General features: G+C 46.5%; 2 protein-coding genes and 1 pseudogene across 2 annotated transcripts; 1 reads left to right on the top strand and 2 right to left on the bottom strand.

Annotated features, from left to right (window-relative positions):
- Positions 1 to 3,809: 3,809 nt before the first annotated feature.
- LOC134341820 (zinc finger protein 235-like) lies at positions 3,810 to 12,275 on the bottom strand. The gene is made up of 2 exons (XM_063039757.1): positions 12,213 to 12,275; positions 3,810 to 6,191 (listed from the first exon to the last, which is right to left on the bottom strand). Exon 2 carries the CDS (start codon positions 5,866 to 5,868, stop codon positions 4,732 to 4,734), a length of 1,137 nt encoding a protein of 378 aa, XP_062895827.1. The 5' UTR covers positions 5,869 to 6,191; positions 12,213 to 12,275; the 3' UTR covers positions 3,810 to 4,731.
- Positions 12,276 to 13,992: 1,717 nt separating this feature from the next.
- Positions 13,993 to 44,646, top strand: LOC134341823 (zinc finger protein 850-like; annotated as a pseudogene).
- Positions 44,647 to 49,552: 4,906 nt separating this feature from the next.
- Positions 49,553 to 53,014, bottom strand: LOC134341822 (zinc finger protein 239-like). The gene has a single exon (XM_063039759.1). It carries the CDS (start codon positions 52,842 to 52,844, stop codon positions 52,479 to 52,481), a length of 366 nt encoding a protein of 121 aa, XP_062895829.1. The 5' UTR covers positions 52,845 to 53,014; the 3' UTR covers positions 49,553 to 52,478.
- Positions 53,015 to 72,089: the final 19,075 nt, after the last annotated feature.

The raw sequence follows: 72,089 nt of genomic DNA on the forward strand, positions 1-72,089 counted from the left end.
TCTCAGGGTCTCGGTTCTGTTCTGCTATAAACTCCTTCCTCGACAGGGATAAATCTTTCTCATCAGACTTACTACTTGAATCCTGTTGAAACAATGAAGGCAGAAAAGTCCCTGACAAGTCATCAAAACCTGAATCCCGATTTTGGCTATCTTGGGTATCAGAATCATGCTGCACAGTACCATCTGCATTGACAGAAATTTTAGCCATACTTCGAGTTACTGTGCAGGAAGGATAAATGTTAAAATCCATCTGTGGGTCGTCAGTGGTTGGCTTAGCTGTCAACTGCACTGCAGGAACAACTTTACCATCTGCCAGCTCATTCCCAAACAGCAAAGTAACATCTTCCATCTGTAAACTGGAGCATAATCCAATCTTAACAGGTCCCGAAACCAACCCTGACTGTAAAGTTAACTTGTGCAACGGCACAGAAACCATGCCACCCACAATGCCTTTAATAAGATTTACCTCACCAGTGTCAGTCGCATCAACAAACTTTAGAAGGCTGTCTAATATAAGTGATTGAGAAGCCCCAGTATCTCGAAGAATTTTCACTGGTACCGGGGTTGACCCTTCCATTACTAGTACAAACCCATCTGACATAAAATGATCAAACCCCTTCTTAAACAACAGGAATTCTGCAGATGCTGGAAATTCAAGCAACACACATCAAAGTTGCTGGTGAACGCAGCAGGCCAGGCAGCATCTGTAGGAAGAGGTGCAGTCGACGTTTTAGGCCGAGACCCTTCGTCAGGACTAACTGAAGGAAGAGTTAGTAAGAGATTTGAAAGTGGGAGGGGGAGATCCAAAATGATAGGAGAAGACAGGAAGGGGAGGGATGGAGCCAAGAGCTGGACAGGTGATTGGCAAAGGGGATATGAGAGGATCATGGGACACGAGGTCCGGGAAGAAAGACAAGCGGGGGGGGGGGGAACCCAGAGGATGGGCAAGAGGTATATTCAGAGGGACAGAGGGAGAAAAAGGAGAGTGAGAGAAAGAATGTGTGTATATAAATAAATAATGGATGGGGTACAAGGGGGAGGTGGGGCATTAGCGGAAGTTAGAGAAGTCGATGTTCATGCCATCAGGTTGGAGGCTACCCAGACGGAATATAAGGTGTTGTTCCTCCAACCTGAGTGTGGCTTCATCTTTACAGTAGAGGAGGCCGTGGATAGACACGTCAGAATGGGAATGGGATGTGGAATTAAAATGTGTGGCCACTGGGAGATCCTGCTTTCTCTGGCGGACAGAGCGTAGGTGTTCAGCAAAGCGGTCTCCCAGTCTGCGTCGGGTCTCGCCAATATATAGAAGGCCACATCGGGAGCACCGGACGCAGTATATCACCCCAGTCGACTCACAGGTGAAGTGTCGCCTCACCTGGAAGGACTGTCTGAAGCCCTGAATGGTGGTAAGGAAGGAAGTGTAAGGGCATGTGTATCACTTGTTCCGCTTACAAGGATAAGTGCCAGGAGGGAGGTCAGTGGGGAGGGATGGGGGGGGAATGAATGGACAAGGGAGTCGCGTAGGGAGCGATCCCTGCGGAGAGCAGGGATGTGGAGGGAAAGATGTGCTTAGTGGATATTCTCCGTAACTTCCGCCACCTCCAACGGGATCCCACCACTAAGCACATCTTTCCCTCCCCCCCCCCCGCTTTCCGCAGGGATCGCTCCCTACGTGACTCCCTTGTCCATTCGTCCTCCCCATCCCTCCCCACTGACCTCCCTCCTGGCACTTATCCTTGTAAGCAGAACAAGTGCTACACATGCCCTTACACTTCCTCCCTTACCACCATTCAGGGCCCCAGACAGTCCTTCCAGGTGAAGCGTCACTTCACCAGTGAGTTGGCTGGGGTGATATACTGCGTCCGGTGCTCCCGATGTGGCCTTCTATATATTGGCGAGACCCGACGCAGACTGGGAGACCGCTTTGCTGAACACCTACACTCTGTCCGCCAGAGAAAGCAGGATCTCCCAGTGGCCACACATTTTAATTCCACAACCCATTCCCATTCTGGCATGTGTATCCACGGCCTCCTCTACTGTAAAGATGAAGCCACACTCAGGTTGGAGGAACAACAGCTTATATTCTGTCTGGGTAGCCTCCAACCTGATGGCATGAACATCGACTTCTCTAACTTCCGCTAATGTCCCACCTCCCCCTGGTACCCCATCAGTTATTTATTTATATACACACATTCTTTCTCTCTCTTACCTTTTTCTCCCTCTGTCCCTCTGACTATACCCCTTGCCCATCCTCTGGTTCCCACCCACCCAGTTGTCTTTCTCCCCGGACCTCCTGTCCCATGATCCTCTCATATCCGCTTTGCCAATCACCTGTCCAGCTCTTGGCTCCATCCCTCCCCCTCCTGTCTTCTCCTATCATTTTGGATCTCCCCATCCCCCTCCCACTTTCAAATCTCTTACTAACTCTTCCTTCAGTTAGTCCTGACGAAGGGTCTCGGCCTGAAACGTCGACAGTAGCTCTTCCTAGAGATGCTGCCCGGCCTGCTGCATTCACCAGCAACTTTGATGTGTGTTGCTTGAGTCCCTTCTTAACTTGGTCAGACCTCTCAGTCCTTAACTGAGCCGCAACAGAATGTTCAGAACCCTGTTGGTTTATAGGTGCTTCAACATACTGATCAGAGGTATTTGGGACTGCCTCCATTTCCTTGTTCTTCTTCAGGACGGAACACTTAGCCATCATATGACCAGCTTTCTTACAATAGTAACAAGAGAGACCAGAATATTTCTCCTTCAACTGCTTCCCTTCATCCTTACTCTTGTCACTAGTCCCAGCTTTAATTTCTGGTTTACCCTGGTTATCCCTGCTATTCTTTTGGAAACTGTTACTCAGGGTAAACATAACCTTGTGGGTTAAAGCAAACTCATCTGCTAATCTTGCAGACTCCTGCAAAGTGGCAGTGTCCTTTCCATCTAATTACATCTCTATGTCACCAGGGATGCACATTTTGAATTCTTCAATTAAAACCAACTCTTTCCAGCTGTTAAAATCATCATTTACATTTTTATATGTGCACCAGCGGTCAAAACACACAAACTTCTCTTAAGCAAATTCCATATAGGTCTGGTTCACAGGTTTCCTCAAATTTCTAAACTTTTGCCTGTATGCTTCTGGGACCAACTCGTAAGCCTTGAGCACAGCCTGTTTCACTATGTCATAATCAGCTGCTTCATCAACTGTGAAAGCAGAATAGGCTTGCTGAGCCTTCCCCTTAATTACACTTTGTAAGAGAATGAGCTAATCCTCTTTTTACCATTTTAAACTCTGAGCAACCTTCTCAAAATGCTGAAAGTATTTATCAACCTCTGCCTCGTCAAATGGGGGTACCAATTTATCTTCACGACTGGCCTTAAACTTATCACCAGAGTCTAACGCGAGACCCTTTTGCTGCAATCTCTCTATCTTTTCCAGCTCGAACAGCCACTGTCTTTCTGCTTCCTCCCTGTTTTTCTGCCTCTTCTCTGTTTTTCCACCTCTTCTCTCTGTTTTCCTGCCTGTCTAGCCTCAACCTGCCTCTGCCTTTCCACAGCCTCCATCTTTATTTTTTCTAACTTGTACTGGAGCTCAAGCTCACTAGGTTTACTTTCAGGAAACAACTCCAACTCCTCCACATTAAACACACCCTCAGATACATAATGCTCAGTTATGATCTTCTGCATCTGTGCCCTTCTGATTGTCAATTTCACCTTAGCAAGTTTTAACCTTTTAGCAATACTCAACAACTCAATCCTTCTGGTGTCCTTTAGTGCCTCAGAGGTTGGCGCTTCCAGACATCTATCAACATCCATTGCTGCTGAATTTCCATACACAAATAAATCAAAAGGGATTTCCCCAATGAAATCGATAATTAATCAATACGCCTCCAAATCTGTTCCTCTCCCGGATGCAGGCCTCAATTTTGTTATGAACCGTAACACTTCAGAAATGAGTCAGCAGCAATAGACTACACCTGGAGTCTGTTTTTGATGTTAAATCCACTATCTTTATTAGTATCTACTAACAATATAGTATTTTAAGCAAGATAAACAAAAGTTAACAGAGCTATGTGTACATGTGTGTAAATATAAACCCCAAACTATTGAGCTCAGGGGAAACAAGGCTTGGAGTCTTGAGATGGTAAAGTATGAAAGTTCAGTACAACCACAGAATAGTTGAGGAGAGAGAGATATTTGTAATCCAGAGTAAATGTCGAGAGAAGGCAATAACGTTGAGTTCCACAGCTTCCACAGTGGTAAAACGAGAGAACAGTCGCTGTAGGTTTTATCCGTCGTCGTTCCAAGTCCACATACAAACTATCACCGAAAGTGACTTGTCACAAGGGGTATCGTCTTCATGTGAATTACCACACCACACCACACCCAGGCAAGGGTTAACACATAAGTGGTCTTCACAGGATACCCCAAATCCAATCCACTCCTATAGATCAAACGAGGTGACAACCACACATTCGATGTACACTGAATTGATAATTAACCCACACTTGTGGGCATAGGAAAGTTCTAAACAGTGACCCTTGGCCACTAGTTCCCTGGTTTCAATCCTTCCATTTTTCCTCCTTCATCTCCGTCTGACTCTGAGTGTCTGTGTCCTTGGTTAAAACTAAACAAGCTGTGAGCGATGTAAACAAGCTGCAAGTCAGACTGATTCGCCGTCTTAATCTCTCTCTCTCTCTCTCTCAGAATGACAGTCCACAGCAAACAAAACCTAGGGATTCATAACAATGGCCACTCCCCATTGTGAACTGACTGGTGTGCCAGTAGTTTGGATGACTGAGAGAATCCCTTCCCACATTCTGAGCAGATGAAAGGCTTCTCCCCAGTGTGAACTCGCTGATGACTCTGGAGGTTGGATGACTGAGTGAATCCTTTCCCACATTCTGAGCAGGTGAACGGCTTCTCCCCAGTGTGAACTCGCTGGTGTCTCTGTAGGGTAGATGATCGAGCAAATCTCTTCCCACATTCTGAGCAGGTGAATGGCTTCTCCCCAGTGTGAACTCGCTGATGACTCTGTAGGTCGGAAGACCAAGTGAATCTCTTCTCACAGACCGAGCAGGTGAATGGCTTCTCCCCAGTATGAACTCGCTGATGACTCTGTAGATGAGATGACTCAGTGAATCTCTTCCCACATTCTGAGCAGGTGAACGGCTTCTCTCCAGTGTGGACTCGCTGGTGTCTCTGTAGGGTGGAAGAGTGAGTGAATCTCTTCTCACAGACTGAGCAGGTGAATGGCCATTCCCCAGTGTGAACTGACTGGTGTGCCAGTAGTTGGGATGACTGAGTGAATCTCTTCCCACAGACTGAGCAGGTGAACGGCTTCTCCCCCGTGTGAACTTGCTGATGACTCTGTAGGTGGGATGACCGAGTGAATCCCTTCCCGCAGTCTGAGCAGGTGAATGGCTTCTCCCCAGTGTGAACTCGCTGATGACTCTGCAGGGTGGATGACAGTGTGAATCCCTTCCCACAGACTGAGCAGGTGAATGGCTTCTCCCCAGTGTGAACTCGCTGATGACTCTGTAGGTTGGATGACTGAGTGAATCCCTTCCCGCAGACTGAGCAGGTAAATGGCTTCTCTCCAGTGTGAACTCGCTGATGTACCAGTAGGTTGGATGACTCAGTGAATCTCTTCCCACAGTCTGAGCAAGCGAACGGCTTCTCCCCAGTGTGAACTCTATGGTGCCTCTGTAGGTCAGATGACCGAGTGAATCTCTTCCCACATTCTGAGCAGGTGAATGGCTTCTTCCCAGTGTGAACTCGCTGGTGTGTCAGTAGGTGAGATGACCAAGTGAATCCTTTCCCACAGACTGAACAGGTGAACGGCCGCTGCCCAAAGTGAACTCGCTGGTGAGCCATTTGTTCAGATGACCGAGTAAATCCTTCCCCACAAATTCAGCAGATGACCAGCCTCTGCCCGATGTGAACTGACTGGTGTGTCCACAGGTGGGAAGATCGACAGAATCCTTTCTCACACACTGAATAGATGAATGACCTTGCCCAGTGTGAACTTGCTGATGTACCTTCAATTGAGATGACCGGGTGAATCCATTCCCACTGTCTGAGCAGGAAGGATGTTCGATTGAATTCCTTTCTCCACTTCTTAAATATCTGGACAGAGACAGCAAAACTGGCGTGCCGTGTTTGATATTCCAGTAGACAAATTCCTTCTTATTTTTAACCTGTAAAAAGATCATCAAAATCCATCAGTGGGTGTAGGACAACATTTCAGATGAGATTACTTGAGTTGTCAAGGTTTGGTCTGGTATCACACTGTTACAGTGAGGTTCAACCCAAGTTCGACAGAGAAATCATCTTCTGACTGGTCACAGTGCTGGTATCTGGAATGACCATCAATTCCCTGATGCTCTTCCTGTCTCTATCAGAATGGGGCATTTCTGCTGTCTCCAATCTGTGACCTGGCTCAGTTTGACTCTCTCCATTGTTATTATTCCCTGTTCCTGCTGAGCCACATGGGTGCCTGGCTCCACAGTAACTGAAACAGTCTCACGCAAATTGTCTTTCTTGACGTGCAGCGAGGATTTTCTTTTATGTATTATTAACTTAAAGTGCCACCGTTTTAACGCCATATAAAAAATTCCTGCTGAGATGAATGGTTGGTCTGCACAGCTGTTTAAAGGATGCATTTGTGCTGGCTGCTCATTCCACACCTGGATGACCGTCTGTGTGAAGAAGTTTCCCCTCATGTTCCCCTTAACGTTTCACCTTTCACCCCTAACCCATGGCCTCTGGTTGTAGTCCCACCCAATCCCAGTGGAGAAAGTCAGCTTGCTTTTACCCTGTCTATGCCCCTCCATCACAAACAAATCGCCCCTCAGTCTTCCACATTCCAAGGAATAAATTCCTGACCTGTTCAATCTTTCCTTATAACCCAAGTCCTCCAGACCTGGCAACATCCTTGTGAATTTTCTCACAACTCTTTCAACATCTTTTACATCTTTCCTGTAAGTCAGTGACCAACACTGCACACAATATTTCAAATTAGGCCTCACCAATGTCTTATACAACTCAACATAACATCCATCTATTGTTGTCAGTACTTTGGTTCACGAAGGCCAATGGACTGAAATCCTGCTTTCCGTCTCTATCTTACTGTGACACCACTTTCAGTGAGGTAAGGACTTGTACTCCCAGGTCCCTTTCTTCTACAACAGTCCTCCGTGCCCGACCAGTCACTGTGAAAAACCTGCCTTGGTAGGTCATACCAAAGTGCAACAACTCGCACTTGTCTGCATTAAATTCAATTTTCCGCTTCTCAAACCATTTTCCCAGCTGGTCCAGATCGCACTGCAAGTCATGATAGTCTTCCTCACTGTCCACTACACAACCAATCTTGGTGTCATTCACAAATTTGCTGATCCAGTTAACCACACTGTCATCCAGATTACTGATATAAATAACAAACAACAACAGATCCAGCACTGATCCCTATGACACACCACTAGTCACAGGCCTCCAGTCAGAGAGGCAACCATGTACTACCACTCTCTGGCTTCTCCCAAAGCCAGTGTCTCATCCAATTTACTATCTCATCTTGAATGCTGAGTGACTTAACCTTCCTGATCAACCTCCCATATGAGACTTTGTCAAGTGCCTTGCTAAAGTCCATGTAGACAACATCCACTGCCTTGCCTTCATCCACTTTCCTGATAACTTCCTCCAGAGACTCTATAAGATTGGTTAGACATGACCTACCGTGCACAAAGCCATGCTGTCTATCCTTTATCAGTCCACACCTAACCAAATACTTACAGTATATATCCGGTTCCTGCACATACGTTCCAATAACTTACCCAAAAACTATTGGGAAACTTTCAGAAACCAACAGCAGACAACTAAAATAAAGTCAAATGAGCTCAGGGTGTGGAATCATGATATTGTAGTCATTAATGAGTCTTGGTAGCACCCAACAGTCTGAGGCATTTAGAGGAACAAAATATCCCGGGCCTCAATATCTCTTGAAAACCAAGATTCCCTGCACCTGTAACTTTTCAACTTTTATTTTGCAGGCACATACAAACTCTACATCCTCAAAATTTCACTTCTGAAGGCCTCCCACTTACCAAGTACTCTTTTGCCAGAAAGCAGCCTGTCCCAAACCACACTTGTCAGATCCTTTCTCAGACCATCAAAATTGACCTTTCTCCAATTTAGAATCTCAACCCGTGGTGCACACCTCTCGTTTTCCATATTTACTTTGAATCTCATGGCATTATGATCACTAATTTCTGTCACCAGCCCTGGATCATTTCCTAACAGCTTATTGCCCTTTTACTGTATGGGAGTCCCTGTCAATATATGGAAAGTTAAAATCACTTACTGGAACAACCTTTGTATCGTGGCATGGTGCAATCTCTCTGCAAATTTATTCCTCTAAATCCCTCAGACTGTTGGATGCAACCAAGTCCCAACAATGGATACAACTTCATAATTCCCTGTCCTGAGCCCATCTGGCTTCCCTACGATGCTTCTTGCATTGTGATATACACAGCTCAGCACATTCATCGCACCATGCTCAACCATTTGATTGCTGACTCTGTCTGAGGTCTGAACAACATCTGACTGGTGTCAAGAAAACAAACTCTCCCTCATTGTCACAAAAACAAAGGAGCTGATTGTGGACTACAGGAGGAATGGAGACAGGCAACCCCTTATTGACATCAATGGATCTGGGGTTACGAAGGTGAACAATTTTAAGTTCCTCAGTATAAACATCACCAAGGATCTCACATACAACCATATAACAATTACAGCACAGAAACAGGCCATATCAGCCCTTCTAGTCCATGCTGAATGCTTACTCTCACCTAGTCCCACTGACCTACACTCAGCCCATAACCCTCCATTCCTTTCCTGTCCATATAGCTATCCAATTTTTCTTTAAATGACAATATCGAGCCTGCTTCTACCACTTCTACCAGAAGCTCATTCCACACAGCTACCACTCTCTGAGTAAAGAACTTCCCCTCATGTTACCCCTAAACTTCTGCCCCCTAACTCTCAACTCATGTCCTCTTATTTGAATTTCACCTACTCTCAATGGAAAAAGCCTATGCACGTCAACTCTATCTCCCTCATAATTTTAAATACCACTGTCAAGTCCCCCCTCAACCTTCTACGCTCCAAAGAATAAAGACCCAACTTGTTCAACCTTTCTCTGTAACTGAGGTGCTGAAACCCAGGTAGCATTCCAGTAAATCTCTGTATTCTCTCTATTTTGTTGACATCTTTCCTATTATTCGGTGACCAGAACTGTACACAATACTCCAAATTTGGCCTTACCAATGCCTTGTACAATTTTAACATTACATCCCAACTCCTATACTCAATCCTCTGATTTGTAAAGGCCAGCATACCAAAAGCTTTCTTCACCACCCCATCCACCTGAGATACCACCTTCAGGGAATGATGCACCATTATTCCTAGATCCCTCTGTTCTACTGCATTCTTCAATGCCCTACCATTTACCATGTATGTCCTATTTTGATTAGTCCTACCAAAATGTAGCACCTCACACTTACCAGCATTAAACTCCATTTGCCATCTTTCATGTACATGGTCTGTACATACCGGCTGTGTTGTAAAAAGAGACACAGCAGCACCTCTTTCACCTCAGATGGTTGAAGAAGTTGGGGATGGGGCCCAAAATACGAAGGTCTTTCTACAGGGACACACAATTGAGAGCATCCTGACTGGCTGCATCACTGCCTGGTATGGGAACTGTACTTCCCTTAATCGCAGGAACCTGCAGAGAGTGGTGCGGACAGCCCAGCGCATCTGTAGATGTGAACTTCCCACTATTCAGGACATTTACAGAGACAGGTGTGTGAAAAGGGGCGAAAGGATATCGGGGACTCAATTCACTACAACCACAAACTGTTCCTGCTGCTACCATCCAGGAAATGGTACCACAGCAAAAGGACCAACAGGCTCCGGGACATCATCTTCCACCAGGCCGTCAGACTGATTAATTCATGCTGATACAATTGCATTTCTATGTTATATTGACTGTCCTATGTATAAACTATCTGCTATAAATTACTATGAATCACACTTTTGCACATTTAGATGGAGATTAGAATGTAAAGATTTCTACTCCTCATGTATATGAAGGATGTATGTAATAAAGTCAATTCAATTCAATTCACCCTCCCCACTATCTGTTCTGTCATTCTGGCTCCCATTCCCCCCACAACTTATTTTAACCACATCACCCCTCCCCCCAACACTGGCACTAGCGAGCCTTACCACTGGGATATTAGTCCCCTCTTATTCTATTCCTCTAACTAACGAATCCCCTATCACCCCTTTGATTTTTCTCTGCCAGGTAATCTCAACAGTTGCTAAAGTGTCCCACCTGATGTTGTGCGGGATGGACACAAGATTACTCTGCGATGGCTATTTAACTTCATTCCCCTTCCTGACTCTCACCCAGTTTCCTGTGTCCTACACCTTGGGTGTAACTCACATCTCTTCATGTCATATCTATCCATGAGCCCCCTCCAACTCCTGGATGATCCAGAATTCATCCATTTCAAGTTCCAACTCCTAAAAGTGCAGGGTTACAAGCTGCAGCTGGATGCACATCTTGTACATGAGGACATCAGGGACACTGGAGGTGTCCATACCTTCCCACCAATCTCTCCTCAAATTTGTATTGACCAGTGTGCACATAAAGCTTGTATTATGCATTTTTTACCCACATGTGCACAGTGAATTTTATATAGAGCGGTATTCATTTTAACAGCTATCAAATCACTGTCAATAAGAACTTTGATCTCCTCTGGGTTTGATTAAGTTCACCTGCACTCTCACACAACCTATGTTGCAGGCCTGTAACAGGTAATGAAGGATTTTCTCGCCAGTGCTTTTGCACACAGTCCATATGTGGTTTGCTTGCTAAATGACGCTTAAAAAAGTCAGATTTACAAATATCACTCCACTTCTTCCCACTTGCAAATTCTCCAGCAACCTTTACATCGCCACAATACACACAGTTAACACCAGTTTCTGTATTGTACATAAATATTTCCCCTGAACCCTCCTCCAGGTGACTGACGGTGGTGAACTCAGTGATGGCAATGCCAATGAATATGAAGGGAAGGGCAGTAGTCTGTCTCATTGGAGTCTGGCACATTTGTGATGTGAAAGCTACTTGTTGCCCAGGGCAAAGGTGTTTGATATCATTATGTACCCAGAGAGAATGGGTCAAAACATGTCCTCACGGAGAGAAAGTCCAGAAAAGAAGGAGGTGGAACCAGCAACACACACAAAATGTTGGAGGAACTCAGCAGGCCAGGCAGCATCTATGGAAAAGAGTACTGCCTTGCAGAGGGTGGTTAGGGGAGCAGAGAAGGCTATTGGGGTCTCCCTCCCTTCTGTCCAAGACCTCTTTCAGAGGCGATGCCTCCAGAAGACACGGTACATCATTAAAGACCCCTCACACCCTCTCCATGAACTGTTTGTTCTTCTGCCATCAGGCAAACGTTACAGGAGCATCAAAACTAAAACCACAAGGCGACTACACAGCTTCTTCCCACAGGCAGTCAGACTGCTAAATAGCTGCTCTACCTGACTCTGCTTTGGACACTTTTAACTTGCACTGGACATTTATAACTGATTTTAACTGACATGTAGCTGTTGTGTTTTACTATTTATTGTTAGGTTTATTATTCAGTGTTGCGTTTGTTATGTTATGATCGCACTGCCCCTGAGAAACGCTGTCTCATTCTGCCCTGCAGAGCTGATGTACGGTTAGAATGACAATAGAGTTTCTTGAATCTTGAATCTTGAATCTAATGCTGAGTTCCTCCAGCAATTTGTGTGTGTTGCTTGGATTTCCAGCATCTGCAGATTTTCTCTTGTTTGTGACTGGAGGCAGAACAAAGGTGATTTTCTCAACAGCTGATGTAAAAGATTTTGTTCCCTTTCTCCGAGTTCCCGATCCTTGCATTTAGACAGCTGGAGCTCAGCTCTGTCTGAGAGATCCATCGGTTCCCATTCCCTCATCAGCCGGAAGCTCCCCGGGGCCCGTGTACGGATGGTGGGGCTGAGAGAGAGGGAAGAGAGCTGGACTGTCCCGGGATTGCGGGTCACGGAGTCCGGAGCTCACAGCAACTACCCGAAGTCGGTGTTGAAAACGCCCGCCCGGTGAGACCCCCAACCCGGAGATCCCTTCTTACCTCAACCGATCATCCGGGGCCTTTTGTGCACCGCGCGCTGGTGAGCTCGAGCTTGGTCGGTTTAACGGCTGGGCTACTAATCACGTGACCAGTCCCTCCCCCACCGCTGTCAACAGAGGAGTCACGCGCTGCACTATTCCCATTGGTACGAACCGATGTCAATCATTGCTTCCAGCCAATAGCGGAGGCGGACCAGCCGAGAGGGCGTTACCCCCGCTGACACCGTCTCCCGAACTTTCCGTCACGGCGGGACAACCGTCAAAGTAAATGTCCGCTTTCTGATTTATTTCCATTTCCCTCCGAGGGAAGTTGGGGCGTTTGTGAAGCGTCTCCTGCGGCCGGAGTCTGATGTGTCGCTGAGAGGTAGGAGGAGACCGCTCGGCCCGTCGGTTTGATGCCGGTTCCCCGGGGAGGGAGAGGGGGATTTTATTGAAAGGATGAAGACGGTGAGAGAGGGGGCGGACAGGATGTTTGTCCCGGTGGGGACAGGAGGGGCTCATCTGTGGAAATGTCTGAGCCCACGGTGGTGGCGAGCAGAGGGATTCACCACATTGGGGGGCAAACACCGGCAGACTGTTGCCCTGCAAGCGGGGCCAATGGTCCGGGCAAAGTGACAATTATTTGTGTTTTGTTGAGACTGTACCTGGAATATGGTGTAAAATCCCGCTCCCCACACTAACACGGGTCATACAGACCAAAGAACAAACTGCCGGAGGAACTCAGTGGGTCGGGCAGCATCTGTGGAGGGAAATGGACCGTCAACATTTCGGGCCGAGACCCTCCCTCTGGACTGAGAGTGGACGGGAAATAGTCAGAGAAAAGAGGTGAGGGGTGGGGATGGGGCAAGAGCTGGGGAGTGAGAGGTGGATCCAGGTGAGGGGGAGGTGGGAAGGTGGAAATAGTGATGGGGTGGGAGGTGAGTGGTTGGGGCAACACGGGGCTGCAGAAGATGGAAATTAATTCCATAGAGGATTAACAAAGAGGTTAGAGAGTATTTGTTATTGAGAGTGCAATGAAGATTCACCAGACTGATCCCTGGAGTGGTGGGGTCATCATATGAAGAAAGATCAAATGCGATAACCCTTTCGTTTAGAGAATCGAGGACTGAGAGGTGAACACATTGAAATACACAACATCATTACCGGTTGAACCAGGGATCCCAGTCTCTGAAAAAGGGGGTGGACTGTCCGGGAAATGTCTCCATTCTGAGGGTGGTGAATATCTGTAAATCCCCACCACAGAGGGGGTTAAAATCTATTGCTATGAATTAGGTTCTATTGCTGCCACAGAGACAACGAATTACATGATATCTGCCGGTGCTATTAAACCTGATTCTGATCATTGGTATGGGAGACCCACCACCGGTCACCTGATCCCAGTTACCACAGATCGTAATGCGAGATTGAAGCCTTTTCTATTTATTTGTGTTCTTCAGTTGAGTCAAGTTTCCCTCTGTGGTTCCAAAGCAGAAGCTCAGTCTGTCTAATATTTCCACACAATTAAAATGGGGAATTTGTTTATTCTTATCACGTACTGAGCTACAGTGAAAATCTTGCCTGACGTACCATCCACACAGATCGATACATTACAACAGTACATTGAGCTGATATACGACAAAACAATAACTGTAACAAAGCATTATGGCTGCAGAGAAAGTGCAGTGCAGATAGACATATGGGGCAGGTCATGTCGGTTACATTGTGAGGTCGAGTCCATTTTATTGGACTGGAGACCATTAATTTGCTTACAACCGCAGACGGGAAGCTGTCCATGAGCCTGGTGGTACGCGCTTTAAGGATTTTGTATCTCTTCCCCAATGGGGGATTGGGTGTTTCTCTGTCCCTGTACCTTCCCGTACTTGTGCACTTGGGAATAAATTCAACAGGACCTGAGACAACTCAGTGAGATTTGATTAGTGATGATCATCTTGGCAGCTCGGTAGGTCGAATGTACAGGGACAGTACACTGTGAAATGTAAAGAGACAGTACACTGTTGAATGAAAGTCCCTGAACAGTGTCGATGAGCAGAGGGATATTGGATCCAAGTTCACAGCTCCCTGAAAGAGACTGCACAGATTGATCGGGTGGTTCAGAGCTGCAACGAGAGGCTGGACAAACTTGTGTTTTCTCCAGAGCGGCGCAGGTTGGGGTAAGACTGGATGGACATTTATAAGATTAAAAGAGGAATAGATAGAGCGGACAGACGATATATTTTTTCCTGGGGGTTGAAATGTCTAATACATTTAGGGTGAGAGGAGATGTGAAGGACAAGTGTTACGAGATCAGAGGTTTCATTTTGCTGTGGGTGTCACTGTGAGAGAGGCTGCAGGAGGCGGGAGTATGACGTCAGTACACTGACTGCTGGAGCTCTCAGTCTCAGAGAAGCAGAGAGAGACAGAGAGAGACAGAGACAGGGAGAGAGAGAGAGAAGAGAGGGAGAGGAGAGAAAAGAGAGAGAAAGAGAGGGCGAGGGAGACACACAAACACACACTTTGGAATACGGCTCGACGACTGAAAATCTTCTGTGATTTGTATTTCGTTTTCCCAGCGTAGAATCTGTGAAATTCTTTGTGATTACTTTCTCGTTGCATTTCAATGTGGATTTACAAACTTCCCCATTGCGTGGATAACTGAAACTTGCCATCTTGAAACTTTCAGAACTGTTCCTAAACTTGAGAGTTTGGCAGCCACAAACGCATAACACTGTTAACTTCTGTTTAGAAGAGTAGTTTGTTTAATTGTCTCTATACTAATACAGATAGTAGTTTATACTAATACAGACTGAGTTTGTGGTCTATCGCTGCTGTACATAACACAGAGTGACGGGCGGGTCGCTGGAGTCTCTCCCTGGGTTGTGGGACCCACCGGTCACGTGATCCTGTTCGCCCCGCCCATTTAACCGCAGACGGGCAGCAGCAGCGTGTCTGCTCCCGAGGCCCCGCCCTCCGGATGACGCAAAGTCTCTTTGCGCATGCTCACTGTCGCCAGGTGGCCGGTGTTTGCCTTTCCGCTCAGTGCTGAAGCGAGTTGTCTGCGGGATCGGGAAGGGCCGATCGCCTCCTTGATCGGGGAGCCGGGGGTCGGGATCACTATTTACGGGCCGAAGATATCACTTTCCCATCGGTGAGTACTGAGACCGATCCCGAGCGGGGAGATCTGATGTTGGCCGTCAGCCCCGAACTGCGGGCCAATTACTCATTTAGTACCCAGTTATCTGGGCTCGTCAGAAACGTGTCGACTCCACTTAATCTGCATTGAACGACCCAAACCAGGAGCCCAGGCTGTCTCTTTCCGCAGAATTGAAATGGAAGTCCCGCCAACAGGTCACGTGAGGCTATTTAGCCCCGCCCTCCGCTTTGTGACGCAAGATCACGTGGTGTGTGCTCACGGTCCCCCATGGGTGGTGACTCTCCGGGCCCCCTAGTAGCAGCAGAGATACAGAGGAGCAGATTGAGAGGCAGATTCTGGAAAGGTGCAAAAATAACAGGGTTGTTATCATGGGTGCCTTTAACTTCCCTAATATTGATTGGCATCTGATTCGTTCCAAGGGTTTAGATGGGGCAGAGTTTAAGTGTGTCCAGGACCAATTCCTGTCACAGTATGTGGACAGGCCGACCAGTGTGAATGCCATACTAGATCTAGTATTAGGTAATGAACCGGGTCAGGTCACAGATCTCTCAGTGGGTGAGCATCTGGGGGACAGTGACCACCGCTCCCTTGCATTTCTCATTATCATGGAAAAGGATACAGTCAGAGAGGACAGGAAAATTTTTAATTGGGGAAGGGCAAGTTATGAGGCTATAAATCTAGAACTTGCGGGTGTGAATTGGGATGATGTTTTTGCAGAGAAATGTACTATGGACATGTGGTCGATGTTTAGAGATCTCTTGCAGGATGTTAGGAATAAATCTGTCCCGGTGAGGAAGATAAAGAATGGTAGGGTGAAGGAACCATGGGTGACAAGTGAGGTGGAAAATCTAGTCAGGTGGAAGAAGGCAGCATACATGAGGTTTGGGAAGCAAGGATCAGATGGGTCTATTGAGGAATATAGGGAAGCAAGAAAGGAGCTTAAGAAGGGGCTGAGAAGAGCAAGAAGGGGGCACAAGAAGGCCTTGGCGAGTAGGGTAAAGGAAAACCCCAAGGCATTCTTCAATTATGTGAAGAACAAAAGGATGACAGGAGTGAAGGTAGGACCGATTAGAGATAAAGGTGGGAAGATGTGCCTGGAGGCTGTGGGAGTGAGCAAGGTCCTCAATGAATACTTCTCTTCGGTATTCACCAATGAGAGGGAACTTGATGATGGTGAGGACAATATGAGTGAGGTTGATGTTCTGGAGCATGTTGATATTAAGGGAGAGGAAGGGTTGGAGTTGTTAAAATACATTAGGACAGGTAAGTCCCCGGTGCCTGACAGAATATTCCCCAGGCTGCTCCACGAGGCGAGAGAAGAGATTGCTGAGACTCTGGCTAGGATCTTTATGTTGTCCACGGGAATGGTACCAGAGGATTGGAGGGAGGCGAATGTTGTTCCCTTGTTCAAAAAAGGTAGTAGGGATAGTCCTGGTAATTATAGACCAGTGAGCCTTATGTCTGTGGTGGGAAAGCTGTTGGAAAAGATTCTTAGAGATAGGATCTCTGGGCATTAAGAATCATGATCTGATCAGGGACAGTCAGCATGGCTTTGTGAAGTGCAGATCGTGTCTAACTAGCCTGATAGAGTTCTTTGAGGAGGTGACAAGGCATATAGATGAGGGTAGTGCAGTGGATGTGATCTACATGGATTTTAGTAAGGCATTTGACAAGGTTCCACACAGTAGGCTTATTCAGAAAGTTAGAAGGCATGGGATGCAGGGAAGTTTGGCCAGATGGATTCAGAATTGGCTTGCCTGCAGAAGGCAGAGGGTGGTGGTGGAGGGAGTACATTCAGATTGGAGGATTGTGACTAGTGGTGTCCCACAAGGATCTGTTCAGGGACGTCTAATTTTCATGATTTTTATTAATGACCTGGATGTGGGGGTAGAAGGGTGGGTTGGCAAGTTTGCAGATGACACAAAGGTTGGTGGAATTGTAGATAGTGTAGAGGATTGTCAAAGATTGCAGAGAGACATTGATAGGATGCAGAAGTGGGCTGAGAAGTGGCAGATGGAGTTCAACCCGGAGAAGTGTGAGGTGGTACACTTTGGAAGGACTAACTCTAAGGCAGGGTACAAAGTAAATGGCAAGATACTTGGTAGTGTGGAGGAGCAAAGGGATCTGGGGGTACATGTCCACAGATCCCTGAAAGTTGCCTCACAGGTAGATAGGTAAATAATTTAGCTGAACTTCTTCTTCACTGCTCTTTTCAACGTTTTTGGTCATTTTCACTAATTTCAAAGGACTGTGCCTCAGATAGCTGGGTTGTTGCAATGCGCTTCTAAAGTCTGACAGCAGACTAGCGAATGAATCTTCAATGGAGCAGATTCAGAAACCAATGAGATGCAGTTTCTAGAGTAAATTTCATGGTTGGCACAACATTGTGGGCTGAATGGCCTGGAATATACTGTAGATTTCCATGTCCGATGTTGAACAGCGAAATAACTTTGCCTATCCTACAATCCTCTGATAACTCTCCCTTCACTAAGAATGATTTAATTATCTCTGCTGGGGCCCGACGACTTCTGCACTTGCCTCCCATGGGGTCCGAGGGAGCACCTTGTCATGTCCTGGAGATTTATCCACCCTCTTCTCTAATCTGTGCAGGGTCCATGATTTTAATGCCGCTTTTCCACACTCTCATTGACACTGTGTCCATCTGAGTAAATAGGGATGAAAAGAATATTTAAGATCTCCCCCATCTGCTTTGATTCCACACATGGATTGCCATTCCGGTCTTCTGGAGGACCAACTTTGTGCCTTGCAATCCTTTTGCTTTTAATCTATCTCCAGAATCCCTGAGGATTATCCTTCATCTTTTCTGTGAGGGCAATCTCATGCCTTCTTTTAGCCATCCTGATTTATTTCTTATGTGTTCTCTTGCATTTCTTCTACTCCACAAGAACCTACCTGCCTATCCCTGTTCTGCAACTCTATTTTGTGCTTCACCAGGGTCTCAATATCTCTTGAAAACCAAGGTTCCATACAGTTTCTATCCTTACCTTTTATTCTGACAAGCACATGCCCGCTTTGTACTTTCAAAATTTCCCTTTGAAGGCCTCCCATTTACCAAGCACACCTTTGCCAGAAAGCAGCCTGTCCCAGTCCACAGTGGCCAGATCCTAGTGTCTTAATTCCAGGTGTTGATCCATGCCCTGAACACATCCGCCTTTCCTACGCTGCTCCTTGTATTGAAATATACAGGGCTCAGCATATTCACTGCACCATGCTCAACTTTTTCATTCCTGACTTTGTCTGAGGTCTGAACAACAAATGTCACCGCAAACCCTGCACTATCTGTTCTGTTATTCAGGTTCCCATTCCCCCTGCCACTTTAGTTTAATCCCCCCCTACCCCCACCTCCGACTGTGCAGCTCTATCACCCCTTTGGCTTTCATCTCCCAGATCAATAAAAAGGAGGCGCATACCAGGTGCAGGCAGATTGGAACAAATGGAGTACTTATGAAGTACAGGAAATTCAAGTGAACACTTACGAAAGAAATAAAAGCAGACATGAGGTTGCCTCAGCAGACAAGGTGAAGGAGAATGCTCATGGATTCTGCAGATATGTTAAGAGTGAAAAGATTGCAAGGGAAAAAATTAATCCTCTGCAAGATCAGAATGGTAATCCATATGAGGAGACAAAATAGATGTGGGAGATATTTTTTGCTCAGGAGATGGACACAGAGTCTATAGAGGTGAGGCAAAGCAGCATCAAATTCCTAGACCCTGTACAGATCACAGAGTTGGAATATGGGAGGTGGATCAAGAAGGTTCAGTCACTCAGCATTCAAGATGAGATAGTAAATTGGATGAGACACTGTCTTTGGGAGAAGCCAGTGTGTGGTAGCAGATGGTTGCCTCTCTGACCGTATCCCTGTGGTGTGCCACAGGGATCAGTGTTGGATCTGTCGTTGTTTGTCATCTGTATCAGTAATCTGGATGATCAGCAAATTTGTGGATGACACCAAGACTGGTGATGTAGTGAACAGTGAGGAAGACTGTCATGGCTGCAGTACGATCCAGACCAACTGGGAAAATGGTTTGAGAAATGGAAAATGGAATTTAATGCAGACAAGTGTGAGGTGTTGCACTTTGGTATGACGTACCAATGGAGGTCTTTCACAGTGACTGGTAGGGCACTGAGGAGTGTTGTAGAAGAAAGGGATCTGGGAATACAAGTCTTTAATTGACTGATGTTGGGGGAGTCCAGAACCAGAGGCCACAATTTGAGAATAAGGGGTAGGTCATTTCGAATGGAGTTGAGGAAAAACTTTTTCACCCAGAGAGTTGTGGATCTGTGGAATGCTGTGCCTCAGAAGGCAGTGGAGGCCAATTCTCTGAATGCTTTCAAGAAAGAGAGAGATCTCTTAATGATAGCAGAGTCAAGGGATATGGGGAGAAGGCAGGAACGGGGTACTGATTGTGGATGATCAGCCATGATCACAGTGAATGGTGGTAAGGGCTCGAAGGGCCAAATGGCCTACTCCTGCACCTATTGTCTATTGAAAATGGTGTCATAGATGTGACGGAAAGAAAGATTTTGGCCCATTGGCCTTCATGAACCAAAGTACTGACAGCAATAGATAGACGTTATGTTGACTTGCAGAAGACATTGGTAAGGCCTAATTTGGAGTATTGTGTACAGCTTTGGTCACCTACCTACATGAACATTGTAAAAGAGGTTGAAAGAGTTTAGAGAAAATTCACAACAATGTTGCCAGGTCTGGAGGACTTGGGTTATTAGGAAAGATTGAACAGGTCAGGACTTTATTCCTTGGAACATAAAAGATTGAGGGGAGATTTGATGGAGGTATACCACTATTATGAGGGGTATAGATAGGGTAAATGCAAGCTGGCTTTTACCACTGAGATGGGGTGGGACGACAATCAGAGACCATGGGTTACGGGTAAAAGGTGAAACGTTAAGGGGAACATGAGAGGAAACTTCTTCACACAGATGGTCATCCGCATCTGGAATGAGCAGCCAGCACAAGTGGTGCATGCGAGCTCAATTTCAACATTTAAGAGGTTTGCATAGGTACCTGGATGGTAGGGGTATGGGAGTGGGCAGTTTAAATAGTTCAGCACAAACCAGATGGCCCAAAGGGCCTGTTTCTGTGTTGTAATTTTCGATGACTGTGACAAGAACCTGAAATAATACAAAAATTCACTCTAAGTTCTTTTAACAGCTGTGCAGATCTGCAGGATTTTTTTAAATGGCATTAAAACTGTTGCACTTTTAAGTTAATAATACATGAAAGAAAATCCCAGATGCATGACAAGAAAGACAATTTGCCTGATACTGTTTCAGTTACTGTGGAGCCAGGCTCCCATACTGCTCAGCAGGAACAGGGAGTAATACCAATGGAGAGAGTCAAACTGAGCCAAGGAACAAATTGGAGACGGCAGAAATGCCCCATTCTTATAGAGACAGGAACAGCATCAAGGAATTGATGGCCATTCCAGATAGCAGCACTGTGCCCAGTTAGAAGATGATTTCTCTCTCCAACTTGGGTTGAACCTCGCTGTAACAGTGTGATACCAGATCAAACCTTGACAACTCAAGTAATCTCATCTGAAATTTGGTCCTAACCCATTGATGGATTTTGTAAATCTTTTTACAGGTTAAAAACGAGAAGGAATTTAGCTCCTAGGATCTCAAACACGGCACGCCAGTTTTGCTGTCTCTGTCCAGATGTTTGAGAAGTGGAGCAAGGGATTCAATCGACCATCCTTCCTGCTCAGACTGTGGGGAGGGATTCACTTGGTCATCTGACCGACTGGCATGCCCGTCATTTTACACAGGGGAAAGGCCGTTCACCTGCTCAGACAGTGGGAGTGGATTCACTCGGTTATATCAATTGAAGGTACATCAGCAAGTTCACACTGGACAAGGCCATTCACCTGATCTGTGTGTGAGAAGGGATTCAGTCGGTCATCCTACCTGTGGACACACCAGTCTGTTCACACTGGGCAGAGGCTGGTCATCTGCTGAATTTGTGGGGAAGGATTCACTCGGTCATCTGACCTAATGGCTCATCAGCGGGTTCACACCAGGGAGAAGCCGTTCACCTGCTCAGACTGTGGGAAGAGGTTCGCTAATTCATCCACCCTACAGAGACATCAGCGAGTCCACACTGGGGAGAAGCCATTCACCTGCTCAGTCTGTGGGAAGAGATTCACTAATTCATCCACCCTACAGAGTCATCAGCGAGTTCACACTGGCGAGAAGCCATTCACCTGCTCAGTCTGTGGGAAGAGGTTCACTGATCAATCCACCCTACAGAAACATCAGCGAGTTCACACTGGGGAAAAGCCGTTCGCCTGCTCAGTCTGTGGGAAGAGATTCACTAATTCATCCAGCCTACAGAATCATCAGCGAGTTCACACTGGGGAGAAGCCGTTCACCTGTTCAGAATGTGGGAAGGGATTTACTCAGTTATCCAACCTACAGAGTCATCAGCGAGTTCACACTGGGGAGAAGCCGTTCACCTGCTCAGTCTGTGGGAAGAGATTCACTAATTCATCCAACCGACAGAATCATCAGCGAGTTCACACTGGGGAGAAGCCGTTCACGTGCTCAGAATGTGGGAAGAGATTCACTCAGTCATCCAGCCTACAGAGTCATCAGCGAGTTCACACTGGGGAGAAGCCATTCACCTGCTCAGTCTGTGGGAAGAGATTCACTCGGTCATCCAACCGACTGGCACATCAGCGACTTCACACTGGGGAGAAGCCATTCACCTGCTCAGTTTGTGGGAAGAGATTCACTAATTCATCCAGCCTACAGGGACATCAGCGAGTTCACACTGGGGAGAAGCCATTCACCTGCTCAGTCTGTGGGAAGAGATTCACTGATCAATCCACCCTACAGAAACATCAGCGAGTTCACACTGGGGAAAAGCCGTTCACCTGCTCAGAATGTGGGAAGAGATTCACTGAGTCATCCAGCCTACAGAGACATCAGCGAGTCCACACTGGGGAGAAGCCATTCACCTGCTCAGTCTGTGGGAAGAGATTCACTAATTCATCCAGCCTACAGAATCATCAGCGAGTTCACACTGGGGAGAAGCCGTTCATCTGTTCAGAATGTGGGAAGGGATTTACTCAGTTATCCAACCTACAGAGTCATCAGCGAGTTCACACTGGGGAGAAGCCGTTCACCTGCTCAGTCTGTGGGAAGAGATTCACTAATTCATCCAGCCTACAGAATCATCAGCGAGTTCACACTGGGGAGAAGCCGTTCACGTGCTCAGAATGTGGGAAGAGATTCACTCAGTCATCCAGCCTACAGAGTCATCAGCGAGTTCACACTGGGGAGAAGCCATTCACCTGCTTAGAATGTGGGAAAGGATTCACTCAGTCATCCAAACTGCTGGTACACCAGTCAGTTCACAGTGGGGAGTGGCCATTCACCTGTTCAGACTGTGGGAAGGGATTCACTTGCTCGTCTAAGCTAATGGCTCACCAGCGAGTTCACACTGGAGAGATGCTGTTCACCTGCTCAGTCTCTGAGAAGAGATTTACTGAGTCATCCAACCTAGTGGCACATCAGCAAGGTCACACTGGGGAGAAGCCATTCACCTGCTCAGTCTGTGGGAAGGGATTCACTCGGTTATCCAACCTACTGGCACATCAGCGACTTCACACTGGGGAGAAGCCATTCACCTGCTCAGTCTGTGGGAAGAGATTCACTAATTCATCCACCCTACAGAAACATCAGCGAGTTCACACTGGGGAAAAGCCGTTCACGTGCTCAGAATGTGGGAAGAGATTCACTGAGTCATCCAGCCTACAGAGACATCAGCGAGTTCACACTGGGGAGAAGCCATTCACCTGCTCAGTCTGTGGGAAGAGATTCACTCGGTCATCCAACCTACTGGCACATCAGCGACTTCACACTGGGGAGAAGCCATTCACCTGCTCAGTTTGTGGGAAGAGATTCACTAATTCATCCAGCCTACAGGGACATCAGCGAGTTCACACTGGGGAGAAGCCATTCACCTGCTCAGTCTGTGGGAAGAGATTCACTGATCAATCCACCCTACAGAAACATCAGCGAGTTCACACTGGGGAAAAGCCGTTCACCTGCTCAGAATGTGGGAAGAGATTCACTGAGTCATCCAGCCTACAGAGACATCAGCGAGTCCACACTGGGGAGAAGCCATTCACCTGCTCAGTCTGTGGGAAGAGATTCACTAATTCATCCAGCCTACAGAATCATCAGCGAGTTCACACTGGGGAGAAGCCGTTCACCTGTTCAGAATGTGGGAAGGGATTTACTCAGTTATCCAACCTACAGAGTCATCAGCGAGTTCACACTGGGGAGAAGCCGTTCACCTGCTCAGTCTGTGGGAAGGGATTCACTCGGTCATCCAACCTACTGGCACATCGGCGAGTTCACACTGGCGAGAAGCCATTCACCTGCTCAGTCTGTGGGAAGAGGTTCACTGATCAATCCACCCTACAGAAACATCAGCGAGTTCACACTGGGGAAAAGCCGTTCACGTGCTCAGAATGTGGGAAGAGATTCACTGAGTCATCCAGCCTACAGAGACATCAGCGAGTTCACACTGGGGAGTAGCCATTCACCTGCTCAGTCTGTGGGAAGAGATTCACTCGGTCATCCAACCTACTGGCACATCAGCGACTTCACACTGGGGAGAAGCCATTCACCTGCTCAGTCTGTGGGAAGAGATTCACTGATCAATCCACCCTACAGAAACATCAGCGAGTGCACACTGGGGAAAAGCCGTTCACCTGCTCAGAATGTGGGAAGAGATTCACTGAGTCATCCAGCCTACAGAGACATCAGCGAGTCCACACTGGGGAGAAGCCATTCACCTGCTCAGTCTGTGGGAAGAGATTCACTAATTCATCCAGCCTACAGAATCATCAGCGAGTTCACACTGGGGAGAAGCCGTTCACCTGTTCAGAATGTGGGAAGGGATTTACTCAGTTATCCAACCTACAGAGTCATCAGCGAGTTCACACTGGGGAGAAGCCGTTCACCTGCTCAATCTGTGGGAAGAGATTCACTAATTCATGCAGCCTACAGAATCATCAGCGAGTTCACACTGGGGAGAAGCCGTTCACGTGCTCAGAATGTGGGAAGAGATTCACTCAGTCATCCAGCCTACAGAGTCATCAGTGAGTTCACACTGGGGAGAAGCCATTCACCTGCTCAGACTGTGGGAAGAGATTCGCTAATTCATCCACCCTACAGAGACATCAGCGAGTCCACACTGGGGAAAAGCCATTCACCTGCTCAGTCTGTGGGAAGAGATTCACTAATTCATCCACCCTACAGAGTCATCAGCGCGTTCACACTGGCGAGAAGCCATTCACCTGCTCAGTCTGTGGGAAGAGGTTCACTGATCAATCCACCCTACAGAAACATCAGCGAGTTCACACTGGGGAAAAGCCGTTCACGTGCTCAGAATGTGGGAAGAGATTCACTGAGTCATCCAGCCTACAGAGACATCAGCGAGTTCACACTGGGGAGAAGCCATTCACCTGCTCAGTCTGTGGGAAGAGATTCACTCGGTCATCCAACCTACTGGCACATCAGCGACTTCACACTGGGGAGAAGCCATTCACCTGCTCAGTTTGTGGGAAGAGATTCACTAATTCATCCAGCCTACAGGGACATCAGCGAGTTCACACTGGGGAGAAGCCATTCACCTGCTCAGTCTGTGGGAAGAGGTTCACTGATCAATCCACCCTACAGAAACATCAGCGAGTTCACACTGGGGAAAAGCCGTTCACGTGCTCAGAATGTGGGAAGAGATTCACTGAGTCATCCAGCCTACAGAGACATCAGCGAGTTCACACTGGGGAGAAGCCATTCACCTGCTCAGTCTGTGGGAAGAGATTCACTCGGTCATCCAACCTACTGGCACATCAGCGACTTCACACTGGGGAGTAGCCATTCACCTGCTCAGTTTGTGGGAAGAGATTCACTAATTCATCCAGCCTACAGGGACATCAGCGAGTTCACACTGGGGAGAAGCCATTCACCTGCTCAGTCTGTGGGAAGACATTCACTGATCAATCCACCCTACAGAAACATCAGCGAGTGCACACTGGGGAAAAGCCGTTCACCTGTTCAGAATGTGGGAAGGGATTTACTCAGTTATCCAACCTACAGAGTCATCAGCGAGTTCACACTGGGGAGAAGCCGTTCACCTGCTCAGTCTGTGGGAAGAGATTCACTAATTCATCCAGCCTACAGAATCATCAGCGAGTTCACACTGGGGAGAAGCCGTTCACGTGCTCAGAATGTGGGAAGAGATTCACTCAGTCATCCAGCCTACAGAGTCATCAGCAAGTTCACACTGGGGAGAAGCCATTCACCTGCTTAGAATGTGGGAAAGGATTCACTCAGTCATCCAAACTGCTGGTACACCAGTCAGTTCACAGTGGGGAGTGGCCATTCACCTGTTCAGACTGTGGGAAGGGATTCACTTGCTCGTCTAAGCTAATGGCTCACCAGCGAGTTCACACTGGAGAGATGCTGTTCACCTGCTCAGTCTCTGAGAAGAGATTTACTGAGTCATCCAACCGAGAGGCACATCAGCAAGGTCACACTGGGGAGAAGCCATTCACCTGCTCAGTCTGTGGGAAGAGATTTACTCAGTCGTCCCTCCTGCAGAGTCATCAGCGAGTTCACACTGGGGAGAGGCCGTTCACCTGCTCATTCTGTGGGAAGAGATTCACTCACTCATCCACCCTACAGAATCATCAGCGAGTTCACACTGGGGAGAAGCCATTCACCTGCTTAGCCTGTGGGAAAAGATTCACTCAGTCATCTACCCTACAGAATCATCAGCGAGTTCACACTGGGGAGAGGCCATTCACCTGCTCAGTCTGTGGGAAGAGATTCACTCAGTCATCCAACCTGCAGAGTCATCAGCGAGTTCATACTGGGGAGAAGCCATTCACCAGCTCAGAATGTGGGAAAGGATTCACTCAATCATCCCACCTACTGGCACACCAGTCAGTTCACAATGAGGAGTGGCTGTTGTTATGATTCCCTAGATTTCGTTTGCTGTGGATTATCATTTTGAGAGAGAGAGAGAGAGATTAAGAAGGGAAATCAGTCTGACTTGCAGCTTGTTTACATCGCTCACAGCTTGTTTAGTTTTAACCAAGGACACAGATACTCAGTCAGATGGAGATGAAGGAGGAAAAATGGAAGGTTTGGAACAAGGGAACTACTGGCCAAGGGTCACTGTTTCGAACTTTCCTCTGCCCACAAGGGTGGGTTAATTATCGATTCAGCATACATTGAATGTGTGATTGTCATCTCGTTTGATCCATAGGAGTGGATCAGATTTGGGGTATCCTGTGAAGACCACTTATGTGTTAACCCTTGCCTGGGTGTGGTGTGGAAATTCACTTGAAGACGATACCTCTTGTGACAAGTCACTTCTGGTGATAATTTGTATGTGAATTTGGAACGACGACAGATAAAATCTACAGCGACTGTTCCCTCGTTTTACCACCATGGATGCTGTGGAATTCAACGTTATTGCCTTTTCTCGATATTTACCCTGGATTACAAATATCTCTCTCTCCTCAACTATTCTGTGGTTTAACTGAACTTTCATAGTTCACCATCTCAAGACTCCAAGCCTTGTTTCCCCTGAGCTCAATAGTTTGGGAGTTATATTTATCCACATATATACATATAACACTGTTAACTTTTGTTTATCTTGCTTAAGTTACTGTATTGTTAGTAGGTACTAATAAAGATAGTGGATTTAACATCAAAAACAGACTCTTGGTGTAGTCTATTGCTGCTGACTCATTTCTATAGTGTTACGGGGTCAAAATTGGGGCCTGCATCCAATACAGGAAAAGATTTGGAGGCGTATTGATTAATTATCGATTTCATTGGAGAAATCCCTTTTGATTTATTTGTGTATGGAAAATCCGCAGCAATGGATGTTGATAGATGTCTGGAAGCGCCAACCTCTGAGGCGTTAGAGGACACCAGAAGGATTGAGTTGCTGAGTATTGCTAAAAGGTTAAAACTTGCTAAGGTGAAATCGACAATGAGGAGGTCACAGATGCAGAGGAAAATAGCTGAGTATTATGTATCTGAGGGTGTGTTTAAAGTGCAGGAGTTGGAGGTGTTTCCTGAAAGTAAACCTAGTGAGCTTGAGCTCCCGTACAAGTTAGAAAAAATAAAGATAGAGGCTGTGGAAAGGCAGAGGCAGGTTGAGGCTAAAGACGCAGAAAAACAGAGAGGAAGCAGAAAGACAGAGGCTGTTCGAGCTGGCAATGATAGAGAGATTGCAGCAAAGGGGTCTAGCGTTAGACTCTGGTGATAAGTTTGAGGCCAGTCGGGAAGTTAAATTGGTGCCTCCATTTGACAAGGCATCTTGAGAAGTTTGCTCAGGGTTTTAAAGTGGCGAAAAGAGGGTTGGCCTATTCTCTTACAAAGTGTCATTAAGGGGAAGGCTCAGCAAGCCTATTCTGCTTTGACAGTTGTTGAAGCAGCTGATTATGACATAGTGAAACAGGCTGTGCTCAAAGCTTACGAGTTGGTCCCAGAAGCATACAGGCAAAAGTTTAGAAATTTGAGGAAATCTGTGAACCGGACTTATATGGAATTTGCTTATGAGAAGTTTGTGTGTTTTGACCGGTGGTGCAGATATAACAATGTAAATGATGATTTTAACAGCTTGAAAGAGTTGGTTTTAATTGAAGAATTCAAAATGTGCGTCCCTGATGACATAAAGATGTATTTAAATGAAAAGGATGCTGCCAGTTTGCAGGAGGCTGCTAGATTAGCAGTTAAGTTTGCTTTAACTCATAACGTTAAGTTCACCCAGAATAAGAGCTTCCAAAAGAGTAGCAGGGATAACCAGAGTAAACCAGAAATTAAAGCTGGGACTAGTGACGAGACTAAGGATGAAGGGAAGCAGTTGAAGGAGAAATATTCTGGTCTTCCTTGTTACTATTGTAAAAAAGCTGGTCATATGGTGGCTAATTGTTCTGTCCTGAAGAAGAAAAAGGAAAAGGAGGCAGTCCCACATGCCTGTGATCAGTATGTTGAAGCACCTATAAACCCACAGGGTTCTGAACATTCTGTTGAGGCTCAGTTAAGGACTGAGAGGTCTGACTGAGTTAAGTAGGGATTGCATCATTTTATGTCAGATGGGTTTGTATTAGTAATGGAAGGGTCAACCCTGGTACCAGTGAAAAATCTTTGAGATACTGGGGCTTCTCAGTCACTCATATTGGACAGCCTTCTAAAGTTTAGTGGTGAGACTAACATTGGTGAGGTAAATCTTATTAAAGGTATTGGGGGCAGCATTGTTTCTGTTCCATTGCACAAGGTAACTTTACAGTCAGGGTTGGTTTCGGGACCTGTAAAGATCGGATTATGCTCCAGTTTACAGGTGGAAGATGTTACTTTGCTGTTAGGGAATGACTTGGCAGATGGTAAAGTTGTTCCTGCAGTGCAGTTGACAACTAAGCCAACCACTGACGACTCAGAGATGGATTTTAACATTTATCGCAGTAACTCGAAGTATGGCTAAAAAGTCTGCCAATGCAGACGGTTCTGTGCAGCATGATTCTGATACCCAAGGTAGCCAAAATCAGGTTGACCAGGATTCAGGTTATGATGACTTGTCAGGGACCTTTCAGCCTTCATTGTTTCAACAGGATTCAAGTAGTAAGTCTGATGAGAAAGATTTATCCCTGTCAAGGAAGGAGTTTATAGCAGAACAGAACCGAGACCCTGAGATTGAAGCTTTATAAGAAACATCTCTCTCAGATGATGAGATTAAGAAAATGCCAGTAGGGTATTATCTCAAGGATGGAGTGTTAATGAGGAAGTGGAGGCCACCTGCTATACCTGCGAGTGAGGAATGGGCAATTGTTCGCCAAGTTGTAGTTCCTAAAGTTCATAGGACTGAAATTTTAACTTTGGCCCACAGTCTGCCCGTAGGTGGCCATTTCGGAGAGAATAAAACTGTAAACAGGATTATGAAAGAATTTTACTTGCCGAATTTGAGGAAAGATGTTTTGACCTTTAGCAGAACCTGTCACACTTGTCAAGTTGTGGGTAAACCTAATCAGGTCACCCCAGTGGCCCCACTCCAGCCTATACCTGCATTTGGTGAACCCTTTTCCAAATTTATAGTGGATTGTGTTGACCTATTGCCAAAGACTAAAACTGTCCATCAGTATTTGCTAACTATTATGTGTACTGCATCCAGATTCCCAGAGGCAATACCTCTCAGAAATATTAAAGCTAAAACTGTGGCAAAGGCTCTTAACAAGTTTCTTACTTTATTTGGTTTGCCTAAAGAAATCCAGTCTGATCAAGGAAGTAATTTTACATCTGGATTATTCCAGCAGGTAGTTTATGAACTGGGAGCTGAACAAATTACATCGTCTGCATACCATCCGGAATCACAAGGGGTTTTAGAAAGATTTCATTCTACTGTCAAAACAATGATTAAGACATGCTGTGTTGAAAATGGAAAAAATTGGGATGAAGGAATACATTTGCTTTTGTTCACTGTAAAGGCTGATGTATACTTGTGCGTTCGAGATACGCCATATCCCACACCATAGGCCTGATTTAATTTTTGCTTAGCCCTATGCCATAGCGAGCATGCGTAGTTGTGTCTGCATCACTCTGCACTTCACCACCAAAACGCAAGTTGGCCGTGGGGTTTCTCTGACACTGTTGAGCTTCTCCGCGAGAGACATGGACGAGGAAATGCATTTCAAATATTTTCCCATGTTGGCAGGTAGATTTGACGATTTGGTTCATTGTCTCCAACCATTTATTTCGCATCAGTGTACAGACATGGCAGAGAAAAGCAACCAGAAATGCGATGCTACCAAGTGGACCAATCACAGTTGTTGCAGTCTGCGTCGCCGCGACGTGTGAGTTACTTTTTAGAGGAGGTGCACGTCACCCTACGGCGTAGGGTACGGCGTGGGTACGGCGTAGGGTACGTAGTGCCTACGGTGTACACTTGCCGCACAAGTATAAATCAGGCTTAAGAGAGTCGGTACAGGAGTCACTGGGCTTCAGTCCATTTGAACTTGTATTTGGTCAGAGAGTGAGGGGACCTTTGACCTTGTTAAAGGAACAGTGGATTGAGGGGGATGTACATGTTAACTTGTTAGACTATGTTTTGAAGTTCAAAAATAAAATACACCAAGCCTGTCGTCTAGCGAGACAAAACTTAAAGATTTCTCAAAACAAAATGAGGTGTTTGTTTGATAAGCGGACCAAAACAAAAGAAAATACTAGGTGGGGGATAATGTGCTTGCCTTATCTCCAATGTTGACGGATCCACTTCAAGCGAAATTCAATGGACTGTATGAAATAGTCTCTCAAATTAATGATGTGAATTATGGTATTAAAACACACGACCGACGTAAACTAACACAGGTGGTACACATCAATATGATAAAGCCTCATTCTGACAAGCAGGCACCATCGGTGAGCGTTGTCAAACATATCAATCTGGCAACCCTGAGAATGAAACAATTGACTCATCTGAAACTTTACAGAAGCCAAACATGGTCCCGGTTAGGCTAATGAACTCGGTTGTTTTCGAAAACATTGACAACAAGTTGGCTCATCTGCAGTCAAAGCAACAACATCAGCTGAAGGAATTAATTCTGAAGTTTAAAGATTTATTTCCCGATGTTCCCAAGCAAACCACGGTCGCAGTACATGACGTAGATATTGGTCAAGCCAACCCGATTAAACAACACCCATATCACATGAACGTAGAAAAGTGTAGATTGGCTGAGCAGGAAATTGAATATATGCTGAAAAATGATATTATTAGGCCTTCAACATCAGATTGGAGCTCATCCTGTGTTATTGTGCCCAAACCTGATGGTAGTGTTAGATTTTGCACTAATTATAGGAAGGTGAATGCAGTAACAAAAACAGATGCCTATCCTATCCCTAGGGTGGATGATTGCATCGATAGGGTTGGAAAAGGTAATTTCTTACAAAGATCGATCTGTGAAAGTGTATTGGTGTGTTCCATTGACGGACTGAGGTAGAGAAATTTCTGCATTTGTTACACCTTCTGGGTTGTATGAATACAATGTTTCACCATTAGGAATGAAATATGCTCCAGGAACATTCCAGAGAATGATTGATTCTGTAATTCAAGGGTTAGGACACACAGATGCCTATATTGATGACTTAGTCACAGGGAGTGACACTTGGGAAGAGCATATCTCTGTAGTAGAAAAGCTGTTTGACAGGCTTTCCAGGGCCAACCTTACAGTTGACTTAGCTAAGAGTGAATTTGGCCATGCCTCTGTGATCTATCTTGGCTGTGTTGTAGGTCAAGGCAAGTTGGCTCCTGTGCAGGCAAAATCCAGGCAATTTCTGAAGTTCCTATTCCGACTGTGTGACGAAGGCCCGTCACTGATTACAGGCGTCTCATGGCACACTCGGTAAAACACTCAAAGGGTCATCCACACACATTATTCCCCTCTGTTATTGTGGTGAGTGCACGCATCTCAATAAATCAACAGTCACAATTTTACACTCATCCCCAGCAGTAATAGGTATGAAAAAAAGAAACACACTATGTCACAGTTTTATTATCTCAGGTCAATTTATTCATATTCATCTTTCCAGTTAGTATTTTGCCGAAGTGTCATGATAATCTGACGTCTCTCTCCTCCACAGTCACTGGGTCTGAAACAGAGCTGCTGCATAGAGCTGTCTTATATAGAGGCAGCAGCAATCTGCACAGGTGTGCCGATGGTGGAGGATACCATCTTTACCTGGGACAAGGGTTATGTTACCTAATTACTCATCTTGTGGTAAAGTTTTGGGGTTTATTTGGACCGAGCCTTGTCAGGAAGCATTTGATCGATTGAAAGTTATTATTTGGGATGAGGCCAATCAATGTAGTGTCGTCAGCAAATTTAATTAACAGATTGGAGCTGTGGGTGGCGACACAGTCATGGGTGCACAGAGAGTAAAGGAGGGGGCCAAGGAGACAACCCTGTGGGGCATGTGTGCTGAGGGTCAGAGAGACAGAGGTGATGGAGCCCATTCTTACCACCTGCTGGCCATCTGACTGGAAGTCCAGGATCCAGCTGCACAAGGCAGGGTGAAGGCCGAGGTCTCTGAGCTTCTTGTCAATACTTCACGCCTTCGTATGGCTAAAGCTCTGCCCATGACTGCAAGGAACTGCAGAGAACTTTGGTCTCATCTGGAAACATCATAGAAACAAGCCTCCTCTCTATGGACTCTGCCTACACTTCCCCTGCCTTGGGAAAGCAGGCCGTGTACTCAAAGATGCCCACAACTTTGGACATTATTGCTGCAAACCCAATCCCCCATCAGGGAAGAGATACAAAAGCCTTAAAGAGCGTACCACCAGGCTCATGGACAGCTTCCTGTCTGCGGTTGTCAGCCAAATGAATGGTCTCCAGTCCAATAAAATGGACTCGACCTCACAATGTAACTCGACGTGACCCTGCCCCATATGTCTATCTGCTCTGCACTTTCTCTGCAGCCATAATGCTTTGTTACAGTTATTGTTTTGTCGTATATCAGCTCAATGTATCGATCTGTGTGGATGGTACGTCAGGCAAGATTTTCACTGTAGCTCAGTACATGATAAGAATAAACAAATTCCCCATTTTAATTGTGTGGAAATATTAGACAGACTGAGCTTCTGCTTTGGAACCACAGAAGGAAACTTAACTGTTGTCATTTCTGAGGAATGCAAATAAATAGAAAAGGCTTCAGTCTCGCATTATGATCTGTGGTAACTGGGATCAGGTGACCCGTGGTGGGTCTCCCAGACCAATTATCAGAATAGGTTTAATAGCACTGGCAGATATCATGTAATTTGTTGTCTCTGCGGCAGCAATAGAACCTAATTCATAACAATAGATTTTAACCATTGTGGTTTAAAATAAGAATATATATATTAAATAGTTAAATTATATAAGTAGTACAACATAAACATTTTAAAAATGTAATACTGTAAACTATTTTAATTGTGTGGAACTATTTGACTGACTGGGTTGTTGCTTTGGAAATTCTGGAGTGAAGCTGAACTAAACCGTACACATTTACGAGAAGCTCAGATAAGTAGAAAAGACAAATTCTCACATAAATGGGTCAGACATTCAGAAATATTGGCTGCACTTCAGCTGGTAAAAACATTGGAATGAGGCCTAGTCCCGGGCCTCAGCCCAGTGGTTATGGTCTGAGGCCTGGGACGAGGTGAGAGTAAACATTCAACATGGACTAGAAGGGCCGAGATGGCCTGTTTCCATGCTGTAATTGTTATGTGGTTATATGGAAACATGCTGAAAATATTGCAGAAAAAACATTGTCCACCCACAATGAGAGGACGTGACAGATCCAGATCTCACTGCCTTGTCTGAATGGGCGAACGATGAAGCTACACGTACACGTAGAGCAGTGACCCGCAGATGCTGCAGATCTGCGGGAAAATGTGAACAGGACATGGGATCGCGTGATGGGTGGAGGGTCTCCCACCTGAACCGGTGACTCTGCTCCTCGCCCCTCACACGCTGCCAGACCCATCTGCCACATGTCCCACATTATTCCATATTTACACCAGATACATTTTTACTTCTTCCTCCAGATCTTCCCTGTCCCTTTCCCTCCACCCCCAGGTCACAGAGTCATGGGCTCGATTCCCATCCTGATCCAACACACAATTCAGACCCAAACCGCAAATGTGCAGGTTTCATTTAAATCTGTCCATGTTTATAAACACTAATTTCTATTCACATTCCTCCAGCCACACTGGACAGGAACACTGAAACATCAAGTGAGAAACAGCAGGAGGTGGCCATTCAGCCCCTCTAACCATCAACAAGATGAAGGCTGCTCTCCCATCTCAGCCACATGTTTCTGCCCGATCCTCATTTCAACAATCCCTCTGGTCTCCACACATCTGCCGTCCTCTGTTTTATGTGAGGACGATCACTGAGTCTTCACCGGCCTCTGTGGTGGGGATTTACAGACATTCACCACCCTCGGATTGGAGACATTTCCCCTCATCTCAGTCCCGGACAGTCCACCCCCTTTTTCAGAGACTGGGATCCCTGGTTCAACCGGTAATGATGTTGTGCATTTCAATGTGTTCACCTCTCAGTCCTCGATTCTCTAAATGAAAGGGTTATCACATTTGATCTTTCTTCATATGATGACCCCACCACTCCAGGGATCAGTCTGGTGAATCTTCATTGCACTCTCTATGACAAATACTCTCTAACCTCTTTGTTAATCCTCTATGGAATTAATTTCCATCTTCTGCAGCCCCGTGTTGCCCCAACCACTCACCTCCCACCCCCGTCACTATTTCCACCTTCCCACCTCCCCCTCACCTGGATCCACCTCTCACTCCCCAGCTCTTGCCCCATCCCCAACCCTCACCTCTTTTCTCTGACTATTTCCCGTCCACTCTCAGTCCAGAGGGAGGGTCTCGGCCCGAAATGTTGACGGTCCATTTCCCTCCACAGATGCTGCCCGACCCACTGAGTTCCTCCGGCAGTTTGTTCTTTGGTCTGTATGACCCGTGTTAGTGTGGGGAGCGGGATTTTACACCATATTCCAGGTACAGTCTCAACAAAACACAAATAATTGTCACTTTACCCGGACCATCGGCCCCGCTTGCAGGGCAACAGTCCGCCGGTGTTTGCCCCCCAATGTGGTGAATCGCCACCACCGTGGGCTCAGACATTTCCACAGATGAGCCCCTCCTGTCCCCACCGGGACAAACATCCTGTCCGCCCCCTCTCTCACCGTCTTCATCCTTTCAATAAAATCCCCCTCTCCCTCCCCGGGGAACCGGCATCAAACCGACGGGCCGAGCGGTCTCCTCCTACCTCTCAGCGACACATCAGACTCCGGCCGCAGGAGACGCTTCACAAACGCCCCAACTTCCCTCGGAGGGAAATGGAAATAAATCAGAAAGCGGACATTTACTTTGACGGTTGTCCCGCCGTGACGGAAAGTTCGGGAGACGGTGTCAGCGGGGGGAACGCCCTCTCGGTAGGTCCGCCTCCGCTATTGGCTGGAAGCAATGATTGACATCGCTTCGTACCAATGGGAATAGCGCAGCGCGTGACTCCGCTGCTGACAGCGGTGGGGGAGGGGCTGCTCACGTGATTAGTAGCCCAGCCGTTAAACCGACCAAGCTCGAGCTCACCAGCGCGCGGTGCACAAAAGGCCCCGGATGATCGGTTGAGGTAAGAAGGGATCTCCGGGTTGGGGGTCTCACCGGGCGGGCGTTTTCAACACCGACTTCGGGTAGTTGCTGTGAGCTCCGGACTCCGTGACCCGCAATCCCGGGACAGTCCTGCTCTCTTCCCTCTCTCTCAGCCCCACCATCCGTACACGGGCCCCGGGGAGCTTCCGGCTGATGAGGGAATGGGAACCGATGGATCTCTCAGACAGAGCTGAGCTCCAGCTGTCTAAATGCAAGGATCGGGAACTCGGAGAAAGGGAACAAAATCTTTTACATCAGCTGTTGAGAAAATCACCTTTGTTCTGCCTCCAGTCACAAACAAGAGAAAATCTGCAGATGCTGGAAATCCAAGCAACACACACAAATTGCTGGAGGAACTCAGCATTAGTACTCTTTTCCATAGATGCTGCCTGGCCTGCTGAGTTCCTCCAGCATTTTGTGTCTGTTGCTTGTTCTACCTCCTCCTGTTCTGGACTTTTCTACCCGTGAGAACATGTTTTGTCCCACTCTCTCTGGGTACATAATGATATCAAACACCTTTGCCCTGGGCAACAAGTAGCTTTCACATCACAAATGTGCCAGACTCCAATGAGACAGACTACTGCCCTTCCCTTCATATTCACTGGCATTGCCATCACTGAGTTCACCACCGTCAGTCACCTGGGGGAGGGTTCAGGGGAAATATTTGTGTACAATACAGAAACTTGTATTACCTGTGTGTATTGTAGTGATGCAAAAGTTGCTGGAGAATTTGCAAGTGGGAAGAAGTGGAGTGATATTTGAAAATCTGACTTTTTATAGCATCATTTAGCAAGCAAATCAGATATGGACAGTGTGCAAATGCTCCAGTGAGAAAATCCTTCATTATCTGCTACAGACCTGTTACATACATTGTGTGAGACTGCAGATCAAAATTATTACTGACAGTGATTTGCTAGCTGTTAAAATGAGTACCTATTTATATAAAATTCAGTGTGCACATGTTGTGTCACCACTTTAAGGAGTTGGGGCTTTAAATGGATGAATTCTGTATCACCCGGGAGTCGGAGAGTGTGAGATAAAGAGAGGTGAGTTGCACCCAAGGTGCAGGATGCAGGAAACTGGGTGAGAGTCTGGAAGGGGAATGAGGTTAAATAGCCATCGCAGAGTACTCTTGTGGCCATCCCCCACAACAACAGGTGGGCCATAGATAGGGTGCAGAGGAGATTTACAAGGATTTTGCCTCGACAGGGGAGCATGCCTTATGAGAATAGGTTGAGTGAACTCGGCCTTTTTTCCTTGTAGTGACGGAGGATGAGAGGTGACCTGATAGAGGTGTAGGAGATAATGAGAGGCATTGATCACGTGAATAGTCTGAGGCTTTTTCCCAGGGCTGAAATGGCTAGCAAGAGAGGGCATAGGTTTAAGGTGCTTGGAAGTAAATACAGAGGAGATGTCAGGGATAAGTTATTCATGCAGAGAGTGGTGAGTGCGTGGAATGGGCTGCCGGCGGCAGTGGAGGAGGTGGAAACAATAACATATTTTAAGAGACTCCTGGATGGGTACATGGAGCTTAGAAAAGTAGAGGGCTATGGGTAAGCCTAGGTAGTTCTAAGGTAGGGACATGTTTGGCACAGCTTTGTGGGCCGAAGAGCCTGTTTTGTGCTGTAGGTTTTTAATGTTCTATGCATTCTACCACTTTAGAAACTGTTGCGGGGGGGGGGGAGATTATGTGACAGAGGAAAGTCAAAGGGGTGATAGGGGATTTGCTAGTTAGGGGAACAGAACTAGAAGGGGACTGATATCCCAGTGTTAAGGCTTGCTTGTGCTAGTGTGGTGGGTTGGTGGGGGGGGGGCGCTGTTAAACTAAAGTTGTAGAGGGGATGGGAGCCAGAATGCCAGATAATAGAGAGGGTGAATTGAATTGAATTTCTTACTTACATCCTTCACATGCATGAGGAGTAAAAATCTTTACATCTCCGTCTACATGTGCAGTTTATAGTCATTTATAATAGAACAGGACAGTCAGTAGAACATAGAAACACAGTTGTATCAGCATGAATTAAGCAGTGTGATGGCCTAATGGAAGAAGCTTGTTGGTCCTGGCTTTTACGCTGAGGTACCGTTTCCCGGATGGTAGCAGCTTGGAACAGTTTGTGGTTCCGGTGAGTAGGGTCCCCAATGGTCCTCCGGGCCCCTTTTACACACCTGTCCCTGTAAACTTCCTGAATCATGGGCAGTTCACAACTACAGATGTGCTGGACTGTCCGCACCACCCTCTGCAAAGTCTGCGATTAAGGGAAGTACAGTTCCCATACCAGGCACTGATGCAGCCAGTCAGGATGCTCTCAATTGTGACCATGTAGAAAGTTCTTAGGATTTGGGACCAATACCAAACTTCTTCAACCGTCTGACGTGAAGGAGGCACTGTTGTGCGTTTTTCACCACACAGCTGGTATGTGCAGACCACATGAGATTCTCGGTGATGTGTATGCCGAGGAACTTAAAGCTGTTCACCCTCTCAACCCCAGATCCATTGATGTAAGTAGGGGTTAGCCTGTCTCCATTCCTTCTGTAGTCCATAATCAGCTCCTTTGTTTTTGTGGCAATGAGGGAGAGGTTGTTTTCTTGACACCAGGCAAATGCTGTTCAGACCTCAGGGCATGGAATTGTGATCTTGTTGCCATGACTGGGACTTGTTTGCACCCAACAATCTGAGGAATTTGGAGGAACAAATTAGCAAGAGAGATCGCAGACTACACTAATGCTTGATATAGCAAGCGATTTCAAATTTCCATAGATTGACGTGACTCCCGTATGTAAAAGGACTAGATGGGGTAGAGTTTGTCAAATGTGCCATTAATCAGCACATAGAATTCCCAGCATAGAAATGTGAAATAAGCTATTAGAAAATAATCCAGGGCTAGTGACAGAATATTAGTGTATGGGAACACTTTGCATCTCGTGATCATAATGCCATGAGATTCCAAGTTAACATGGAAAAAGACAGGACTGAACCATGGGTCGAGATTCTAAATTGGAGAAAGGTCAATTCTGATGGTATCAGAATGGATCTGACAAGTGTGGACAGGCTGTTTTCTGGCAAAGGAGTACTTGGTAAGTGGGAGTTCTTCAGAAGTGAAGTTTTGAGGGTGTAGAGTTTGTATGTGCCTGTCAAAATAAAAGTTGAAAGGTAACTGGTGCAGGGAACCTTGGTTTTCAAGAGATATTGAGGCCCCGGATATTTTGTTCCTCCAAATGCCTCAGACTGTTGGGTGCTACAAAGACTCATTAGTGACTACAATATCATAATTCCACGCCCTGAGCTCATCTGACATCTTTTTTAGTCATCTTCTGTTGCTTTCTAAAAGCTTCCCAATAGATTTTGCTCTTTTGTTTGCCCTCTCTTTGCTTTTTATGTTGGCTTTGTCTTCTCATTTCATCCACGGTTGTGTCCTCCTGCCTTTCTAATGCTTCCACTTCTTTGGGATGTATCGATCACTCAGCTCCCGAATTGCTCCCAGAAACTCCAGCCACTGCTGCTCCATCATCATTCCTACCAGTTTCCCCTCCCAATCAAGTTTGGCCAGTTCAGTACAGAAACATGCCCACTCTGGACGATCAGAATGGTAATCTACATGAGGAGACAAAATATATGGGGGAGATTTTAAATATTATTTTTGCATCCACATTTACTCAGGAGATGGACACAGAGTTTATAGAAGTGAGGCAAAATGGCATCAACTTCATGGACCCTGTACAGATTACAGAGGTGGAGGTGTTTGCTGTCTTAAGGCAAATTAGCGTGGATAAATCCCCAGGGCCTGACAAGTTGTTCCCTGGGACTCTGCGGAGAACAAGTGCAGAAATTGTCGGGACCGAAGCACAGATATTTAAATAATCCTTAGTGACTGGTGCCGTACTGGAGGATTGGAGGACAGCCAATGTTGTTCCGCTGTTCAAGAAAGGCTCTAAAAATAAAGTAGGAAATTATACGTCAGTGAGGTTGACATCAGTAGTGGGAAAGTCATTGGAACGTATGTGCAGGAACCAGATATATAAGTATTTGGATAGATAGATTAAGGATAGGCAGCATGGCTCCGTGCATGAGAGGTCATGTCCAACCAATCTAATAGAGTCTCTCGAGGAAGTTATTAGGAAAGTGGATGAAGGCAAGGCAGTGGATGTTGTCCACATGGACTTTAGCAAGGCACTTGACAAAGTCTCATATGGGAGGTTGGTCAAGAAGGTTCAGTCACTCAGCATTCAAGATGAGATAGTAAATTGGATGAGACACTGTCTTTGGGAGAAGTTAGAGTGTGGTAGCAGATGGTTGCCTCTCTGACTGGAGGCCTGTGACTAGTGGTTTGCCACGGGGATCGGTGCTGGATCTGTTGTTGTTTGTCATCTAGATCAGTAATCTGGATGACAGTGTGGTTAACTGGATCAGCAGATTTCTGGATGACACTAAGATTGGGGGTGTAGTGGACAGTGAGGAAGAATATAATGTCTCGCAGTCTGATCTGGACCAGCTGGAGAAATGCAAAATGGAATTTAATGGAGACAAGTGCGAGGTGTTGCATTTTGGTGGGACCAAGGTCTTACACAGTGAATGGTTGGGCACTGAGGATTGCTGTAGAAGAAAGGGATCTGGGATACATGTCCATAATTCAGTGAAAGTGGTGTCACAGTTAAATAGGGACGGAAAGCAAGATATTGGCACATTGGCCTTCATGAACCAAAGTACTGAGTACAGGAGATGACTTTGTTGACTTTTTACAAGACATTGGTGAGGCCTAATTTGGAGTATTGTGTGCAGTTTTATCACCTACCTACAAGAAAGATGCAAAAGAGGTTGAAAGAGTTCAGAGAAAATTCGCAAGGATGTAGCCAGGTCTGGAGGACTTGGGTTATAGGGAAAGTTTGAACAGGACAGGGCTTTATTCCTTGGAATGCAGAAGATCAAGGGGAGATTTGATGGAGGTGTGCCAAAATTATGAGGGTTATAGATGGGGTAAATGCAAGCTGGCTTTTTCCACTGAGATTTGGTGGGATTACAACCAGAGGCCATGGATTAAGGGTGAATGGTGAAACATTAAGGGGAACATGAGGGGAAAATTTTTCAGACAGACAGTCATCCGTGTGTGGAATGAGCAGACAGCCCAACTGGTGCATGCGAGCTCAATTTCAACATTGAAGAGGTTTGTATAGGTACCTGGATGGTCGGGGTACAGGGGTAGACAGTTTAAATAGTTCAACACCAACTAGATGGGCCAAAGAGCCTGTTTCTGTGTTGTACTTTTCTATGACTCTGTGACAAGAACATTAAATAATACTAATATTCATCTAATTCATTTTAACAGCTGTGCGGACCAACCATTCATCTGGGCAGAAGATGTTTTCATGGCTTTAAGACTGTGGCACTTTAAATTGACAGTAGATAAAAGAAAATCCCAACTGTACGTCAACAAAGGGGGGAACCCATTCATCTGCTCAGACAGTGGGAATGGATTCAGTCAGTCATCTCAACTGAAGGTACATCAGCAAGTTCACACTGGGACAAGGCCATTCCCCTGTTCTGTGTGTGAGAAGGGATTCAGTCGGTCTTCCCACCTGTGGGCACACCAGTCAGTTCACATCGAGCAGAGACTGGTCATCTGCTGAATTTGTGGGGAAGGTTTCACTCGATTATCTGACCTAATGGCTCACCAGCGAGTTCACACCAGGGAGCGGCCGTTCACCTGCTCAGACTGTGGGAAGGGATTCACTCAGTCATCTAACCTGAAGGTACATCAGCGAGTTCACGCTGGGGAGAAGCCGTTCACCTGCTCAGACTGTGGGAAGGGATTCACTCTGTCGGATAAACTGAAGGTACATCAGCGAATTCACACTGGGGAGAGGCCGTTCACCTGCTCAGACTGTGGGAAGGGATTCACTGAATCACGTAGACTGAAGGTACATCAGCGAGTTCACACTGGGGAGAGGCCGTTCACCTGCTCAGTGTGTGGGAATGGATTCACGGAGTCGTCTCAACTGAAGGCACACCAGCGAATTCACACTGGGGAGAGGCCGTTCACCTGCTCAGACTGTGGGAAGGGATTCACTGAATCACGTAGACTGAAGGTACATCAGCGAGTTCACACTGGGGAGAGGCCGTTCACCTGCTCAGTGTGTGGGAATGGATTCACGGAGTCGTCTCAACTGAAGGCACACCAGCGAATTCACACTGGAGAGAGGCCGTTCACCTGCTCAGTCTGTGGGAAGAGATTCACTCTGTCATCTCAACTGAAGGTACATCAGCGAATTCACACTGGGGTGAGGCCGTTCACCTGCTCAGACTGTGGGGAGGGTTTCACAAGGTCATCTGCTGTACTGAGACACCAGTCAGTTCACACTGGGGAGAGGCCATTCACCTGCTCAGTGTGTGGGAAGGGATTCACTAAATCATGTAAACTGAAGGTACATCAGCGAGTTCACACCAGGGAGTGACCATTCACTTGCTCAGTCTGTGGGAAGGGATTCAATTGGTCATTTCACCTGCTGACACACAGGGAAATAGCCGTTCACCTGCTCTGTCTGTGGGAAGGGATTCATTACGTCATCTGAACTGAAGGAACATCAGCGAGTCCACACTGATCACCTGCTCAGACTGTGGGAAGAAATTCTCTCAGCCAAATCAACCAATTGGGCATCACTGAGTTCACACCGGGGAGAGGCCGTTCACCTACTGTGAATGTGGTGAAGGATTTGTGGTGGACATGGACTGTGCCTTTAAATGAGAGAGAGAGAGAAACTGTCTACAGTACTGCTGCCTGCTTCTTGGTTGCCATGGTGAGAGAGAGGCGGAGTTATGTGATGGACAGTTCGATGTTTGCAGTTGCTTCTTGGTTGCCATGGTGAGAGAGAGGCGGAGTTATGTGATGGACAGTTCGATGTTTACAGTTGCTTCTTGGTTGCCATGGTGAGAGAGGCGGAGTTATGTGATGGACAGTTGGATGTTCACAGTTGCTTGGTTGCCATGGTGAGAGAGAGGCGGCGTTATGTGATGGACAGTTCATGTTCACAGTTGCTTCTTGGTTGCCATGGTGAGAGAGAGGGGGAGTTATGTGATGGACAGTTCATGTTCACAGTTGCTTCTTGGTTGCCATGGTGAGAGAGAGGCGGAGTTATGTGATGGACAGTTCGATGTTCACAGTTGCTTCTTGGTTGCCATGGTGAGAGAGAGGCGGAGTTATGTGATGGACAGTTCGATGTTCACAGTTGCTTCTTGGTTGCCATGGTGAGAGAGAGGCGGAGTTATGTGATGGACAGTTCGATGTTTACAGTTGCTTCTTGGTTGCCATGGTGAGAGAGGCGGAGTTATGTGATGGACAGTTGGATGTTCACAGTTGCTTGGTTGCCATGGTGAGAGAGAGGCGGCGTTATGTGATGGACAGTTCATGTTCACAGTTGCTTCTTGGTTGCCATGGTGAGAGAGAGGGGGAGTTATGTGATGGACAGTTCATGTTCACAGTTGCTTCTTGGTTGCCATGGTGAGAGAGAGGCGGAGTTATGTGATGGACAGTTCGATGTTCACAGTTGCTTCGTAGCGTGTTTATTTAAGCAAGGTCAGATGACTCTCCCAGAGACACACAGTGGAACACCGGTTACGGCGACCAGTCAGTGAAAGGAGGCCAGTGACAGAGGAGTCATTGGGTGGAACTTTCGAGTGCCCACAAGCGAGGGTTGAGGATCGATCAGAGGAATTGATCAGTGGCTATAACGGTGTGTGGAAGGGCTGACCCTTTGGAGGCTACCGGTGTGTCTACTCTTGCCTGGGTGGTAGTTTATCCTCGAAGATGGTCCCCTTTGTGATAAGCTGCGTTTGGCTAACTCGAGAGTGGATTTGGAGCCTGAGGACGGAAGATCAACGGTACCTGTTTACTCGTTCTTCTCCCAGTGTGGTTTTCACCTTGGATTACAAATACCTTCCTCACACACACCAATTCCGTGGATTGAACTGAACTTCCTTACATTCCATCGTAAGACTATAACTCTTGCCACCCAAGCTTTAATGAGTTTGGGAATTATATTTACACACATATAGATGTGTAACACTGCTGACATTTGATTTACCTGGTTTAAATTACTATATTAAGTAGTTACTAATAAACAGTGGTTTATAATATCAAAACCAGACTCAAGGTGTGCTCTATTGCGGCTGGTTCATTTAAACTGTTGCATTTATGTAACATAATTGGGGCCTGCGTCCGGGATATGAAGAAATTGGTTTGGGGCTGAATTGATTGATTAATGATCGATCTGATTGGGGAAATCCCCTTTGATTTGTTTGAGTGGAAGATCAGCAGCAATGGAGGTTGATAGGTTTCTGACAAAGCCAACCCCTGAAGCATTAGATGGCGCAAAGAGGGTTGTGCTGTTGGAAATTGCTCAAAAATTAAAACTTCAGGTGAGCACTAAAATGAGGAAGGCTCAGGTACAGACATTAATAGCGGAGTATTATGTATCTGAGGAAGTGTTTGACGGAGGTGTGTTGGAAAAGTTTGCTGAAAGTAAACCTATTGGGGCTGAGCTGCAGCTCCAGTTCGAAAAATTAAAGAGGGAGGCTGAGGATAAACAAAGACAGCATGAGTTACGACTAAAACAGTTCGAAGCTGAGGAAGCGGACAAACAGAGGGAAGAGGCGGTTTGAGGTGGAGAGATGGCTGCAAGGAGGTTCAGTGCCAGATCTTGGTGACAAGTTTACTGCCAGTCGAGAAGTTAAGTTGGTACCTCCATTTGATGAAGCAGAAGTTGATAAGTCCTTCTTGCAGTATGAAAAAGTGGCTCAGAATCGAAGGTGGCCGAAAGACAGCTGGGCTGTTGTGTTACAAAGTGTAATTCAGGGGAGAGCCCAGCAAGCGTATTCTGCCCTAACACTTGAAGAGGCAGCTGATTATGACTCAGTGAAAGAGGCTGTGCTCAAGCCTTATGAGTTGGTTCTGGAGGCTTACAGACAAAAGTTTAGAGATTTGATGAAATCTGGGAACCAAACGTATGTGGAATTTGCCAATGAGAAGTTTGTGTACTTCAGTCGTTGGTCTACCTCCGATGGGGTAAATGGGGATATTAACAACTTGAAAGAGTTGGTTTTGATCGAAGAATTTAAAAGGTGCGTCCCTGATGAAATGAAGACATACCTGGATGAAAAGGATGTTGCCACTTCACAGGAGTCTGCCAGATTAGCAGATGAGCTTGTTTTGACCCGCAAGGTGAAGTTTACCTCGGGTGAGAGCTTCCAAGAGAGTAGCTGGGATGACCAGGGTAAACTAGAAGTGGAAGCTGGGACTAGTGATGAAAGCCTGGAAGAGGAGGCAGTCCCAGTTGCCTGGGTTCAGGTTGTTGAAGCATCTGTAAATCCGCAGGATGCTGAGCATTGTGTTGAAGCTCAGTTAAAACCTGAAATGTCTGATTTGGTTGGAAAGGAATTCAGTCCTTTTGTGAAGTCTGGATTGGTTTCAGGACCTTTGACCTTACTGAGGCAACAGTAGTTTGATGAGAAAGTGCATGTTAGTCTGCTAAATCATGTTTTTGGAATTTGAAAATAAACAAGTTGTTTCCCATGATGGGGGAGTCTAGTACGAGAGGGCATGGCTTAAGGATTGAAGGGCGCCCTTTCAGAACAGAAATGTAAAGAAATTATTTTTAGTCAGAGGGTGGTGAATCTATGGAATTTGTTGCCACGGGCAGCAGTGGAGGCCAAGTCATTGGGTGTATTTAAGGCAAAGATTGATAGGTATCTGAGTAGCCAGGGCATCAAAGGTTATGGTGAGAAGGCAGGGGAGTGGGACTAAATAGGAGAAAATGGATCAACTCATGATAAAATGGTGGAGCAGACTCGATGGGCCGAATGGCCTACTTCTGCTCCTTTGTTTTATGGTCTAAGTTTGTGGTTTTGAGAGACAGGGCTTGGAGACTTCTCAAAACAAAGTGGAGTATTATTTTGACCAGGAGAGACCATCTGCGGATGTTGTCATGGGAACATATGGAACGAAAGGTCTTGGGGAATGGAACAAATGATTTGTTTGAAATTTGGGTTGAGTATCAATCCAGGGTATTGATAAGTGACTCTCACAAGCAGACACACAGTGGCAGCAGGTGGAAGCCGTTGCAGAGAAGGGGAGAGGAAGGTTTGAAACAAAGAACAGAGTGACAAGGGGTCACTGTTTGGACTCTCCCAACAGCCGACAAGGGTGGGTTTAATTATTGATTCCAGCGAATACGAATGTGTGATTGTCACATAGTTTGATCCACTGGAGTGGGTCTTTCTGGTTGGGGAACACATTTGTGAATACCACTTCTGTTTTACCCTTGCCTGGGCGTGGTAGCCCACTGGAAGGTACCCCTGTGGCATAGAAACATAGAAATATAGAAAAATAAGTGCAGGAGTAGGCCATTTGGCCCTTCGAGCCTGCACCGCCATTCAGTATGATCATGGCTGATCATCCAACTCAGAACCCTGTACCTGCCTTCTCTCCATACCCCCGATCCCTTTAGCCACAAGGGCCATATCTAACTCCCTCTCCAAAGGGCTTGACAAATCACTGTTGGAGTTACTTCGTATGTCGTGGAACTGGATAAGAGGCATTGTGTGACTGGGGAAACCCTGTGGAATCTACCTGTGTGTGTTACCCTTGCCTGGGTGGTAGTTCCCCCTGAACACGCTACCCCTGTGATAAGCTATCTTTTGGTGATAATCCATACGTGGATTCTGGTTGAGTATCCTGTGGCCACCACTTTGGGATGACCTGTAGCTGAATTCGGGCGTGGTATTGTGGTAACCACTTGTGTCGAAAGGATATTCCGTGAAGATCACGTGGAGATACTTCGTGTGTGGATCTGGGAACGACAGAGATAAAACCTGCGGCTATTTTTATCCTGTTTATCATTGTGGGAAACAACGTAATTGCCTTCTCTCGACATTCAGCTTTGGAATACAAAGGTAGGGTTCTCAGTACCATTGACCTCTGTTTCGGGACTGCCGCGGGTGAAGTTTCGCCAAAGCCTTACTTGACGTATGTGTCTGATGTGAAGAAGGAGCTGCAAAGGGCTTATGAGTTGGCTGGGGAGGCGACCGCCAGGCAGAACCGGGGAAATAAGAAGAGGTGTGACCAGAAAGTGAAGTTCTCCCAACTCCTGCCGGCAGACCGAGTCCTCATAAGGAATTTGGGATTTCCTGGGAAGCACAGATTGGCTGATCGCTGGTCGGGCACGCCCTATCTGATGGAGAGTCAGTTGCCCAACTTACCGTTTTCCGAGTGCGGCTCAAGGATGGGAAGGGGACAGTCGAGATCATCGGAATCATCTGTTGCCCCTGGGGTGAGATGTACAGGTGGAGCGGGAGCCCGAGGTGCTGGCTGCACCCAGTACCGGGACTCTGCGTCCACGTGGGATGGAGGAAGAGCCCACACCCGGAGAGACAGGCCCGCTCAGAGGAGGATGATGACTCGGACAACTGGTGCATGTGGCTGTTCGCTGAGGCCCCCATGATGGAGGGGGAGGTTCCTGGCCCTTCCCCCACTGGGTTAGACGGGGTAAGGGTGGCTACTGATGGGCCGGCCGGGGTACCACAGGGCGTTGGAGAGGATGATGTGGGGTCCAAGTAGAGATAGAGGGTTTTGAGGTGCAGAGGGATTTGGGTGACCGCTCGCAGGAGGGTTCACCTCATCGTTTCCATGAGTCTCCTGTAATGTCCAAGGTGGAGGAGTTCGAGGAGGGAGTGCACAGGTCACTGAGAAGTAAGGACCCCCCACATAGGTTGGCCTTGATAGCGCCCAGGGAACAGGGTGTGATCTCTACTGTTTCGGTGAGTTATGTCACTGCTTTCTGCACTTGGGTTGGGCTCTGTGTTTTGCATGAAGGGTTGGCAAATTATCTGAGCGTCATGAGGACATGACTGAATTCGGTGGGGGGAGAATGTAGGCTCTCAGTACCATTAACTGTGGTGTTAGCTGTTGAGGCTAACAGAATGGCTTCCTGTAATGTTACTTAATGCTGTCATGGGTTTCTGTAGCCGAAATGTTTGAGTTAGATTATTTAGATTATGAGGACACTCAGTCCTCGTTTATTGCCATTTAGAAATACATGCATTAAGAAATGATACTATGTTCCTCCAGAGTGATATCACAAAAAAAAGGACAAACCAAAGACTAACACTGACAAGACCACATAGTTATAACATATAGTTAGAGCAGTGCAAAGCAATACCATAATTTGATAAACAGCAGACCATGGGCACGGTAAAAAAAAGTCTGAGTTCCGATCGACTCCCAATAGCAGGCGGCAAAAGGGAGAAATTCTCCCTGCCGTAAACCTCCAGGTGCTGACAATAGCCGATGCATTGGAAGCATCCGACCACAGCCGATTCTGAGCCTGTCCGAAAACTTTGAGCCTCCGACCAGACCCTCCGATACAGCCTCCTGACCATTATCCTCTGCCGAGCGCTTCGACCTCACCCACCGAGCAACAAGCAAAGCCGAGGACTCGGGGCCTTCTCCTCCGGAGATTCCAGATCACACGGTAGCAGCGGCAGTGAAGAAGGCATTTCAGAAGTTTCTCCAGATGTTCCTCCATGCTCTCACGTCTGTCTCCATCAAATCAGGATTGTGCACAGCACCCTACTTGACAGATTACAGATATCACCACCGGAGTGGCCGCTGCGCGCTGTGTCGCGCCGCCATCTTCTCCTCCTCCTGCCGATACAGGTGGAACTAATCAATGGAGAATTGTTATGCTATCTTGTATGTGCGAGCTGAGCGGGAGTTCGCCGTCTTTTCGGGAGGCGAGCGAGGAGGACGGACGTGTGAGGAGCGGATAGCGGTTCCAGGGTGGCGGATACTGGAAGTCGGCGGTTCGGACGGTGGCCGAGGGCTCGGAGTGTCGTTATGGATGGAACCGGAGGTGTGAGCTCCAACATATTAAAACATTATGTGCACAGACTGATTAACTTACTGATTTGGTTCCTTTATGTTATCTGTTTCTACTAACCCATCACTAAGAAATAACAAGTTGTAATTACTTACTCGCCTTTGGTGTATTGTCTGATATTTGTGTTGGGAGCGTTACACCGTATTTACACCGAAGTATTGCACTATTGGCAGGACGACGGCGGTTCACCCCAGGTAAACGGGGGTAAATTGGGGCACAGACGTTACACAAACATCTCTCATCAATTAACCTGAGGATTGAACTGAACTTCCTTACATAACATTGCTAACTTTTGATTTGCCTGGTTTAAGTTACTATATTAAGTAGTTACTAATAAATAGTGGTTTTTAACATTAACAACAGACTCCAGGTCTGCTCTATTGCTGCTGGTTCATTTAACCCATCACGGAGTACATAACAAGCCTCTCCTTATCTAATGTCAGGGTGAGTTTGATCATATTAAGATCATTTGTCCCTATCGGTTCTTTGAACTTAAGTGACCTAATTAATTCCGGTTTATTACAATACCAATCCAGAATAGATGATCCCCAAGTGGACTCAACCACGAGCTGCTCTAAAAAAGCATCTTGTTGGTATTCTAGAAATTCCTCCTCTTGAGACCAACATCATCCCAATTTTCCTAATCATCTGCATGACAATCCCCCATGATGACCGTAACATTGCCCTTTTGGCATGCATTTTCTATTTCTCATTTTAGTTTGTGGACAACATACTTACTACTGTTTGGGGGTTTCTATACAATTCCCATCAGCGTTTTTTTTTTACATTTGCTGTTCCTTAATTCTACCCACAGATTCTACACCTTCCAATCCTATGTCACCTCTTTCTAATGATTTTATTTAATATTTTACCAACAGAGCCACACAACCCCACTACCAGCTTGCTCTTTGAAGAAACATATAAGTTTCTGGGAAACAAGAGGACCTGCAGATGCTAGAAATCTAGAGAACTACACACAACGTGCTGGGGGAGCTCAGCATGTCAGGCAGCATCTATGGATGGGAATCAACATTTCGGGCCAAGACCCTTCATCGGGACGCTTGATACCCACCTATCTGGAATATCAACAAACAAAGACAATAGAAAGTAGTACGAAATGGGGAAAACCTATGACAAAATTTAGTTCAAGGCTTAAAAAAAACCTGCCAAACAGAGCTCAATAGTTAACAAATACAACAAAGGCAATAAACACTTTCATCAATACCAACATTGACATTTTTAATGAAAATATCTTGGTCCCATTTCAATCAGTAAAATTTACAAAGATAAAGAAGAACTAAAATGACAACTTTAGAAAAGTCTATTTAGACTCAATCCCACTTGGATTAACACTACCATGGGCAGAAGGAGGAAGCTGAATAACACACATGAAAAGAAATCACATAACAGTCCGATAAAACTTCTAAATGCATATTTTCATCAAAACTGAACAGGATTCAATGCTCCATACGTGTATATGCAATTTTGATAAGAAATACAGACCAGAAAACTTAAATGAGAGGCCAACTCAGAAAAATGAATCATCACTATGGAAGAAAACATTAAGCAGTGGAATGAGTATGACCCTCCATGGGAGACATCCCAATGATCTGAGCAGACCAGATGGTGACAAGGAAGCATCGAGCACCTGACTGAGAGTTGGAGACCTCTTCCCAGAAACAGAAGGGTCCCTTTCAGAAATACAGGACAAGATGGTTAATAAAAATAAGAAAAAAATCAAAACTACATACAAACGTTGTACAATACAATCAAACAAGGCAATAAATGCAGGGAATAACAACAGAAACCAGACACAATCCAACACATTCCAGGATCCTGCAGCAGTTGAACTCAAATTGATTACAATCAAGTGGCAAATATCATTCACCAGAATCTTGCTTTAAAATACAAACTTATGAATGACCTTCATCACTTCATTAAGGCACCATAAATTCGAGTTTCAGATAGGACAATTCATGATAACCATCCAGATATAATATTACAGGATAAACAGGCAGGAACAACTCCCTCAATAGATAAAACCATTCCCACCACACACATGTGCCTCGACCATTGGAGCACCTCACACCAGGTATTGTTTGTGTCATCAATGAGACGACTGAATTATTTTCTCTGCCAATTAGCTTCCAAATGTTGCTACTCTGTCATCCTTTGCCATGCACCACTGCTGATTCCCTTCTCCTCATCATACGTTCTTACCCCGACCATCGTCCAGAGCCCCAAACTCAGCCCTGTGCAGACCCGCCTCTGGTTTCTGACCCTGCTCTGTTGAACATCCAACTAATGGTTTCCCATTCTGCCTTCAGTCTTTAGAGGACAGTGGTGTTTTCTAACAACCCTTTAGAAGCAGGGAAAATGACCCATAATGTGGAAATGAGCCGTGAATAAGGAGGTTAACTCCCAGTGTCATTCATCCTCAGCCCAGAGATTTGAGGAGCGAAGACCATCTCAGACAGAACTGCAGTCGGCTCGACTTCTTCAGTCTGCAGGAAATTCAAGGGAAACCTCTTCACCCACAGAGTGGTGACTGTTTGGAACCCTTCATCACAGGGAGAGCAAAAGGGGAACAGGGGAGGATTTAAAAGGACTGTCGTGGAACTGAATCACTGGCAGGGTCCAGCCAGCCTGAGTTGACCCTCTCCCGTATACTAGTTGTGTTATAAATTCACTAAGTACCAGAGACAGAGTTTCAGAACTGATTTATTTGCCTCAGATCCAGAATATTAAACTCCAGTCCCATTAAAGGTGAATATGCAGCAGAAGAAACTCCTCCCATGCCCAGTGACCAGGGTGTAGAACTGGGTGTGGTGAGCAGCAGCAATAATTTCAGAGTTCAGCACCAACAGTGACTCTCGAAATTGCATTCAGCAACGGTGATGCACAAATATCCAGCATGCAGCTTATTGAAACTTTCTCCCCGGTGTGAACCCGGTAGTGTGTCACAAGTGTAACATGCTGTAAGGATTCACTGCTCATGTAATGGTTCTCTGTAATGTTTCACTGCTGAGGTAATGGGTTCTTTTTTTAAATTACTTTATTTACAATTTTCAATTTTACAAAGACAAAATGTATTGAAGATAAAACAATACCAAGGAAATACAGTACCAGGTGGATCACAGACAAAACAATTCAAAAACAGAAAACAAAAAGGCTGCCAGACAACTTACAAGATTACTTAAACTTTCAGAAAAAGAGTGGACACAATAGTAACATCACGGTTTCTCGGTAGCAGCAATGTTTAGGTTACGACTAGAGATAACAGGGTTTTGAATGCCAGGCCATCCAATGACAGAAATGTTCTCTCTTGTGAGTCTGGAAGGGAGATTTTCGTGGTCTTTTGCTGGGGAGAGATGAGAAGACGTGAATGGAGAGAGTAGGCCCTTTTCCTTTTTTTCTTGTTTTCTTTACTAACCCTATAGTCAAAGTCAGAATTATAAAGCTCAATCGTTTAATCACATATTGTGTACTGTTTGTTATTTCAGGGTACTGATTTGTAACAGGGGAGACATCGCGCAGCATCCACCCAAACGAGATTTCTTAAGTTTGGTTGGGCTGGGGGGCTACCACCCCCTATATTAAGCTGCTAGCTGAAGCGATAGTTTTGTTAGGTAAGATGACTGAGAGAATCGCTTCCACATTCACAGCAGGTGAACAGCAACTCCCCAGTGTCAACCTGGTAGTGTGTCATAAGGATAGATAACTGAATGAATCCTTTACCACATTCACAGCAGGTGAATGGCCTCTCCCCAGTGTGAACCTGGTAGTGTGTCATAAGGATAGATAACTGAATGAATCCATTCCCACATTCACAGCAGGTGAGTGGCCTCTCCCCAGTGTGAACTCAATGATGCAAATTTGGTTGATTTGGCTGAGAGAATCTCTTCCCAAAGTCTGAGCAGCTGATTGGCCTCTACCCAGTGTGAACTCGCTGGTGTCTCTGCAGCTGAGATGACTGAGTGAATCCCTTACCACAGACTGAGCAGGTGAATGGCCACATCCCAGTGTGAACTGACCGGTGTGCTTGCAAGTGAGATGACCGAGTGAATCCCTTCCCACAATCTGAGCAGGTGAATGGCCTCTCCCCGGTGTGAACTCGCTGATGTACCTTCAGTTGGGATGAGCAAGTGCATCCCTTCCCACAGACTGAGCAAGTGAATGGCCACTCCCCAGTGTGAACTGACTGGTGTCCCAGTAGCTGAGATGACAAAGTGAATCCCTTCCCACAATCCGAGCAGGTGAATGGCCTCTCCCCAGTGTGAACTCGCTGGTGTGCCATTAGGGTGGATAACTGAGTGAATCCTTTCCCACAGTCTGAGCAGGTGAACGGCCTCTCTCCAGTGTGAACTGACTTGTGTAACAGTAGGTCGGATGACTGAGTGAATCTCTTCCCACAGTCTGAGCAGGTGAATGGCCTCTCCCCAGTGTGAACTCGCTGATGTACCTTCAGTTGAGATGACTGAGTGAATCCGTTACCACAGTCTGAGCAGGTGAACGGCCTCTCCCATTGTGAACTCTCTGATGTACCTTCAGTTGAGATGAACGAGTGAATCCCTTCCTACACTCTGAGCAGGTGAATGGCCACTCTCCAGTGTGAACTCGCTGATGTACCTTCAGTTCGGATGAGCAAGTGAATCCCTTCCCACAGTCTGTGCAGGTGAACGGCCTCTCTCCAGTGTGAACTCGTTGATGTAACTTTAGTTTAGATGAGCAAGTGAATCCCTTCCCACAGTCCGAGCAGCTGAATGGCCTCTCCCCAGTGTGAACTCGCTGATGTACCTTCAGTGGGGATGAGCAAGTGAATCCCTTCCCACAGTCTGAGCAGGTGAACGGCCTCTCTCCGGTGTGAACTCGCTGATGTACCTTCAGTTGGGATGACCAAGTGAATCCCTTCCCACAGTCTGAGCAGATGAATGGCCACTCCCCAGTATGAACTGACTGGTGAGCCATTAGGTTAGATGATCGAGTGAATTCTTCCCCACAAATTCAGCAGATAACCAGCCTCCGCCCAGTGTGAACTGAATGGAGTGTCCACAGGTGCATAGACCAACTGAATCCCTTCTCACACACGCAACAGGTGAATGGCCTTGTCCAGTGTGAACTTGCGAATGTACCTTCAGTTCAGAAGACCGACTGAATCCATTCCCTCTGTCTGATCGGATGAATGGGTTCCTCCCTGTGTAATTTGACGGGAATGCCAGTCGGTCTGATGATTGAGAGAATTCCTCCGCACAGTCTGAGCAGGAAGAATGATTGAGCGAATCCCTTGCTCCACTTCTTAAATATCTGGACAGAGACAGCAAAACTGGCGTGTTGTGTTCGAGATTCCAGTAGACAAATTCCTTGTCATTTTTAACCTGTAAAAGAAAGATTTACAAAATCCATCACACATGTTGGACAACCTTTCAGATGAGGTCACTTGAGTTGTCAAGGTGTGCTCTGGCATCACACTGTTACAGTGAAGTTCAACACAAGTAGGAGAGCAAAATCATCTTCTAACAGGACACAGTACTGGTATCTGGAGTGACCATCAAATTCTCTGATGCTATTCCTGTCTCTATAAGAATGGGGCATTTCTGCCATCTCCAATCTGTGACCTGGCTCAGATTGACTCTCTCCATTGGTATTATTCCCTGTTCCCACTGAGCTGCATGGGTTCCTGGCCCCACAGTAACTGAAACACTCTCACACAAATAGCCAGCAGTGCATTCCACACACCCACCATTCTCTGGGTAAAAAACTTACCCCTGACTTCCCCTCAGTATCTATTTCCAAGCACCTTAAAACTATGCCCCCTCATGTTAGCCATTTCAGCCCTGGGAATAAACCTCTGGCGATCCACACGATCAATGCCCTCATCATCTTATACATCAAAAAAGTCTCCAAACATAATCAAAAAATTATACATTGCTTTGAGGATTTGGTAGAAGTATACAAAATTTTGAGGTTATAGATAGAGTAAATGCGAGCAGCTTTTTCCACTGAGGTTGGGTGGGATAACAACCAGAGGTCATGGGTAAGTGGGGAAGGATAAAATTTATCGGAAACATTTGGAAAAGCTATTTACTGAAATGGTCATGAGAGTATGGAATGCACAAGTGGTGAATATGAGCTCAGTTTCACCATTTAAAAGAAGTTTGGACGGGAGCCTGGATGGTAGGGGTCTGGAGGGCGATGGTCCCGTTACTGGTAGTTTCATTAGACAGATTAAATGTTTCTTTCAGCGTTGACTAGATGGGCCAAATATCTTGTTTTCGTACTGAACTTCTCAATGTTTCTATCACAGATAAGATGACCAAATTTGTTTGGAAGGGAAAAATTGGGAGTGACAATGGAGCAGCAATGGCTGGAGTTTCTGGGAGCAATTCGGGAGCTGAGTGATCGACACATCCCAAAGAAGTGGAAACATTGGAAAGGCAGGAGGACATAACTGTGGATGAAATGAGAAGCCAAAGCCAACGTAAAAGCCAAGGAGAGGGCAAACAAAAAAGCAAAAAATATTGGGAAGCTTTTAGAAACCAACAGAAAACGACTAAAAAAAAATTGAATGACCTCGGGGGTGGAATTATGATATTGTAGTCATTTAACAGTCTTGGTTGCACCCAACAGTCTGAGGCATTTAGAGGAACAAAATATCTGGGGCCTCAGTATCTCTTGAAAACCAAGGTTCCCTGCACCAGTAACCTTTCAACTTTTATTTTGCAGGCACGTACAATCTCTGCACCATCAAAATTTCACTTCTGAAGGCCTCCCACTTACCAAGTACTCCTTTGCTAGAAAATATCTGTCCCAAACTACACTTGTCAGTTCCTTTCTGAAACCATTAAAATTGACCTTTCTCCAAGTTAGAATCTCAACCCATTGTCCAGACCACACTTTTTCCATATTTACTTTGAATCTCATAGCGTTATGATCACTAATTTCTGTCACCAGCCCTGGATCATCAGCTCATTGCACACTTCTACGTCAGGAATTCTACGTACTGATTAAGGGCACATTTGACAAACTCTGCCCCAGCTAGTCCTTTTACAGTATGGGAGTCCCCGTCAATATATGGAAAGTTAAAATCACTTACTGAATCAACCTTTGTTTCTTGGCATGGTCTGCAATTTCTTTACAAATTTGTTCATCAAAATCCCTCAGACTGTTGGGTGCAACCAAGTCCCAGTAATGGCTACAATATCATAATTCCCTGTCCTGAGCTCAGCTGGATTTCCTACGATGCTTCTTGCATTGTGATATACACAGCTCAGCACATTCATCTCACCATGCTCAACCATTTGATTGCTGACTCTATCTGAGGTCTGAACAACATCTGACTGGTGTCAAGAAAACAAACTCTCCCTCATTGTCACAAAAACAAAGGAGCTGATTGTGGACGACAGGAGGAATGGAGACAGGCTAACCCCTATTGACATCAATGGATCTGGGGTTGAGAGGGTGAACAGCTTTAAGTTCCTCAGCATAAACATCACCGAGGATCTCACATGTTCTGTACATACCGGCTGTGTTGTGAAAAGAGCACAACAGCACCTCTTTCACCAGAAGCTTGGGATGGGGCCCCACATCCAAAGAACTTTCTATTGGCACACACGTTCCAATAAATTTCCCACTACTGATGTCAGGCTCACAATGTATAATTTCGTATTTTATTTTTAGAGCCTTTCTTGAACGGTGGAACAACATTGTCTGTCTTCCAATCCTCTGGTACCTCACCTGTCACTGAGGATGATTTAAATACCTGTGCTTGTGCCTTGACAATTTATGCAGTTGTCTGCCGCAGAGTCCTAGGGAACAACTTGTCAGGCCCTGGGGATTTATCCACGCTAATTTGCCTTCAGACAGCAAACACCTCCATCTCTGTAATCTGTACAGGGTCCATGAAGTTGATGCTGCTTTGCCTCACTTCTATAGACTCTGTGTCCATCTCCTGAGCAAAAAAATAAAATCTCCCACATCTATTTTGTCTCCTCATATGGATTACCATTCTGATCTTGCAGAGTATTAATTTTTCCCTTGCAATCTTTTCACACTTAACATACCTGCAGAATCCATGAGCATTCTCCTTTACCTTGTCTGCTGGGGCAACCTCATGTCTGCTTTTATTTCTTTCATAAGTGTTCACTTGAATTTCCTGTATCTCATAAGTACCCCATTTGTTCCAATCTGCCTGTACCTGGTATGCACCTCCTTTTTATTGATCTGGGAGATGAAAGCCAAAGGGGTGATAGAGCTGCTTGGTGGGAGGTGGGGGTAGGGGGGGGGATTAAACTAAAGTTGCAGGGGGAATGGGAGCCTGAACGAAGAACAGAGAGTGGAGAGGTTGTGGAGACAGATGTTGTTCAGTCCTCAGACAAATTCAGGAATGAAAAAGTTGAGCATGGTGCAGTGAATAAGCTGAGCCCTGTATATTTCAATACAAGGAGCAGCGTAGGAAAGGCGGATGTGTTCAGGGTATGGATCAACTCCTGGAATTAAGATACTAGGATCTGGCAACCGTGGACTGGGACAGGCTGCTTTATGGAAAAGGGGTGCTTGGTAAATGGGAGGCCTTCAAAGCGAAGTTTTCAAAATAAAAAGCGAGTATGTGCTTGTCAGAATAAAAGGTAAAAATAGAAACTGTAGGGAACCTTGGTTTTCAAGAGATATTGAGACCCTGGTGAAGCACAAAATGGAGTTGCAGAACAGGGATAGGCAGGCAGGCAGTTATGGAGTATAAGAAATGCAAGAGAACACCTAAGAAATAAATCAGGATGGCGAAAAGAAGGCATGAGTTTCCCCCTGCAGAAAAAATGAAGGATAATCCTCAGGGACGCTAGAAATAGATCAAGAGCAAAAGGATTGCAAGGCACAAAGTTGGTCCTCTGGAAGACCGGAATGACAATCCATATGTGGATGGGGGAGATCTTAAGTATTTTTATCATCTCTATTTACTCAGGAGATGGACAAAGATTGTATGGGAGTATGGAAAAGTGGCTTTTAAATCGTGGACCCTGTACAGATTAAAGAAGAGAAGTTATTTTGCTTTTCAACATAGAACACAGAACAGAGAAATCGACAGCATATTCCAGGCCATTCAGCTGACAATGTTGTGCCAACCATGTAATTACTCTAGAAACTGCCCAGAATTTCCCTAGCGCATAGACCTCTATTGTTCTAAGCTCCATGTACCTATTGAAGAGTCTCTTAAATGACCCTATTGTATCTGCCTCGACAACCGCTGCTGGCAGTGCATTCCACGCACCCACCACTCTCTGTGTAAGAAAACTTACCACTGACATCCCCTCGGTATCTATTTCCAAGCACCTTAAAACTATACCCCTCGTGTTAGCCATTTCAGCCCTGGGAGAAACCTTGGGCTCAATGCCCCTCATCATCTTATACACCTAGAAAAGGGTCTAAATGTAAACAAGAAGAGTATACATTGCTTTGAGGATTTGTTAGAAGTATACAAAATTATGAATGTATAGATAGGGTAAATGCAAGCAGCTTTTTCCACTGAGGTTGGGTGGGATGACAACCAGATGTCATGGGTAAGCGGGGAAGGTGAAAATTTAACGGGAACATCTGGAAAAGTTCTTTACTGAAATGGTTGTCAGAGTGTGGAATGAGATACCAGCACAACAGGTGAATATGAGCTGGGTTTCACCATTTAAAAGAAGTTTGATAGGTACCTGGATGGTAGAGGTATGGAGGGCGATGGTCCCAGTGCAGGTAGTTGTATGAGACAGCTTAAATGTTTTTGGCATTGACTAGATGGGCCAAATAGCTTGTTTCTGTCCCGAACCTCTCCATGTTTCTATGACAGAGAAGCTGGACAAACTTGTTTGGAGGGAAAAGGTAGGAGTGACAACGAAGCAGCAATGGCTGGAGTTTCTGGGAACAATTCGGGAGCTGAGTGATCGATACATCCCAAAGAAGTGGAAGCATTGGAAAGGCAGGAGGACACAACTGTGGCTGAAATGAGAAGCCAAAGCCAACACAAAATCCAAAGAGAGGGCAAACAAAAGAGCAAACACTATTGGGAAGCTTTTGGAAACCAACAGAAGACAACTAAAAAACAGTCCGATGAGCTCAGTGCGTGGAATTATGATATTGTAGTCATTAACGGGTCTTGGTAGCACCCAACAGTCTGAGGCATTTGGAGGAACAAAATATCTGCGGCCTCAATATCTCTGGAAAAACAATGTTCCCTGCACCAGTTACCTTTCAACTTTTATTTTGGCAGGCACATACAAACTTTACACCCTCAAAATTTAACTTCTGAAGGCCTCCCACTTACAAGTACTCCTTTGCCAGAAAACAGCCTGTCCCAAACCACACTTGTCAGATCCTTTCTGATACCATCAAAGTTGATCTTTCTCCAACTTAGAATCTCAACCCGTGGTACAGATATATCTTTTCACATATTTACTTTGAATCTCATAGAATTATGATCAATAATTCCTGTCACCAGCCCTGGATCATTTCCTAACAGATCACCGCACATTTCTATGTCAGGAATTCTACGAACTGATAAAGGGCACATTTGACAAAATCTATCCCACCTAGTCCTTTTACAGTATGGGAGTCCCAGTCAATATATGGAAAGTTAAAATCACTTACTGAATCAACCTTTGTTTCTTGGCATGGTCTGTGATCTCTCTACAAATTTATTCCTCTAAATCCCTCAGACTGTTGGGTGCAACCAAGTCCCAAAAATGGCTACAATATCATAATGAGGGGTTGAACTTTGGTGAAAGAGGGAGAGAGATCGTGCATTCTAAAAGGTTTACTAAAATGTTGCCTGGGTTTCATCTCCTAAGTTACAGAGAAAGGTTGAAAAAGTTGGGTCTTTACTCTTTGGAGCATAGAAGGTTGAGGGGGGACTTGATAGAGGTGTTTAAAATTATGAGGGGGATAGATAGAGTTGACGTGGATAGGCTTTTTCCATTGAGAATGGGGGAGATTCAAACGAGGACATGAGTTGAGAGTTAAAGGGCAAAAGTTTAGGGGTAACATGAGGGGGAACTTCTTTACTCAGAGAGTGGTAGCTGTGTGGAATGAGCTTCCAGCAGAAGTGGTTGAGGCAGGGTCGATGTTGTCGTTTAAAGTAAAATTGGATAGATATATGGACAGGAAAGGAATGGCGGTTTATGGTCTGAGTGCAGATTGGTGGGACTAGGTGAGAGTAAGAGTTAGGCACAGACTAGAAAGGCTGAGATGGCCTGTTTCCGTGCTGTAATTGCTATATGGTTATATGGTTATAATTCCCTGTCCTGAGCTCATCCGGCTTTCCTACGATGCACATTCATCGCACCATGCTCAACCATTTCATTGCTGACTCTATCTGAGGTCTGAACAACATCTGACTGGTGTCAAGAAAACAAACTCTCCCTCATTGTCACAAAAACAAAGGAGCTGATTGTGGACGACAGGAGGAATGGAGACAGGCTAAGCCCTATTGACATCAGTGGATCTGGGGTTGAGAGGGTGAACAGCTTTAAGTTCCTCGGCATAAACATCACTGAGGATCTCACATGCTCTGTACATACTGGCTGTGTTGTGAAAAGAGCACAACAACATCTCTTTCACCAGAAGCTTGGGATGGGGCCCCACATCCAAAGAACTTTCTACTGGCACACACATTCAAATAACTTTCCTACTACTGATGTCAGGCTCACTAACGTATAATTTCCTATTTTATTTTTAGAGCCTTCCTTGAACACTGGAACAACATTGGCTGTTCTCCAATCCTCCGGTACCTCACCTGTCACTCAGGATGATTTAAATATCTGTGCTTGTGCCCCGACAATTTCTGCACTTGTCGGCCGCAGGGTCCCAGGGAACAACTTGTCAGGCCCTGGGGATTGATCCACGCTAATTTGCCTTCAGACAGCAAACACCTCCATCTCTGAAATCTGTACAGGGTCCATGAAGTTGATGCACCTCTTTCACCTCAGATGGTTGAAGAAGTTTGGGATGGGACCCCAAATCCTAAGGACTTTCTACAGGAACACAATTGAGAGCATTCTGACTGGCTGCATCACTGCCTGGTATGGGAACTGTACTTCCCTTAATCACAGGAACCTGCAGAGAGTGGTGCGGACAGCCCAGCGCATCTGTAGATGTGAACTTCCCACTATTCAGGACATTTACAGAGACAGGTGTGTAAAAAGGGCCCAAAGGATATTGGGGACCCAATTCACCACAACCACAAACTGTTCCTGCTGCTCCCATCCAGGAAACGGTACCACAGCAAAAGGACCAACAGGCTCCGGGACATCATCTTCCACCAGGCCATCAGACTGATTAATTCATGCTGGTACAATTGCATTTCTATGTTATATTGACTGTCCTGTGTACAAACTATTTATTATAAATGACTATAAATTACACATTGCACATTTAGATGGAGACATAACATAAAGATTTCTACTCCTCATGTATATGAAGGATGTATGTAATAAAGTCAATTCAATTCAATTCACCCTCCCCACTATCTGTTCTGTCAGTCTGGCTCCCATTCCCCCTACAACTTATTTTAACCACATCACCCTCTCCCCACACTAGCACTAGCGAGCCTCACCACTGGGATATTAGTCCCCTCTTGTTCTGTTCCCCTCACTAACGAATCCCCTCTCACCCCTTTGACTTTCCTCTGTCAGTGATCCCCCCAACAGTTTCTAAAGTGGACCCACCTGTTGTTGTGTGGGACGGACACAAGATTACTCTGCGATGGCCATTTCACCTCATTCCCCTTCCCGACTCTCACCCAGTTTCCCGTGTCCCGCACCTTGGGTGTAACTCACCTCTCTTCATCTCACATGGGGGTAGAACAAAGGTGATTTTCTCAGCAGCTGATGTGAAAGATTTTGTTCCCTCGGAGGGAGATGGAAATAAATCAGAAAGCGGACATTTACTTTGGGGTTTGTTCCGCTTTGACGGAGACATCGACGCGGGGGACGGACTCAGCGCGGGTAACGCCCTCTCGGCTGGTCCGCCTCTGCTATTGGTTGTAACCAGTGATTGACATCGCCTCGCACCAATGGGAATAGCGCAGCCCCTGACTCCTCTGTTGACATCGGTGCGGGGAGGGGCTGGTCACGCGTTTCGTTGGCCAGTCGTTAAACCGACAAAGCTCGAGCTCTCCGCGCACGTGAGGGCAGATCCCGGTCTGGGGAGCCCATGTGTGACGTCAGGCGCGTGGGTGCGCCTGTGTGACGTCACCGGTGGGGGAGCGCTGGTATTTAAAAACACCTGAATGGACGTTTCTGATGATTTCAGTGGGACAACAACATTAATCCCGGGTTTCATCACTGAATCCAGTGTTGTGAGATGTAAAGTCCCCTGTTATGTGTCCGGCTGTGCCGTGTTGTTGGTGGAGTGGGCAGCGTGGTGTTTGTCTCCATTCGGGTCACAACACCAGAATTGCCAGCGGGGTCCACACACAGTGTATTAGTCAACAGAAAACCTCCCGTCCCTGCAGTCTCTGTCTCCTGGTAAACTCAACACCCCGACAATGTGGACCATAGACACCCCTTCCTCTCAGAGTCAGGGTATCACTCAGACAGCTGATCGCTGAGAGGAATTATATTTATTGGTCATTAAAGTTCACCCAGATTCGTGTGGACGGATTTGATGTGGAGTTCGGGGTGTCACAGTGAAAGGGCCGGACGGTCGAACTCTCTCCGTTGTCCAAACATCCTTCCAGGTGAGGCGACACTTCACCTGTGAATCTTCCGGGGTCGCCCGTTGTGTCCGCTGCTCCCGATGCGGCCGCCTCGACACTGGTGACACCAGATCCTCCGCAGTTGTGCGGGGTAGGGTTGTTTTTATTTTGGGGTGGCGGTCCGATGTTATTGTTCCCTTTTGTGCGGGAGGGGTGGGTTTTGGGGGCTGATGATCGGGATGCCGTTCTTTTTGATGCGGGGGTGGGGTGGGAGTTTGATTTTTCTCTCTGAACGACTTTCATGTTGTTTCTTTGTTTGGTGTCTTTTGTGGAGGAGAACAAAAACTCAGTTGTTCATAAATACCTGCTTTGACAGTAAATTAACCTTTGAACTATCCGCTCCGAGCGGGACTTCCCGGTGTCCAAACATTTTCATTCCGATTCCCATTCCCGTTCCGACGTGTCAACTCATCGCCTCCTCTTGTGCCAAGGTGAAGCCACCGTCAGGGTCCAGGATCAGCACCTTGTATTCCGTCTGAGTACCCCCCTCCCCATCCTGATGGCATGAATATCGATTTCTCCGTCTGGTGAACAAATCTCCCCTTCACCCCTCCCTCGCACTCCCTCTCTTCCTCTCTGACTTTGCACGTCCTCTCACCTGCTGATCTCTTCTCTCTGGGGCCACTGCTCCATCCCTTTCTCCTATTCTCCACTCTCCTCTCCTATTAGATTCTATTTTCTTCTGCTCTTGACCTTTCCCACCGACCTGGCTTCACCTATCATCTTCCTGCGAGACATCTCCTCGCCAGCCCCGATTTTATTCAAATATTTCACCCATTGCATCTCAGTCCTGAGGAGGCTTCAACTAGAAACGTCGACTGTTGACTCTTTTCGATAGATGGTGCCCGGCCTGCTGAGTTCCGCCAGCATTTTGTTTGTGTTGCTTTGGATTTCCAGTGTCTGCAGACTTTGTCGTGTTTGTGATTTACCTCTCCGTTGTCGTTCCGGCCTCCGGGCACTGGCGGCGCTGCATGGACCTCCGGCCACTGGTGGCGCTGCATGGACCTCCGGTCACTGGTGGCGCTGCACGGACCTCCGGCCACTGGTGGCGCTGCATGGACCTCCGGCCACCGGTGGCGCTGCATGGACCTCCGGCCACTGGTGGCGCTGCATGGTCCTCCGGCCACTGGTGGCGCTGCATGGTCCTCCGGCCACTGGTGGCGCTGCATGGTCCTCCGGCCACTGGTGGCGCTGCATGGTCCTCCGGCACTGGTGGCGCTGCCGCGAACCTCCTGCTACACGCATGCGCGGTGCCGAATGCAGCTGCCGTCGGCGGGTCTCCGGTTCGGGCGGCGGTGAGTGGAAACAAATCTCGGGTTTGTGTGAATCGGGGCCGGTGGATCGGGAAAGTCCCGGGCCCGGGCTCTGTCTGACGGCTGGAGCAGGGGTGCAGTGACAATCTTTTAGGTGTTGGAGCTGAACGAGGGGTGATTGATAAGTTCGTGGCCTAAGTTAGAAGGCCTGAAGTTTACAGCTCTCGTTACATGTACGTGTAGTTCCACTCTGTGAGTGATCATGCAGAAAGTTTGAAGTTAATAACTTTTGTGGTATTTCTGTTTCAGATAATTGAAAATTGGTAGGTTTTCAAAATTGACTCCTTCCACCTTAGGCCACGAACCTATCAATCACCCCTGGTATGTCACACCCGATGTGTGTACCAGCTCATTTCATGTACTGGGTAACTTCCTTGCCCCATTCATGTAATGAGCAGGTACACAAATTGGGTGTGACATATATAAATGAATAGGGCTTCTTACAATGTCAAGCACTAAATCAAGATGAAAGAAGTATATGAATTCCACAGGACAATAGACAATAGGTGCAGGAGTAGGCCATTCGGCCCTTCGAGCCAGCACTGCCATTCACTGTGATCATGGCTGATCATCCACAATCAGTATCCAGTTCCTGCCTTATCCCCATAACCTTTGATTCCTCTATCTTTAAGAGCTCTATCCATCTCTTTCTTGAAAGCATCCAGAGACTTGGCCTCCACAGCCTTCTGGGGCAGAGCATTCCATATATCCACCACTCTCTGGGTGAAAAAGTTTTTCCTCAACTCCATTCTAAACGGCCTTCCCCTTATTCTTAAACTGTGGCCTCTGGTTCTGTACTCACCCATCAGCGGGAACATGCTTCCTGCCGCCAGCGTGTCCAATCCCTTAATAATCTTATATGTTTCAATCAGATCCCCTCTCAGCCTTCTAAATTCCAGAGTATACAAGCCCAGTCGCTCCATTCTTTCAACATATGACAGTTCTGCCATCCCAGAAATTAACCTTGTGAACCTGCGCTTTACTCCCTCAATAGCAAGAATGTCCTTCATTCAGAATTGGAGACCAAAACTGCACACAGTACTCCAGGTGTGGTCTCACCAGGGCTCTGTAGAGCTGCAGAAGAACCAAACGTATGTGGAATTTGCTAGTGAGAAGTCAGTGTACTTCAATCGTTGGTGTACCCCAGATGGGGTAAATGGAGATATTAGCAACTTGAAAGAGTTGGTTTTGATCGAAGAATTCAAAAGTTGTGTCCCTGATGAAATGAAGACGTACCTGGATGAAAAGGATGTTGCCACTTTGCAGGAGTCTGCTAGATTAGCAGATGAGCTTGTTTTGACCCACAAGGTTAAGTTTACCTTGGATGAGAGCTTCCAAGAGAGTAGCTGGGATGACCAGGGTAAACTAGAAGTGGAAGCTGGGACTAGTGATGAAAGCCTGGAAGAGGAGGCAGTCCCAGTTGCCTGGGTTCAGGTTGTTGAAGCATCTGTAAATCCGCAGGATGCTGAGCATTGTGTTGAAACTCAGTTAAAACCTGAAATGTCTGATTTGGTTGGAAAGGAATTCAGTCCTTTTGTGAAGTCTGGATTGGTTTCAGGACCTTTGACCTTGCTGAGGGAACAGTGGTTTGATGAGAAAGTGTATGTTAGTCTGTTAAATTGTGTTTTTGGAATTTGAAAATAAGCAACAGGGTTGTTTTCTCAAGTTCGTGGTTATGAGAGACAGGGCTTGGAGACTTCTGAAAACAAAGTGGAGTGTTATTTTCACCAGGACCATCTGCGGATGTTGTCATGGGAACATACAGAATGAAAGGTCTTGGGGAATGGAACAAATGATTTGTTTGAAATTTGGGTTGAGTATCGATCCAGGGTATTGATAAGTGACTCTCACAAGCAGACACACAGTGGCAGCTGGTGGAAGCCGTTGCAGAGAAGGGGAGAGGAAGGTTTGAAACAAAGAACTGAGTGACAAGGGGTCACTGTTTGGACTCTTCCAACAGCCCACAAGGGTGGGTTTGGTTATTGATTCCAGCGAATAGGAATGTGTGATTGTCACATAGTTTGATCCACTGGAGTGGGTCTTTCTGGTTGGGGAATACGTTTGTGAATACCACTTCTGTTTCACCCTTGCCTGGGCGTGGTAGCCCACTGGAAGACGGTACCCCGTGGCAAATCACTGCTGGAGTTACTTCGTATGTCGCGGAACTGGACAAGTGGCTATCACGTTGTGTGACTGGGGCAACCCTGTGGAATCTACCTGTGTGTGTTACCCTTGCCTGGGTGGTAGTTCCCCCTGAACACGCTACCCCTGTGATAAGCTATCTTTTGGTGATAATCCATACGTGGATTCTGGTTGAGTGTCCTGTGGTCACCACTTTGGGATGACCTGTAGCTGAATTCGGGCGTGGTATTGTGGTAACCACTCGTGTCAAAAGGATATTCCGTGAAAATCACTGTAGGAGATACTTCGTGTGTGGATCTGGGAACGACAGAGATAAAACCTGCAGCTATTTTTATCCTGTTTATCATCGAGGAAAACAACGTAATTGCCTTCTCTCGACATTCACCTTTGGGTTACAAAGGTAGGGCTCTCAGTACCATTGACCTCTGTTTCGGGACTGCCGCAGGTGAAGTTTCGCCGAAGCCTTACTTGAAGTATGTGTCTGATATGAAGAAGGAGCTGCAAAGGGCTTATGAGTTGGCTGGGGAGGCAGCCGCCAAGCAGAACTGGGAAAATAAGAAAAGGTGTGACCAGAAAGTGAAGTTCTCCCAACTCCTGCCGGCAGACCGAGTCCTCGTAAGGAATTTGGGATTACTTGGGAAGCACAGATTGGCTGATCGCTGGTCGGGCACGCCCTATCTGATGGAGAGTCAGTTGCCCAACTTACCGTTTTCCAAGTGCGGCTCGAGGATGGGAAGGGGCCGGTCAAGATCATCGGAATCATCTGTCGCCCCTGGGGTGAGATGTACAGGTGGAGCGGGAGCCCCAGGTGCCGGCTGCACCCAGTACCGGGACTCTGCGTCCACGTGGGATGGAGGAAGAGCCCACACCGGGAGAGATGGGCCCGGTCCCAGCTCCTGTGTGGGACACTGACTCAGAGGAGGATGATGACTCGGACAACTGGTGCATGTGGCCGTTCGCTGAGGCCCCCGTGATGGAGGGGGAGGCTCCTGGCCCTTCCCCCACTGCGTCAGATCAGGTAAGGGGGGCTAGTGATGGGCCATCAGGGGTACCACAGGGTGTTGGAGAGGATGATGTGGGGCCCGAGTGAGAGATAGAGGGTTCTGAGGTGCAGAGGGGTTTGGGTGACCGCTCGCAGGAGGGTTCACCTCATAGTTTCCATGAGTCTCCTGTAATGTCCAAGGTGGAGGAGTTAGAGGAGGGAGTACACAGGACACAGAGAAGTACGGACCCCCCACATAGGTCGGCCTTGATAGCGCCCAGGGAACAGGGTGTGATCTCCACTGTTTTGGGGAGTTATGACACTGCTTTCTGCACTTGGGTTGGGCTCTGTGTTTTGCAGGAAGGGTTGGCAAATCATCTGAGCGTCATGAGGACATGACTAAATACTGTGGAGGGGGTGGAGAATGTAGGCTCTCAGTACCATTAACTGTGGTGTTAGCTGTTGAGGCTAACAGAATGGCTTCTCTGTAATGTTTCTTAATGCTGTCATGGGTTTTTGTAGCTGAAATGTTTGGGTTAGATTATTTAGATTATGAGGATACTCAGTCCTCGTTTATTGTCATTTAGAAATGCATGCATTAAGAAATGATGCAATGTTCCTCCAGAGTGATATCACAAAAAAAAAGGACAAACAAAAGACTAACACTGACAAGACCACATACATATAACATATAGTTACAGCAGTGCAAAGCAATACCATAATTTGATAATGAGCAGACCATGGGCACGGTAAAAAAAAAGTCTCAGAGTTCCGATCAATACCAGATAGCAGGCAGCAAAAGGGAGAAATTCTCCCTGCCGTAAACTCCAGGTGCCGACAACAGCCGATGCATTGGAAGCACCTGACCACAGCAGACTCTGAGTCCGTCCGAAAACTTCGAGACTCCGACTAGTTCCTCCGATACAGCCTCCCGAGCACCATCCTCTGCCGAGCGCTTCGACCCCACCCCAGCCGCTGAGCAACAAGCAAAGCCGAGGACTTGGGGCCTTCTCCTCTGGAGATTCTGGATCACACAGTAGCAGCGACAGCGAAGAAGGCATTTCAGAAGTTTCTCCAGATGTTCCTCCGTGCTCTCACGTCTGTCTCCATCAAATCAGGATCGTGCACGGCCCCCTACTTGACAGATTACAGATATCACCACCGGAGTGGCCGCTGTGTGCTGTGTCGCACCGCCATCTTCTCCTCCTCCTGCGGATACGGGTGGAACTAATCAATGGAGAATTGTTATGCTATCTTGTATGTGTGAGCTCAGCGGGAGTTTGCAGTCTTTTTCGGGAGGCGAGTGAGGAGGACGGACGTGTGAGCAGCGGACAGCGGTTCCAGGGTGTCGGTTCGGACGGTGGCCGAGGGCTCGGAGGGTCATTGTGGATGGAACCGGAGGTGTGAGCTCCAACGTATTAAAACATTATGTGCACAAACTGATAAACTTACTAATTTGGTTCCTTCAGGTTATCTGTTTCTACTAACCCATCACAAAGAAATAACAAAACGTTGTAATTATTTACTCGCCTTTGGTGTATTGTCTGATATTGTGTTGGGAGCGTGCACTGGGGGCGGAGGGGGCATTTCACCGTAATTACACCGAAGTATTGCACTATTGGCAGGGCGACAGCAGTTCACCCCAGGCGAAGGGGGGTAATTTGGGGCACAGACGTTACACAAATATCTCTCATCAATTAACCTGAGGATTGAACTGAACTTCCTTACATTACCATCGTAAGACTTTAACTCTTGCCACCCGAGCTTTAATAAGTTTGGGAATTATATTTACATATATACACTTAACATTGCTAACTTTTGATTTAAACGCAAACAGGAATTCTGCAAATGCTGGAAATTCAAGCAACACACATCAAAGTTGCTGGTGAACACAGCAGGCCAGGCAGCATCTGTAGGAAGAGGTGCAGTCGACGTTTCAGGCCGAGACCCTTCGTCAGGACTAACTGAAGGAAGAGTGAGTAAGGGATTTGAAAGTTGGAGGGGGAGGGGGGATCCAAAATGATAGGAGAAGACAGGAGGGGGAGGGATAGAGCCGAGAGCTGGACAGGTGATAGGCAAAAGGGGATACGAGAGGATCATGGGACAGGAGGTCTGGGAAGAAAGACGGGGTGGGGGGGGACCCAGAGGATGGGCAAGAGGTATATTCAGAGGGACAGAGGGAGAAAAAGGAGAGTGAGAGAAAGAATGTGTGCATAAAAATAAGTAACAGATGGGGTACGAGGGGGAGGTGGGGCCTTAGCGGAAGTTAGAGAAGTCGATGTTCATTAGATGTCCATGGATGTCCAGTCCTTATATACTTCCATCCCCCATCAGGAAGGTCTCAAAGCTCTACGCTTCTTTTTGGATTCCAGACCTAATCAGTTCCCCTCTACCACCACTCTGCTCCGTCTAGCGGAATTAGTCCTTACTCTTAATAATTTCTCCTTCGGCTCCTCCCACTTCCTCCAAACTAAAGGTGTAGCTATGGGCACCCATATGGGTCCCAGCTATGCCTGCCTTTTTGTTGGCTTTGTGGAACAATCTAGGTTCCGTGCCTATTCTGGTATCTGTCCCCCACTTTTCCTTCGCTACATCGACGACTGCATTGGCGCTGCTTCCTGCACGCATGCAGAACTCATTGACTTTATTAACTTTGCCTCCAACTTTCACCCTGCCCTTAAGTTTACCTGGTCCATTTCCGACACCTCCCTCCCCTTTCTAGATCTTTCTGTCTCTGTCTCTGGAGACAGCTTATCCACTGATGTCTACTATAAGCCTACTGACTCTCACAGCTATCTGGACTATTCCTCTTCTCACCCTGTCTCTTGCAAAAACACCATCCCCTTCTCGCAATTCCTCCATCTCTGCCGCATCTGCTCTCAGGATGAGGCTTTTCATTCTAGGACGAGGGAGATGTCTTCCTTTTTTTAAAGAAAGGGGCTTCCCTTCCTCCACTATCAACTCTGCTCTTAAACGCATCTCCCCCATTTCACGTACATCTGCTCTCACTCCGTCCTCCCGCCACCCCACTAGGAATAGGGTTCCCCTGGTCCTCACCTACCACCCCACCAGCCTCCGGGTCCAACATATTATTCTCCGTAACTTCCGCCACCTCCAACGGGATCCCACCACTAAGCACATCTTTCCCTCCCCGCCTCTCTCTGCATTCCGCAGGGATCGCTCCCTACGCAACTCCCTTGTCCATTCGTCCCCCCCCATCCCTCCCCACTGATCTCCCTCCTGGCACTTATCCGTGTAAGCGGAACAAGTGCTACACATGCCCTTACACTTCCTCCCTTACCACCATTCAGGGCCCCAAACAGTCCTTCCAGGTGAGGCAACACTTCACCTGTGAGTCGACTGGGGTGATATACTGCGTCCGGTGCTCCCGATGTAGCCTTTTATATATTGGCGAGATCCGACGCAGACTGGGAGACCGCTTTGCTGAACATCTACGCTCTGTCTGCCAGAGAAAGCAGGATCTCCCAGTGGCCACACATTTTAATTCCACATCCCATTCCCATTCTGACATGTCTATCCACGGCCTCCTCTACTGTAAAGATGAAGCCACACTCAGGTTGGAGGAACAACACCTTATATTCCGTCTGGGTAGCCTCCAACCTGATGGCATGAACATCGACTTCTCTAACTTCCGCTAAGGCCCCACCTCCCCCTCGTACCCCATCTGTTACTTATTTTTATGCACACATTCTTTCTCTCACTCTCCTTTTTCTCCCTCTGTCCCTCTGAATATACCTCTTGCCCATCCTCTGGGTCCCCCCCCCACCCTTGTCTTTCTTCCCGGACCTCCTGTCCCATGATCCTCTTTATCCCCTTTTGCCAATCACCTGTCCAGCTCCTGGCTCCATCCCTCCCCCTCCTGTCTTCCCCTATCATTTTGGATCTCGCCCTCCCCATCCCACTTTCAAATCTCTTACTAACTCTTCCTTCAGTTAGTCCTGACGAAGGGTCTCGGCCTGAAACGTCGACTGCACCTCTTCCTACAGATGCTGCCTGGCCTGCTGCGTTCCCCAGCAACTTTGATGTGTTTAACTTTTGATTTACCTGGTTTAAGTTACTATATTAAGTAGATACTAATAAATAGTAGTTTTTAACATTAAAAACAGACTCCAGGTGTGCTCTATTGCTGCTGGTTCATTTAACTCGTCACGGGGTATGTAACAAGCCTCTCCCTCTCTAATGTCAGGATGAATTTTATCATATTAAGATCACTTGCCCTGAAGGGTTCTTTGAACTTAAGTGACCTAATTAATTCTGGTTCATTACAACACCCAATCCAGAATAGCTGATCCCCAAGAGGGCTCAACCACGAGCTGCTCTAAAAAAGCATCTTGTTGGTATTCTAGGAATTCCTCCTCTTGAGACCAATACCATCCTAATTTTCCTAATCATCTGCGTGATTATCCCCCATGTAACATTGCCCTTTTGGCACGCATTTTCTATCTCCCATTGTAATTTGTGGAAAACATACTACTGTTTGGCGGTCTCTATACAATTCCCATCAGGGATTTTTTTTTTACATTTGCTGTTCCTTAATCCACCCACAGAGATTCTACATCTTCCAACCCTATGCCACCTCTTTCTAATGATTTTATTTAATATTTTACCAACAGAGCCACACAACCCCACTACCAGCTTGTTCTTTCAAGAAACATATAAGTATCTGGGAAACAAGAGGGCCTGCAGATGCTAGAGATCTAGAGAACTACACACAAAGTGCTGGAGGTCAGCATGTCAGGCAGCATCTATGGATGGGAATCAACATTTCGGGCCAAGACCCTTCATCGGGACTCTTGATACCCACGTATTTGGAGTAGCAACAAGCAAAGACGATAGAAAGTAGTGCGAAATAGGGAAAACCTTTGACAAAATTTAGTTCAAGGCTTAAAAAAATCCTGCCAGAGCTCAATAGTTAACAAATACAACAAAGGCAATAAACACTTTCATCAATACCGACATTGACATTTTAAATGAAAATTGCTTGGTCCCATTTCAATCAGTAAAATTTACAAAGATAAATAAGAACTGAAATGACAACTTTAGAAAAGACTATTTACACTCAAACCCACTTAGATTAACACTACCTTGGACAGATGGAGGAAGAGAAATAACACACATGAAAGAGAAATCACACAACAGTCAGATAAAACTTCGGAGTATATATTTTCACGAAAACTGAACCGGACTCAACAGTCTGTGTGTATATATGCAATTGTGATAAGAAATACAAACCAGAAACTTAAATGAGAGGCTAACTCAGAAAAATGAATCATCACTATGGAAGAAAACATTAACCAGTGGAATGTGTATGACCCTCCATGGGAGACATCCCAGTGATCTGAGCAGACCAGATGT

The sequence above is a fragment of the Mobula hypostoma genome, unplaced genomic scaffold (genome assembly GCF_963921235.1).
Source record: "Mobula hypostoma unplaced genomic scaffold, sMobHyp1.1 scaffold_110, whole genome shotgun sequence".
In the NCBI taxonomy this organism is placed as follows: domain Eukaryota; kingdom Metazoa; phylum Chordata; class Chondrichthyes; order Myliobatiformes; family Myliobatidae; genus Mobula; species Mobula hypostoma.

Coding starts and splice junctions, on each gene's coding strand:
- LOC134341822 (XM_063039759.1), bottom strand. CDS start 52,844: ATGGCACACCAGCGAGTTCACACTGGGGAGAGGCCATTCACCTGCTCG.
- LOC134341820 (XM_063039757.1), bottom strand. CDS start 5,868: ATGGCTCACCAGCGAGTTCACTTTGGGCAGCGGCCGTTCACCTGTTCA.